At 38.9% G+C, this 58116-nt stretch overlaps 2 protein-coding genes, 1 long non-coding RNA gene and 1 pseudogene across 4 annotated transcripts; 3 read left to right on the top strand and 1 right to left on the bottom strand.

The window, feature by feature from the left end:
* Window positions 1–18420: 18420 nt before the first annotated feature.
* On the top strand, window positions 18421–19033 carry LOC311089058. The gene is made up of 3 exons (XR_014607622.1): window positions 18421–18492; window positions 18672–18728; window positions 18828–19033. It is a non-coding gene; the product is annotated as an uncharacterized lncRNA (long non-coding RNA).
* A 429-nt stretch (window positions 19034–19462) lies between these two features.
* LOC311089536 (uncharacterized protein) lies at window positions 19463–21282 on the top strand (the record flags this gene model as incomplete). Its single annotated transcript, XM_084124259.1, has 5 exons — window positions 19463–19525; window positions 19632–19738; window positions 20066–20210; window positions 20438–20564; window positions 20791–21282. 5 exons carry the CDS (start codon window positions 19463–19465, stop codon window positions 21135–21137), a joined length of 789 nt encoding a protein of 262 aa, XP_083980385.1. The 3' UTR covers window positions 21138–21282.
* Window positions 21283–21306: 24 nt separating this feature from the next.
* On the bottom strand, window positions 21307–23477 carry LOC311089057 (uncharacterized protein). Its single transcript, XM_084123492.1, has 5 exons — window positions 23252–23477; window positions 22877–22987; window positions 22646–22749; window positions 21944–22116; window positions 21307–21550 (listed from the first exon to the last, which is right to left on the bottom strand). Exons 1-5 carry the CDS (start codon window positions 23338–23340, stop codon window positions 21338–21340), a joined length of 690 nt encoding a protein of 229 aa, XP_083979618.1. The 5' UTR covers window positions 23341–23477; the 3' UTR covers window positions 21307–21337.
* A 15855-nt stretch (window positions 23478–39332) lies between these two features.
* On the top strand, window positions 39333–57155 carry LOC311089535 (cilia- and flagella-associated protein 45-like; annotated as a pseudogene). Its single transcript has 8 exons — window positions 39333–39455; window positions 47607–47749; window positions 49713–49892; window positions 49974–50100; window positions 50194–50340; window positions 55341–55449; window positions 55584–55890; window positions 57092–57155. The product of its transcript is annotated as a cilia- and flagella-associated protein 45-like (transcript).
* Window positions 57156–58116: the final 961 nt, after the last annotated feature.

The following is a 58116-nucleotide window of genomic DNA, read 5'->3' as shown; positions in this document are numbered from 1 at the left end:
GCTTGCTAACATTTTCGGGTCCCCCCAATCTACATTTGTGCATTTTAAAGGGGTCATATGATGCTATTTTAAAAGTTCATTATTTTGTTTATTGGGTGTAATAGAATAGGTTAACTTGCTTTTATGTAAAAAAAAACAACACTTTACATACTGTTTACATACTGTATATTATTGCATAGCCTCTATTCCCAGTCTGTCTGAAGCACAGATTGCTCTGATTGGCCAGCTGACCCAGTGCATTGTGATTGGCCAAAATCCTCAATGCACTTCCCATAATTGGAAACTCCAAGGCTTCTAAAGCAAATGTAAACACAGTTAATAATGGCTTTGGTATAACCGAATCAGTTAGAGCCCGAAATAATCAAGCAGATAGACCAGAACCAATTTCTGCAAGCACGTCTAGAGCAGGGCTGCGTTTCCCGAAACCTTCTTAACACTACGTCGTTCTTAAGTTACACCTTAAGCTGTACCTTAGCGATAATACGTGTTTCCCGAAATGTTCTTAGTTAAGTATACCTTCTGTAAGTCATGCGTTCGGAAGGTTGGTCTGGACCACTCTTAGCTTTACCTTATCACTGTTGCAGGTCTATACGAATATAACTCTGAAGTTTTAATACATTCAGACAGTGTTCAGTTAGGCTCATTCAAGTGTTTTCATGCAAATAATAAAACTGTCATTACACTGATTGTTGTTAGATTTTTTATTATATTATTATATATATTATATTATATTATTCATTTAATTAAAGAGCGCTTTTAAAGGCCAGTGAAAGCATAGGCTACTGTTAGTAAGTTAGCTACTGTTAGCTACTGTAAGTCCTAGGCCTATTCGGACGCTAATTGTTTCTCATGGGCTTGTATTTTAAACATTTACAGGGGTAAGTCGGTGATTTTAGTGCCGTCCGAATCCATAATATCAGTGTTTTTAGTCACCCAACCCGCGTAAAAATCCCTGGCCAAATTAGTACCTACTGTTTTTTGGCAAACAGGTCGTGTGGTAATTTAATTGCCGTCTGAATCCACATCTCTGAGTTTACAAGAAGAGATTCAAAATTCACTATTTAAATCCTTTTTGATCACTGCAGAGCACCGTACGTAAGATGTACACTTTTATTTAGTCCTAATAAATGCAATTTAGAGGGGAGAATGGACAAAGATAACATTGAAGATTGTATGCTGTATACTCCTTTTCCAGGGCACAGCAGGATTTAATTGAGAAAGAACGAGATAAAGAGGAGCAGCGGCATCAACACATCCAGAGGCATGCTGAGGCTGTGAGGCAGCAGATACGGGAGAGAGAAGTGCAGGCCGTCAGCCAGCGCCGAGAGCTGTTTCGAGAGGGGAACGACTGGAGGAGGCGGCGCGCAGTCGCAGAGCCCGACTGGACGAGATTAAAGAAAAGAAGCTAAGGGAACTCAGGTATGTCCTTAGAGTAAAGTAGACAGCAAAATGCATTTTCTTTATATATACACTATTCTCTTTGCCACCGACATTGACTCAGGCGTGTTCTGGCGCAAACGTTCCCTGGTGCTATTTTGCAGTTCCAGAAAACAATTCCACCACAGACCAGGAAAAACCTAGTCTAAAGTCAGTGGCGCATTATTCAGATGCTATTTTAAGGGCGCATGCTTGGCCATAATGTAGCGTGTGCACAACGCGCATACACTTTGCTTCTCTCATCTACACACAGCAGTTGCCATTTTTGCAAACCATACATAATTACAAGGAAAAATATTCCACATCAGGGAAATCATTGTGGTGTCCATGAAGATGTGATTTATCTGTGATAAATCTAGCTTACATATTTACCAAAATTATTATACGCCTGTTTAACTGAACAATGTTACTTCTCTGTCTTTTATGGCCCTGACGAGAACGTCAGTCTCCTCGGCTTTGAACTGCTCCTGGCAAATCTGCCGTTATAACAGCAATCCGCCATGGAACAAGCGCGCCTGCTCTTAAAGGGAATGTGAGATGACGCTCTGATTGGTTTATGGCACGTTACGCCCAAACCACACCTATGAGTAATGAAGCTACTTCAGACCAACCCATTTTAGATTTGCGTCGGGCGCAAGAGTCATTTATCCCGTCGGTATAATAGCAACAGCGCCTTAGATCCGCCCACAAAGTTACTTGCGTTTCGCGTTTGATACTTGCGTTTCAGATCGTTAAAATAGGGCCCATAGTGGCATTCAGGGTTTTTATTGGGAACAAGTCTAAGGCCCAAAAGATTGTCATAAATTCAGTGTTTTTTTATGTACATTTTATGGTGTCGAGGCCAGCATTTATCCCCTATAAAGTTACCATAAACTTCGCAGCTTTAAAAAACAATCATCATTCCTAATGCCGAAACATGACAGCCAATACGAGTCAGAGTAACGTTAAGGCAGAAATGTTTTCAAAGTCTTTTACACCGCGAGTCTGACAACTGGACACACTGCCGAACAAAGTACCGCACGTCGGAAAGCAAGCCTGAGGTAAGTTAGCTTACAATGTTAACTGTCCTGTCAGATACAGACAGCGATGTTGCCAATGTCATTATTTTTAATTTTGACATAGAAGTGGGCGAGATAATATTGCGAGCGGGCGCGGGCGCCGTGAGCGCTGAGCGAGCAGGAACAGTGCAGTGTTATTCATTGCGCGGCTCGCGAGCCTCATGTGTCTCGCCAAGCTTTAATTTGTGGCTCGCATGGCGATAAATAATACGGTGATATGATGCATTCACTAGAGATATTTCATAAAAACATTAATAACAAGTAGGGCTTTAACATAACCCGTTAAAAACTCAAAGTGTCAGCTCTATTACAAATAATTTCGATCGGATTGAAAGGGGTGGTTTATCGAGAGAACGTGAAAAAACTTGATCGATTGAAAACCTAAACTGAAAGGACGACGTATGACCATAGACTGTAAGCGTATGACGCGCTGAACGAGCTGTTCTCCTGATTAATAAAGTGTCATATAAATGAGTATCCTTTCATTCTATAATTCTCCTTTCACTCAGCATCTGTGAAGTGAAGCAGGACAACGGCCCACCAGTCCTTGTTTAAGATTATCATACAGACGACTGGTTTGGGGCATTTTTAATGCGTGATAAATAGTAGTAGTAAATAGTTTTTTTTCTCTGACACCCGATGAAACGCGTAGATCAGCGGCCCATTGGTTCTTTTCTTGATTGACACTGGGCTAGCCCAATCTAATCTTTAATGTGAAGTATAGAAATATACTCTTTCAAGTATAGAAATTAGTACAAAACTAATTATGAAAGTTTCCTTTATTTTTCAGTGCATTTGTTTTACAATATATGGCTATTACTATCATGGGATTAATATAACTATTATTGTAATAGTAATGTAGACAGACACTGTAACTAAAAGAGTTTTGAATTTTTCTTTGTTTAATTTGCACCAGATTGATGAATTTAACATTAAAAAGCACAAAATTTTCGTACGGGGGAGGTATATGCCGCATCCTTCTCACCTTTTTTACCCCTGACCTGTTTTCATGCCTGATTAAGGGGCAATATTTGCCATCTTAAATTGATTTCCAGGGGCATTTTATCCCTATATATGGACATTGTTTCTAAACGTATTTAGAGGTATGCATCACCTTTTATGTCAAATTCTAACATTCAAATTAAATTATCGTTAGCCTCATGGCATAATTGCCCAAGTAATTTTTTTTAAAAATAGGACGTAGGCAATTATGCTATGAGGCTAAATAACACAGTCCCAATGTCAAATTAAATCATTAAATTAAAATCCATCCTTGCAGTGCAGAGGTGACACAGAAGCGTTATCAAAACTGGCATTAGCCTACTATATTTACACTTCATTTACAATTGCATAAATAAAGCTATGCAATATTTAAATCTGAAATGATTTATAATTGTAACGTTTTAATTAAAGGATATTTTAAATATGAAACTAAAACCACCAGTAGGTGGCGGCAAGTCACTGTCTTAGCGAGTTGTTGGAGTCATTTATTCAACCGATTTGTTCAAACGGCTGATTCATTCAGAAAAACAAGTGATTGTTCATTGAATCGTTAAAATGATTCGTTCAAAACGCGGATTTCAGTAAAAAAAACAACAAAAAAAACATCGCTGTCTGTTGGACCACGGCTTCATTATGAAATTCTCGTCGGCGAAATAAAGTAAAAATTGACAATATTGTGTCCAAAAAGTAACTCACAATGTTAACTTTATTGTTAATTTAACTGTTGTATAAAATAAATAGCACATTTGCAATTGACCCTTCGCAGGGAGCTTGATTGACAGGCGATCTAACCAATCATAATCCGCCATTTTGTCCGACAAAGCAGTCAGGAGAGATAGCAGATTAACATGGGAGGATTTGAACTTGAAAAACGGAATGTACTGACGCCTTCCCGCGGTTTGAAACAACATTCCTTATGTTCATTCATGTTTATTTGATGCTATAAATGGTCTGGCAACTCAGCATTGTCTGGGCTCAATCCGAGGGGCGGGATAAACGGCTGTACACGATTTGATTGGCCTGACTAGAGTGGTTTTTCCAGCTCGAAAGTCAACGGAGAGTTGCTAGATTACACTGGCTGCAAAATAAATTTTGCGTCTAGATTTCTAGGCTATGAGTCACCCCTATTTTATCCACACTGCACTGGCTGCCTGTCAAATTTAGAATTGATTTTAAAATGTTATTATTATTTGTAGGGCTGCACGATTTGGGGAAAATGTCATATTGCGGTAATTGAGGTCAATATTGCGATTGCGATATACGATATAATAAACAAATGGTTTCATGAGTCAACTTGCTTGGTTCTCAAGGAAAATAAATGCACACACAGATTAGTGATAATCAGCCTAAAGAAAAAACAGGGTTCGTACGGGTGCTTGAAATCCTTGAAAGTGCTTGAATTTTGATGTGTTTTCAAGGTTTGAAAAGAGCTTGAATTTTGGATACAATGCTTGAAAATGCTTGAATTTGTAACTCTATTTCTTTCACAAGAAATATCTTTCTGACGAAATAGTTCTTTATTAAATGGAGAAAAAAAAATGTAGCCCTTCAGAATCAGATACAGATTGATTTGCGTTACGCTGGCCAGAGCAAAAGTAGGCGGAGTTTTCATTTTGATTTCCGCGGTTGTTTGGATGCACCGTTTTTATTGGCCACGCAGCGGCAACAGTTGAACTATTTTAAACTTTGACCGCGGCGTGCGCGCGAGCTCGCTGAGCTCCGCTTTGGTCCGAGTCGCGCGACGCAAGCCATTGAAATATATCGGTTTCATTTCATAGCGCAGCGCGGTCCGCGTCTTATCTGAAAGGGCCATTAGTGACTGAGAGTACTTGGTGTGATAATGTAATGTAAGTATTGCATGTCCGTTATGTCACGTTCATTTGTGGAATATGCAGTGAACATTGCCAAAATTACAGAACTGTAACGTGCAAATTAACCTGCAAACGTTAGCACAGTGCATAACAGCAGTCGTTGATTGCTGAACTGAAATCAATCAGTGTCATTAGTATACTGTTACTGTAAGGTTTAGGACGGCCCTATGCAATATTTACACTGCTCTATTCCAGTAAATGTATTAGCTAACGTTATGTCTTGGCCCAGGACATCTTGGTAATGAAATACATTTATCAGGCAGGTGCCTGTGCACTCAGATATTGTTCAAACCTTGTCTATATCAAGAATGTGTCCCAAAACGGGAACGCCTGTCAAATATTTCTGAATATTTCTAAGTCTTCATATTTGAAATTAATTCAGTTTTACAGCCTATAAAATCACATTATCTGGTATTGTAAGCAATATTTGGACATTAATATAATGAAATTATAGGCTATATGATACATTTTGAAGAATAAAACTTTAATAAGAATCAGTATATTTAATTCATGCAGTGAAAACTAAGCAGTGTTTATTTTTACATTTGATTAATCAGTTTCTGTTGTTAAATAAACCTAATGTAGGATAACCTGAACCCCTAAACCCCAGTGATGTTAAAACACTTCTTATGCTACAGAACACTGATGTTCACTGTCTTGAAGTTGTAGGGATATTTTCTTATCACAAAAAAAATGTGAAACACGTATGTGTACAGTAGGTTATATCATTTTAAAGATATTTTAAAGATAATTTAAGTTAATTTGACACACTTTAAGCATTATCGTATCGCATATTGAATATCGCATTATTTAATGAGTTATTGCATATCTCATTTTTCTTCAATATCGTGCAGCCCTCTGCTATTATGAAACATTTGGCTGTTTATCTCTTTTGATGTGATAAAAACACTAAATAATAATTTTAACTATGTATTGGTATTTAATTTACGGTAGTGTAAGGTGCTGGAAAAAGCTTTAAAATGGACCTGGAAAGTGCTTAAAGTGCTTGAATTTGACCTTGGAAAAAGTGTACGAACCCTGAAAAAAGTTCTTTAGTCAAGAGCAGTGAGTGTTTTTCTCTGTTCTCTTTGTTCTTTGATTAACTTTAGCGACAGATATAATTAGTGGCTACTGTGGGACTACTCCCTTTAAGACTAGCCGCTGTCAGAGACACGCTCACACGCGCCTCATTCTCTCACGAGTCACAACTCTTCACGTTTATCATAAGACTACTCTTATGTTATTAAGATACTCGACAAAAAGACATTTTGGCATAATTGTGTGTGTTATTGTTCGTTCAAGCTCGAAAGAGAACTGTATTCTGGCATGCTGTTTTGTGCGCACGCACGATATTAGCGCGAGTCTTTCTGTGTGTCACAGTCAGGACATTCACAGGCAGCGCGTTCATTTTGGCATACATGTTATTAGAGTTCTCAACGGGCCTGAAAATTACAACCCGACCCGACCCGGCCCGTGGCTTTTAAAGCCCGGACCCGATCTAACCCGACACATCAACATAATTATCTGCCCGAACCCGGCCCGCGGCCCGACGCGCGTCGGATTTTTTATAATATATTCACATTTTCACAGATTCTGTAAGGGGTTCACAAACTTTCAAGCACCACTGTATATCCTCGCTATAGCAATAATTGATATAATGTCTGCGTTATTTTGAACATATGCATCTTCCTAGACTCCTGGCATCTGAGCCACAGTGGATGAATTTCATTTATGAATAAAATATGCCTAGGAAATTTGGTAAAGTCTTATGTGTTTGTGACCGAAGTCTTAGACTTCTTCCTGAGTCTCTCCATCTGTGTCCGACTCCGGTTCGGACATAAAAGGTTGAAAGCTACTAACTATTTCTGACATTTTGGCTGTGTGAGATTCTCCAGTTTTGTTGTTGCTGCCAGAGTATCTGAAGCACAAGCTGTTAGTAGTGGGAAGTTCAGATCATTTTACTGACTCGGATCTTTGAGTCTCGTTCAGCAAAATGAACAAATCTTTTTTCGAGTCATTTCGTTCATTTCAGCATAATATAATTGCTCACCAGAATACTCACCAAAATGTTGTAGCGTTCAGAAGTTCCGCAATTAACACTAAAGTCCAATTTAATCAAACTATTAATCTCGTACGAGCCTCCACTATGTTACGGGCAGTCGGACACCACCCTTAACATAAAGGAGAGACACACACAGATCAGCTCGTATCAAAAATAGGGGTATGTTTATTTAACACATGTGTAGGAACAAGCACCAGAGCTGAGGGACGTAACACTACTGTAAATAAAGAGTTACAACTACGATTAGAGTTGTTTGCATAAAATGCACCGTGAACATTCACATCTTTGCCCTGTTATAGGCTACAATTTATCACCATAAATACTATTTTCTCAATTCTGCGCATATATTTTTACTTGCATCAATTGCTCGATCAATATTATCATCACATATTTCAAATTTTAACTGTAGGTACCACAAATAATTTAATATAGGTAGGTTTGTGTATATTTTACACGTAGTACAATACTGTATGTAACACCAGACAGATAATGATTTATGAAACGGATCTTTACTCATCTCACTTGCACAAAATAAATGCAGTAATGGAAAGCATAGAAACACGCAGGTGAAATACACTGAAAATGATATGCATTTAAAAATTTGGTCGGGTTGAAGTCATGCCTCTGGATCTTCTGTATCCACTCGGCCCGTACCGCAGCATCAACAGGGAATGCATGAAAGCTAACTTCTCTGTTGTAACGTGACGAAATGGTACATAACGGCACACAACCATGAAGTGCTGAGGCGGTCACCTAATTTAATTGCCGTCTGAATCATCCACATCTCTGAGTTTACAAGAAGAGATTCAAAATTCACTGTTTAAATCCTTTTTGATCACTGCCGAGCACCGTACGTAAGATGTACACTTTTATTGCTGAAATGCTGGAAAATATTTACAAGAACAATATTTCATCGCAGATCCACCTCAGCGAACAAAAATGGGAAAGAGAAGAAAGCACTTAAAAATTTGAAATGGTTATCATGGCAGCAATATATGATACAATTTTAAAATATGTAGCAGGGATGTGATTTTTCCGGATTAATCCGGAATTCCGGATTTTCCGACCTGAAAATGTGACCTACGTGAATCATGCAGATCTGTAAAAATCTCACAGCCGTCACCATGGTAACCCGGGACGGAACCACAATCGCCGCGAATCGCGGCCACACCGGGCGGCACGTCAACATGGTTACAGATGGCAGAGAGATGCAATCTTTCCCCGCCCAGCGAGTGCTTGAAGTGCGTCAGAAACAGAGCGCGCGCGCGATCAGTTGTTGGTAATTTGTTGTGTAGCGTGCGCGACGCCGCATCCATATATACAGCATTGCTTTTTTTTGAGGGCGCTTAACACACAGGCTCGTAGAAACGGGCCTGGCAGCTCGCGCCAGTTCTAGACGCGGTGAAAGTTTCCTGATTGTGACGGATGGCCGAATTTACGTGACACATTATAAATGAGCATTATAGTCTGCGATAGATACAGTGCCAAAAAGAAGAGAAGAGGATAAAAGGGGATAAAGACAGAGGTAAAGTGATGTAGTGAATGAACAGTTTATCTAATTGCATAGGAGTAAGATACTATAATTTCATGGCAGTTATTTTTTACCTTAAACTTAATGTTAGCAGTTGTTCTGAGTTCTCCAGACTGTGTGATTTTGTTACAATCATGTCAGTTTTAAGACGCATTTTTTATTATCACTTTTTTATTAATGTTTTACCCTACAGTTGTGCAGTTTTGGGGGGAATACAGTAGGCTACAGGCCAAAAGTTTGGAAACATTACTATTTTTAATGTTTTTGAAAGAAGTTTCTTCTGCTCATCAAGCCTGCATTTATTTGATCAAAAATACTGATTTTTTTTTTTTTTAATATTGTGACATATTATTACAATTTAAAATAATTGGTTTTCAATTTATTATACTTTAAATTATAATTTATTTCTGTGAAGCAAAGCTGAATTTTCAGGATCATTACTCCAGTAATCACATGATCCTTTAGAAATCATTCTAATATTCTGATTTATTATGAGTGTTGGAAACAGTTCTGCTGCCTAAAATATTTGATGAATAAAAGGTTAAAAAGAACTGCATTTATTCAAAATAAAAAAAATATTTTCTAATAATATAAATCTTCTTTACTATCACTTTTTATCAATTTAACACATCCTTGCTGAATAAAAGTATTGATTTATTTCAAAAAAAGAAAGAAAAAAATTACTGAACCCAAATTACTGACCAGTAGTGTATATTGTTACAAAATATTTCTATTTTTTTATTTTTATTTTATTACTTTTTATTCATCAAAGTATCCTAAAAGTATCACAGGTTATTAAAAAATATTAAGCAGCAGAACTGTTTCCAACTTTGATAATGAATCATCATATTAGAATGATTTCTAAAGGACTGCAGTAATGATCCTGAAAATTCAGCTTTGCATCACAGAAATAAATGATAATTTAAAGTATAGGCTAATAAATGGAAAACCAATTATTTTAAATTGTAATAATATATCACAATATTGCATTTTTTTTGTTATGTTGTTATGTGTCATACTCATGACATAAGTTGGATATTGCACATTAAGCAGTTTAAGTTTGGTGTAAATTTTTTTAAAAATATATATTTTATTTTTTAAATTCAAATAAGTTGTTGTCATGTGTCATAAAAAGTTGGATGTTTTTATCGGTTTGATCGGGGGGGGGGGGGGGGGGGGGGTCTCAGTATATTTTCCTGCTTTTTTGTCCTTAGCCAATCACATGCCTGATGTAGGCTAGGCTATTATAGTTTGGATTATTTTTTATATTATCCCATGAGTCCTAATAAAATGCAATTTAGAGGGGAGAATGGACAAAGATAACATTGAAGATTGTATGCTGTATACTCCTTTTCCAGGGCACAGCAGGATTTAATTGAGAAAAAAAGAGGAGCAGTGGCATCAACAGATCCAAAGGCATGCTGAGGCTGTGAGGCAGCAGATACGGGAGAGAGAAGTGCAGGCCGTCAGCCAGTGCCGAGAGCTTTCTTTCAAAATCTTTGAAAAGACAGAATCGCAGAGATCAATCAAATCAATCAACCAACCTTAAAAGAAAAATCGGGACAAAATCCTGGACGAGCCCCCATTTATGTTACGAACCCCTGCTTGCCTCCTCTGAGGAAACGCCCCTGATCTGGTTGTTTTCATATCAGGATGAGGCAGAGAAGAGAAAAGCACAGATGCGTCAGGCGGACCTCTCTCGGCAGAAGAACCAGAAAGTCAGAAAGCTTGAGATAGAGGCAAGGGACCGCTATTACGAAGCCCTGTTTTTACGAAGATGAGTTGAGAAAAGGGGTCAGCAACACAAAAGGAGACACGAGGCCAAGAGCAATTTAACCATTTATTATAATACTAATAAATGATTGCACAAACTCGCATCTCTCATTCATCACTCTCCACATGTAACAATAACACTTAAACTAAACCAAAGTCAAAATATACTTAACAGACACTGACAGATAGATCAAACCAAAAGAACATCAAATAGAACACAGCTCGTCTTCAACGGCTGGCTGGGCATCATGACTCGTCTCGTGTTTCACATTTCTCTTATATACTCTAGCAGGGGCCATTAGAGCAGGGGTGTCCAAACTCAGTCCTGGAGGGCCACTGTCCTGCAGAGATCAATTAAACACACCTGAACCAGATAATCAAGGTCTGATTATCTGGTTCAGGTATGTTTAATTGGGGTTGGAGCTAAACTCTGCAGGACAGTGGCCCTCCAGGACTGAGTTTGGACACCCCTGCATTAGAGCAACGGGACACAGGTGTGCAGGGGCGGAGCCTAACACTCTGAAGAGAAAAGACTAATCAGATCACAAACAAATACACACAAAATACAACACTCATAAGGCTTAGGCCGTAACACCGCGCTCAGTACCTGTTGGAACGAGCCAACGCCATGGGAATGGAACAAGTCGACGAAGTCAAGAAGCTCAATGAGGTAGATAGGACCACACTAACAAGCCAAACCATGACGCACTGGTTATTTCCTACATGCAAATGTTGTCTTTGTACTCCTGCAGTTGATTCAGAAAGTGCAGTGCCATGTTGTCCGGGATGCGCAGATTGAGGAGAAGAAACAGAACCGCACAAAGTGGCTGGAGGAGGAGAAAAGGCTGGATGCCATCATGGAGGCAGAGCATCGCCGGGCCGTAGAAACTCAAAAAAAAAAAACTTAAACAACTTGTTTTTTTCGAACAACTTCGCAAAGAGCAGATAATTCAGTAAGGATGTTTACACTCTGTATTCCATATACTCTACATACAATGTATTGCTCCCTGGTTAATGGGTGGGTGTTATTAAAGCGGGAATTTGCGCGTCCTCGACCAGATCCAGATGCGTCTGGAGGAAAAAATGCTTCAGGATGAGATGAAGTACCAGGAGGGTCAGCAGTTGCTGGAAAATAGGGCTGGGCGATAAAACGATAATTATCGCGATATAATTTTTCAGCCCTCTTCAGTTCCTCACACAGTTGTTTGACTGCTGATTCAAATTAATTTGAATTTCATCTACTCCTCTTTCTACAGGTGTTTCCCTGGACTATTTAAAGATAAGCAGAAGTGTAGGCCTCCTTCGCGATTGTCTAAAAAAAGGTCAGGCACCAAAACAACGCCAATCCAATTCTTTCTTCTGGACAGCCCAACAGAGAGAACCCCCAAACCATCTGATGAGCTAATGCTTTTACAAGCTGGGTTAGGAAGAAGGACTGTAAATGTTCCAGAGGATGCTTGCCATAATGAGGTATGTGGTATGACACTTAATGAAGTAAGAACTGAAATTTGCACAAAATATTATTAACCTATACTAAAACAGCATATCCAGTGAAAACAGTAGCCCCAATCTTAGCCACCAAAACCATATCATTTATTTTTGGAATGCTGCCAATAACTCTAATGAACAGATTTGTCTTGAGCTCATTGATTTGATAAATATTTGCTAATCTTACTCACACACTTTAAATTCATAGATTACACACGTTCTTTCTGAGACGTATCCGAAGATGTCAGAACTGGAGGGTGCCTGGATGCTGCACAAAGCCATGGGTAAAAAGCAAGAGATTGAAGTTGACTTTTTTTCTCCAAGCAAAGGAAATTTATTGAATCTTTTTGTTTGTTATAAAGTTGTCATGTTTGAAAAGTATGATCCTTCCAACAAGGGGCAGAAAATAAATATTTGTTTAATATTTGAACTTAAACAGGAGGATCAGGTCAACGGAAACTCAACTTGTTGACACCTGAAGAGGAAGGATACACAGGGGCCAGCCTTGTGAAGAGCTGGGGAGGCAAGGGCTGTCTCTACATTATGCCTATCCAGAACACTGGACATTTCTCCCCTACCCTTCACAGCTCTGGAGTTCCAGGCCATGCCGAAAGCCCGGTGTGCGTCATGCCAGGAGTATGTGCCTCTGCAGCTCCTCGGTCTCCATGTCAAGACATGTATCCAGTCTAAAGTCAAGGTTGAGGTATGGCTTGCTGATTTGAAACTATAACATTGATGTTCTTTCTCCTTATTTGATATACAGGTTGGTCATTGTGTCATTTCTTAAATTTCACAGCAACTATTGGATGGTGGGACCATGTTAGCAGTGTCCCTGTCAGCTTAACCCAAAATTGCTTCTGGCACTGTTGTTTATAGCTATTGTTTTTTTGTAAGTCATCAAGTCTTGATATTTAATTTTATAGACCCACTGTGATGATGACATTATCAACTTGGATGACGAAGTGGTAAGCTATCAATACAAATGAAGAGATCATACATAGCATTTCATATTATTGAGCCATACATTTATGATTTTATTTCAAATATATCTGATGTGAATGACCCAGAAATGTTTTACAGGCATCTGGTGATGTGCAGCCATCACATTTGGAGAGTAAGGTGAGCAAATTGCTTCTGTTTCTTCTTAAGATTTAGGTTTTAAGAATTAACCAGTGAAATGTTTTACATGATCTGGGGGCTGTTCCATAAACCAAGATTAGAGTATAAGCCAGGCTTATTTCGGTTAGTCAGGCTTATTTTTGGTAGATTCGGTTTCATAAATCAAACTTAAAGTTCAAACTCAGTTACCCTGGCAACTTATGCTGGGAAACTAGCCTGGTCCAGGGCAGGCTAACTGTCAGGCTAAGCCTCAGTTGTTACACAGATCCTCTAACACTGACCAACAAGAACAAAATGATATTACCACTGACACTCTCTCATACCATTATTGGACTTTATTAACCATTATTAGTCCAAACATAAATACACAGTATACAGAAAATCAACTTAAATAAGGCTACAATCAGGGTTCCCGCGGGGTCTTAAAAAGTCTTAAAATGTCTTAAATTCTGAACTTTACATTTAAGGCCTTAAAACGTCTTAAAAACAGCCAGATTTTCATCCGCGGTCTTAAATTTCATTTAGTCAGGTCTTAAAAAAGGTTTTACCGTCGTTCATTTCCAGAAACGCTGGCCGCAGAAAGTTATTACAAAGTAGCAAAAAAGTATCGAAGTCGCTCGCCAAGAGGCAGTTCACATATCGCGTCTTTTTCGCGCTCAAGTTCATTCAAATGTAAGCGCGCTTATAATAGAAGCGACGCGCTCGTTTATTTCCAGGCGCAGCAACATGAAAAAAGACATGAAGGATGCGGGTGCACCCAAACACTACGGGTGTTTTTCTCTTCTCCGTAAATAAATCTTGTAACAGAGCTACAGCAAGCGTTTTTCGGCGGTGGAAATCCATTAGCCACTAAAACTTTTTTTGTCATTGTGGAGTTGCATAGCAACGACAGACGCCACGGGAAAATCGGATTTTTACTATTAATAATAAAAGATAAGCTAAAGTGTATTGTAAATGTCACTAAATAATTTTTTTATAAAAAGAATGAGTCAAAAAAGAGAAATTAAAGTCTGAAATATGTGAGGTTTATCTTTTTATAAAAACCTTTTTTGTCAACTTAATTTGAACTTGTCCATGTTAGTATAACATGTTGCAAGACACTTTTAAAATCTGGCTATCATTTTTAATCGTATTATTTTAATGTTTATGTTAGTGCGTATTGATGCTAATTTTATTTGTTATTTGCTGTTTTTCGACATAAAACTTGGTGAATTGATTTCATTGTGTAGTATTAGTACTTTTGAACAGGATTCTGTGATAACAGTGATGATTTTTGGCACTATAATAATTAAGTGAAATGTTCATGCCATTTCATCTCTAGTTATGATCAACTATGATAAACTAAAATAATCTAATTATGTGTTTTTTACGTTAGGCCTAGCCTATAATATGCAAAGTACAATTTTCTATAAAAAAATTATATCTGATTCTGTTATTTTCTCTGACACGCGTTGTTGGGTCTGGAAGGTTACTAATGTGATTGCTTTATCTGTAAATTAAGTTAATGCTTTTTCAATTACTGAATTCATTGAAATAAAATGAATTCTTTGTTTTGAATATGTTTTGGCAATGCGTCGTGTAGGTCTTAAATTTCAATCTTTATGGTCTTAAAATGTCTTAAAAAGGTCTTAAATTTGACTAACTGAAACCTGCAGGAACCCTGTACAATGATAAATTAGACAATATAGACTTATGAATACATTTCTCTCTGGTTTGTTTGGCAGCTGTAGTATATGTTTATGATTATTAGAAGAACATTAGAACACAATCTAAAAAAAAAGCTTTGTAAAGCAGAAGTTAAAATCACAAAATAAAAAATAAATAATTACAAAAGCACAGTATGAATTTTAACTGGTAAGATGAATATATATATATAGCCTATATTATGTACTTTATTATGTCTTTCAATTCAAACACATTTAACACAATTATACAAATTGACAGTTCCTTTAAAGACATCATATTTTCCCCCAATAAATATTCCTTATTTTTCCTTCTACTTTTTTTCTTTTGTGATAATACCCACCAACACACATGATTAGAACAATAACCAAGAAGTACATAGTTAGACACTTTTACATATGATTTAAGGGGGAAAAGACAGAAAACACTAAATAAATATTAATACAAATTTAACATTCACATATTTATATCAAACTCTTATAATGACACATAATTCCTAATAGTTATTCAAGTAATATTATTTGAATATCAAATATTCAATATAAAATAAGCAAATAAATAAAATAACAAATAACTAGCCTAGATATAAAAGGGAGGGAGGGTTATATAAAAATGTAGTTAACCCCCTGAGGTCGACGGTATCGCCGGCGATACCAGCTCGCTTTTTTTTTTATCAGTGTAAAAGAAACTCATGAATACTCTGTTGACTTTGATTTTCCATAGGAGTTCCATACATCAATCGATTCTGTTAAATGTGTATTATTTTTATGTATACTCACAATAAAAACATAGTGTTGTGCTTTTCGACAAATAAAGAAAAATAAACACGAAGCGAGTTCTGCCTTCTCTCTGTCCGTGTAGTCCATTCTGAAACGCGTCCGAAAATGAACCATAACTCAGTGAATACTTCTCACACATACAAGTGATATATGTCTTTATGAAGCTTGAAATCTCTTCTTTTAAATGAAGTAATTTATATAAAAAACAAATATTCTCATCTTGTGAAATCTGTATTAAAAGAGAGCGATTCCAGTCGACCTAATTAGAGCTAATTCAAATGTAATGTGACTCCGCCCACGGAGAGCGCACGCTATTCAAACGCAAATGGCTGAGGTAATCCGCGCAATCCTGTGAACGCCCCCATCAGCTCGAGAAAACCAAAACACAAGTTAATTCAGAACATTACTTGCTTACACCGTCTTGCAGCGCTGTGAGGAATAATGAGGAATACGAGGAATACGAGCTGAGGAATACTAGTAAGTTTTTCCTTCTCGGGTTTCTGTTTATTGACGAATGAACGGCATGCGCTCTGTTTTTTCTCCATTATGGACGCGAGCTCTAAAAAAAAAACACTAAAAGACTTTCAAACTTTCACAGAGACCTCAAAACAGAAAGTACAAATCCTTTCTTTAAAACGAATTTCGTTTTGTATCAATTGTATCTTAATTTTAATAATTTTTTCACTAACAACTTTCCTGGATTTAAAGTAAATAAGCCTATCTTCAACGAATGATGATGTTTTAGCAAACTGTATTGCTATACTGAGATGAGTAAAAATCTATATATAAAATAGCCTAATATTTTTGTCAAAAATAAAGTCATCAACTAAGATGTTAGCTGTTCCAATGTTGGCTATATTCAAAGTAATGAATACATAGATAAAATGTAGGCCTATAATCTTTCCTTTTTTTTACAAAGAAAGAGTACACTTGAAATATTGTTGAAATTGTAATTATTGTTGTAATTGTAACCTTTTTAATAAAATAGCACAACATATGTACAAGATAGATGTAAGCAAAATCTTAAATGGTCAATATAAGTCTTCTTCTAAATATCTTTTGTCCAAGCATTGTGGCTCAGCCAGTTTCACACCTGTGTGAATGGCTCATCATTATGCAGAGTGGGTGGTAATTCAGGTGAAAACCACTCCTCGTTCACGCCCCCTCGCATATTGGCTTTCCAAGCAAAACCTGTTTTACATCAATTTAAATCAATGTATGGTTTTATTTGAACGATAAAGCAAGACTATTTTCACATAATTTTGAAGAAAAAACTATAGGCGACGACATCCATTGGTCAAAAGTCTTATTGACACATATTTACTATGTGTTTTGTGGCCTTATTTCAGAAATTTTAGTTTTTAGTTTTTTCAATATCCACGCATAAACATTATTCTCTCAAAAATTAAAACATGTACATACACGTGGCTCACATATTATGGTAGCCCTGTTTGTGCTTTATAGAGTGAATTTACACCTTTGCCATTAATATGTTTATAAGCAACTGAAAAAAGCACAAATGTAAGAGCATGTCAGAACATCTCAAGGGCCCAGAAAACCGCTCAGACTCCAGAGGGTTAATGTAGACTAATATATATTCCTTTATTTTATGGAATATTCTTTGATTTTAGAGTTGCACATATCTTTTCAAAATGTATACATTTGCTCTTAATTTCATGTTATCCTCTTCATAATGTAAAGTACATTAAGAATATATTATATTATATGTATAATATATAAAAAATACATTCTAGAAACTAAATCTAACCACTTATTTAAAACTGGGGATTCTTGCTTTATCCAAAAAATTATTGCATTAAAAGCTGTAATTCTCAGCATTCTAAATAAATATACATCATATTTATTAAGTAGCATAGGTCCTATACCCAAAACTATATTTCGTATCTTTATATATTTAGTTTCTTAAAAAAAATCTTCCCTGAATTAGGCTACTTCTGTTCACTGAAGTACTTCTATTCGCTAGAAGTTCACTGCAACTTATCCAACATCCTAAAGATAAATTATTATAATTAGAAGATATTTCTAGTGTTATAAAATATCGCATATTAATTTTCCAAGCAAAATGTATATTTTAGTCAGAATTATTGCGCTCCTATTTGGCGCGCATGCGCGCAGCGGCGCTCGTTCAATATGAAGATTAGCAGTAAAATGGATACATTTGCTCGACTTTCTAACATTTACAGATGGAGAATATAACTGTAAAATGTAAGTTTTGCACTGAGGGAAAAAAAAAACGTCACAAACGCATAAAACAGCACAAAATATAGGCTGTTTGATGGTGGATCGATTTGATCCACGATCGACCTCTAGGGCTGCTTCAGAAACGCGTGCACACGCAATTATCTAGACTTGATAAACCTGGATCAAATTAGTGAGATTGCCTGAACTTCAATTACCTTTTATGGAACCACTTTAGCCCCAACTTATTTGTTAGGCTCATTCAAGTCCGGTTTTGGAGTTTAATCCCCGCTTTTCTAAGCGGCTTTTATGGAACAGCCCCCGGTTCTCATCAAAGAGCATGTTTACATCTGACCTCTGAAAGAGTACATCTGCATTTTTAATGGATATTTAACAGTTATTTTTTATTTTCATAGGTTGCTTGTCCATTGTGCAGTCAACTATTTACAAAAGACGACATCTATGTGCATGCAAGTGTCTGCGGGGAGAGGTAAAAGCTTTTCTAAGTTTCTTCTACAAAGTTTGATGCATTTTGTATCCACTTGCTTAAAATGCTTAATCCCACTGTAGAGTCCCCTCATCGTCCCCCCTTTTATTAAAGAATTTGGACAGATGATGGATTAAGGTAACCTGTTTATGGAATTTTTTGTTATTGTTGGATCTTTACAGCAACACAAATGAGGGAGATGCAGATATTAGTGAGGACACCGATGAGCACTTCGGCAGGTATGCTGTAGGATAATTTTTAATGGGATTGGATAATGATGCTTGCCTTGGTCTGTAGCACTGAATTCTCAACAATATTGTTTTGATATTGTTGTGTAGCGTATCAGACATCCTGATGTCACTTGAAAAGAAAGTTGACACATCCCGGTCATTCAACATCAATGTGACAAGAGAGGACCTGTTTCAAAGGGGGCTGAAACAGTGGGCCAGGCAAAAACAGGCCTCCCCAAAGAATCTCCTCAGGGTCTCCTTCATTGGAGAAAATGAAATATACCAAGGCGTCCTTCGTAAAGAGTTCCTTACCGGTATGTGTGCCCCACCAAGGTCAACACACATGATGAAAAGCACATTTAAGAGATTATCAATGTGAATAATATCTTATACATATCTAATACATTTGACAAAAGCAGCTCTTTGTTCTTTACAGAAATGGTGTGTGGAATTGAAGCACGTTTTTTTGAAGGAGATGGGGAAAGGGGCAAAAACCCTAAATACAGTATCTGTGACTACCAGGGCAACAGTTTCAAGTATGTGCCACAGTCTGTCATATAAAATATATGACTTTGTATTGTTTAATTAGGTAGTAAAAGTCCACTGCCATTTTGTTCAAAATAGCTTTCGTCTTTGTCACAAAAGGACTTGTGGGGAGATTTTTGCCACAAGTTTGGTGCAGGGGGGGTTCTGCACCAAACTTCCTTACAAGATGGTGCTACCATTTCTTGTGCCATGGGGAGATGGAAAAGGATGTCGGTGTACTCGAAGTCACTGATCAGGATATTAAAAATCTGATGACAGAGGTATTTAAACAGTGTAATGCATACATTTTTCCAAGTCAGGCATATAAAGTTATCAGACAACGTTTGTCTCTTTTTGCAAATATCAAGGTTGTGTCTCTACTTTCAGGTGGAAAATGCAGAAGGTGGAGAAAGGCTGATAGACTTATCAGATGCGATTGTGGCATGTGGCTACACTGGGCCAATAAATGTTGACCAAAAAAAGGCCATCACAGAGTAAGTTAACATAAACATAACACATAAATATTTGTCACAAAATGCTTTAGTGTTAACAATTTAACTCTGAATCAATACAGTATTATTTTCGGTTACACTTTATTTTAAGGTGTCCTTGTTACAGTGTAATTATATATTTAAGTACAGAGTAATATTAAGTAACTACATGTACTTACTATAGGAATAGGGTAGGATTAGGATTTGGTTGAGGGTTAGTTGCATGTAATTATGCATCATTTACTGTTATTACTACGGTAAGTACATGTAACATATGTAACAAGGACACCGTAAAATAAAGTGTTACCTTATTTTCTTACTGTTTATTAGTGCCATCGCTTTGCATGCACTGGTGAGGCTGATCCCAATCTTGAACCAGCTGCGTGAGGGATTGAGGCTCTACGGATTAGATGAGGTGTTAGCACAGCACACCCAGATGTGCCAGCAGCTCTTTGTCCCCGGCCACTTACAGGAAGTCAGTAACGTTGTGAATGAACAATTATTTTATTAGAACAGCCACTGTTAGAGACACTGATGACTTGCTCTTATGGCATATTCTGCATTTTTACTTTAAGCTGCCTTCAAATGTGTGTTCAAAGAGCTAAACGCTACAGGCCAAAACATAAAATGAATATTTAATTTAAATCTGCAATCCTTACTGTTTTACCGTGTTTAAGCATTTGATTTGCTTCCTTATTTTAGGTGAATGTAGACTTCCTTCTGCTTGCGCTATCTCCTGATTTCAGTGAGGAAGGGTCTGTGAGACGGCAGCGAGAGATGCAGATCATCAATTTTCTGCAGGATTTCGTGCAAAAGTTGGAAGACAGAGGTAACACACTGCTTAGCACCTTTTTCTATAATCCTTGTCCATCACTCTTACCATACTATCATACACTTGTTTTCCACCGGTTTCATTTTATTCTATTTTTATTAGTTACTCCCTCTTTAGGTTTATATTCGTATGTGTATTGTCAAACCCCCGCCATGTATATGACGAATGCATTTGTACTAACAGAAATGTTGGAAATTACTTATTTGTATTTGTCTCTGAGAAGAAGCAGACAGCCAAGAAGAGGACAGCCCTGAAGGTCAAAGTCACGTGGTAGCTGTGCACGGAACAAATGGTGGGGGGAAGCGCCTGTCAGTCCGGAGCTTCCTTCAGTGGGTCACAGGTCAGGCACATGTTCCACTGATCGAATCCAAGAGAGAGGCATTCAAGATAACTGTTAATTTTGATCATGACTGCGACTCCCGCTATGGGGCACATAGCCTTTGTTACCCCATTGTCAATGCTTGTGCTGTTGCCATTACATTTCCTACACGCCACTTAGCCACCTCCCAAGAGTTTGAAAACAACCTAACCAAGGCAATCTGTGGTGGTTACGAGTTCAGCAGACACTAAAGTAGCATTTTAAGGTCCTTGTTACTTGTTTTAGTTACTTGGTAACTTTGTTACCCTTTTTGTGCTTTGTTTCTATTTTCTACTGTGTACAAACAAGTGTACAACAAAGTTGTTCTATTGTTAAAAAGAATAAATCTAAAGATTTAACTGTGGTTGTTGTATATTTTATTTACATCACTTTCTGATCACAAAAACAAACATTAAACACCTGACAAAGCCTGAAGCACATATTCATGACATAGGAGGTAAAGGTCTCTAGTGTCAGTGTCTCCATTTTCTTCAATCAGCACCTGAAGCTCTACTAGCTGCTGTTCATTCAGTGGACACTCAAATTCAGGGACTACTATCACACCATCCACATCTTCTCCATAGTCAGCTGCAACATCCCAGTCAATGTCCGGCTCTTCAATATCCTGACAGTCGAACAAGACAGAAAAATATCGCTATCATTAGTCATCCCATGTTTACATCATCTAATGTAATCTGTTCATCCCAATTGTTTGGCTTTTCAACATTAGCTGAAGATAAACATTTAGGGTTTGTATAACTATGCAACAAATTGATTTGATCAGGTGCTTAAATATTCGTATTGGTGTTAAACAGTACAAGTGTACCTAATGAAGAGGTTACTGAGTGCATATGAACTGTATTACCAACATTTGCATCAATTGTGATTGTTTCACCAGCTGAAGATGTGTTACACTGCTTAGAGCCTGGTGGGCCATTTCAAGGTTACATTAACAGCTTATTTTGGATATACAATTTACTGTAGCAATTTAGTTGTTTTAAAAGGGAAAAAAAAGAACCTCAAGATTCTCTGGCTGGTCAATCGGTCGAAGCATCATTCCTGAGTGCCAAATCTGCTCAGGAGTTTTATTCCCTTCTGTTCTCAGTGGGTGGTTGTTCCAACCTTCCACAAAAGCCTCCAGGTCTGCCTTCAGTTTAGGAAGGAATGTCAGGTGGACTGTCAAAAGATCTTCTATAAAGGGACAGGGTAGGAGTATGTTACTTTTCACAGGTGAGCTTTGAAAACATAACATTAATCATTGAATTGCCTTTTGTAAATACATCTCATTGATTTATGTTTTTTTCCCCAGTATTTAACCATTTCTAAAATTCCACAATGATATACGACTAGCCATTAATGTTTATTAAAGTGCTCCAGACATCTGTTAACCAATCCAATTGTGTTGAAATTGACCAATTATAAGGACGCCTGCGCCTTCCTTGTTTTCCACCTCAAGTCATGATTATTATTATACCAGGCAAGTTTTTAAGAACAGTTACTTATTTACAATAACGGCCTGGCAGGGGACAAAGACCTCCCGTATGGAATGGGTACTAGGATTAAATAAAATCAACAACAGAAGATGAAGGACAACAACAAACCATGCACAAATCAAATAATAATAGAACACAGACACAGGAAACATTTAACTGACCAAGACGTACAACAATCTACAGAAAGTAGATGATAAATAGCACAATATGATGAGACAAACCCTTACCTCTGGAGGACACATCAAGAAGGTGATCCATCTCTAGGCTGTGGAGTGCGTTGTAATATTTTGATATCACACATGTTCTGACATCCCGCCACAAACGTTCAATCCTACGGATTTAGAAATTATTATTTTAACAATCAAGGACATGATAAAATGTTAGTATGTTATGATTTTACACACAATAGACCTCTTTATTAGCTTGGTAAAAGCATCCAAAATACAAAAAAGAAAAACCTTTGATTATGGACGCTTTTTCCTGACATGAAGCTTCCTCGATCAGTTCCACGGACAGTGAACATATATCGGGCTATTTCAACATTCTCCACTCCCTGATCACCTCTCACCCTGAAGTGCACACACAGATGACCAGTGTGTTAAAATCTGTCAGTGATGTACAATACACAGAAATAAAGTGCTACATTGTGTCAGAATAAACGTGTTCAGCGTGGAGGGGTAAGGCTATGACTGGGAGAGTATAAGGAAGTAGAGTGTTGTGAGGAAACATTTAAAATTATAATCCTTGAGAACCCTGAGTTTACAGTAAATTCTTTCTTAAAATATAACATCCATCATGTTTGTGTCTGTACCTTGAAGCCTGTAAAAACTTACCTTGAGGGTATTCCATGCCTCTCAGTAGCTTTTTTGAAGGCAGTGAATGCGGTTGATGCACGATTGTTTGTTGCAGCATTCAAGCACATCACCTGTGTTATGAGACATTTTCATAAATGTACATTTACTATTTGTCAATATCTTACATGTACAATTGGATTACACTCTGATCCCTTCATGCCTCAGGGAATCTGATATTTTAACACACCTTAATGACTCTTACTACCATGCGGCACCCTATATAATAACTTTTTCTCCCACGTCAACAGGGTAGTATTTCAGCCATCTGAATGCAACATGTAATTATTTGGTGTACATCATAGCAAATTTGCTTACACAGAAGGCCAACACATGAAAAGACCCAATGAAATGAAATCTTGCCGTCCACTGCACCAAAAAGTACAATGTTGTACCTGATGGGAACAAAATAAAGACCTACATTACCAGTTTCAACCTGGATTTTTATTGTAGAAATGTCATGGCAACATACTTATGCTTTGAGATCTATCAGTGTCTGCATCATTATATTTAACAAAATAAATAAATAATGAATAATCTGTACTGTACAGTACTGACCTGATAAGTTTGTGGTTAGTGTCGACATGCCACAGTGAAAGGGGCCCCCTGACAGAGTAAGTTCTTCGCACAATGCAGCCCAGTCCAGTCAGTCTAGAAAGAATCCCAAGCAAGTCCACTCGATGCAGTAACTCTCCTCCACTGGACGTGGATTCCCATGGACTTTAGCCTCCCTTTGACCATCCGATAGCCTGCTGTGGGCATTTCATTTTTGATGCGTTGGACTGCATTATCAAGCTCCTGGTCAGTAGCATTGCTGTAGTTGCCAAACTCCCTCATCCGTCTGTTGACTGTACTGGCTGAAACGCACAGTAACTTTGCGATGCAGTCCACAGACAGATTTATCTCCAAAAGCTCAACAAGTCTCTCCTTCTCTAAATTGTACCTGGGACGCCCCATCTCTCCAGCTACAGTTTCAACAGTACTGCTGGTAACTTCAGCATTTTCAATGTGGTCCATGACCAGATGGAGGAAATCTCTTAAGGCCTGTACAATATCTGGGGGTACATTTACATGCCTTGACAGTGCTTCCCAGAGGTACAGCTCCTGCCGACATGCAAACTGTAAGAAGTCCAAGTCAAGAGGCGTTCTTGAAAGCGCTGACTCTAATTTAATGATCAGCCTGGAAGTAATCTCACGTCTGACTATGTCCTGTTGAAGTGGAAAACAACATGAAATTAACACTGTACAATATCTGGGGGGACATTTACATGCCTTGACAGTGCTTCCCAGAGGTACAGGCTCCTGCCGACAAGCAAACTGTAAGAAGTCCAAGTCAAGAGGCGTTCTTGAAAGCGCTGTATGTTATAGTAACATACATGGTCACTAGTTCAACTAAAACACTTGCCATGAAAAGTTTGGGGACCACTGGCCATACTTTACGTTTTGTTTTACACATGCAGCACTGACTAAAACGCTAGTTTGCTGAGAGACACCTAATGTTTTTTTGTTTGTTTTTTTTTACAAATTTTATTAACATTTTGTCAAATTACAATTTTAACACGTATACGAAATTGAATCAATATACAGCTTCATATATCTGATCTTAACAAGGTGAAAAAATAAAGAAATAAAATAGAAATAAAAACCTAACGTTAGCCCCTGCTGAGTTTGCTAGCTCGCTAGCCTAAAACTTGCTAGTTAAGGTTGATTAGCTTATGTCAGCTACTTACATGTTCCAAACAAATTTCAGATTAAATTGCTACATTGTCAAACACACAGCCCCCATCATATATCAATATCACTTACGCCTACATCTTCAGGTGTCGCCGCCATTCCGTCCACTGTGCAGTGTTAACTGAATGACTGAACTCCGTCAGATACTTTGACTCCGTGCTTCCTGTAATGAGAGCTGTCAATCAAGGTACAAGGATGTCCCTGTGAGAAAGTGACCAATCATAAGAGGGTCAGTGCCCTCCTTGGTTTCCGCCCCCAAATTGTCAAAAGTCATGTAGACTCGAGGGAGTAGAAATCAGCTGAGCGAGCAGAAATCCACTGCGCGAGCAAAACAGCACTCCACAAGCAGAATTCCACTGTACAAGCAGAGTTAACCTATGAGAGTATGCCAGGCGCTCGCTCGCAGCTACCTGTACACCTCTCGGTTGTTGAATTTGTGCGCGAGTACTTTTATCATGCCAGCTGAAGGTTCATTTTTGCGCGTGTGAAATAACATAATGTGCTCGTGAGCATGTCTTACACGCTCATAACTTTTGACTAAAAAATAACGCCATACGAGCGTCATCATGTTTTGCGTCAGCGTTTGTTTGCAGGCGTGCGTGTATAAAAACAGGCTCGTTACTGCAATATATGTATTTCCAGTCGCCTGAGTTTAGGAGGGGACTGAGAAAAATGTGAGAAATGGAGGTTAGAGGTTAGTCCGACCTGGGTGGGGCTAAACACTCTTCTCTCCTTTAGCCGGTGACGGGGGGGGGGGGTAGCTTTCTTGTAACGTAAAGGAAGCTATAGCCCGAGACCGTCCGTTTCTGACATCCCTTGTGAGCGGCGCCGTTTGCGCGGCTTGACAGAGGGGGGGATAGCAGCGCTGTCTGCTTCATCCCCTGAGGCGACGGCAGTGCGGGCGAAAGCCGGCCGCTGCGCGTCGGGAGGTGGGGGGGAGAAGGAGATAGCGAGGCTCGCGGGAGGGGCTCCGGCGAGCGCTCAGCTGCTGCATCCGTGGACGGAGAGACAGCGGAAGCGTCGAACGTGGCGAGTCGAGCCCGCAGGGTCGGCATCGGCAGTTCTTCGCAGGGTTCGCAGCCGCCCGAAGTAAGGGCGAGGGCTGCGCAGTCACGACCCAGGCAGAGAGCGCAGATCACATGGCGGTCCCTGTCGCTGAGCGGGGCTCTGGATGAGCCACAGGAATTGCGAGGCATTTTGCAACAAACGCCTCGCGCTCTTTTAGATGCAGTGTGTCACGGTAGGTGAACACACAAACACACACAACATAGAGCAGAAAAGGATATAATTAGCCGGATAGCGGAGCAGGCAGGGAAGGCTGAAGGCGGCGAAGACGGCCGGCTTCCTCAGGCTGATATCCTCGGCGTGCTGGTCGCTTGTTTCAACGGCGGCGGCTTCCTCAGAGTCCAGCGATGCGGAGAGCGTCGCTGAAGAGACAGAAATCAGTGAAGCAGCCTCTGAGCCTCGCTTATATACGCTAAGCCACACCCCTATTCGCGGGCTGTGACGCATGAAGCGCGCCAAGCGCGCTCATTGGACGTGACGTCACGCCAAGGGCTCAGCGATAGGCTGCTGCAGTTGCCACAGGGCAGCCAATGGGCACGCTAGTTAGCCTGCCCTAGGTCTGCATGCTGCCGCACTGCGTTGACAAGATTATTAAAAATTAAGGATCAGGGACGTCGTTAGGCCTATTTTAGGGGGGCTGAAGCTACCCCAAAATGTTCCTAAGCCCCCCTAAATGATAATAAGAACAACAATAACAATTCGATTTATCAATAACCGTATCCTCATTCATATTTAGGCGCAACAAATGATATATATCCATCTACAAAAAATAGCTGTCCTCTTCAGGGAATGCGGATTGGGCTGATGTCAGCTCAAATATTTTATTTTAGAGAGGTGGCGCTCCGGGAGTCCCCCGGTAGCGCGTCATCATCACCGTGTCCTCCATCCGAGTCAGAAAGGCCGAGCACGGCGCGCTGGGTCGTGCAACTAAAAGTCGGCTTAGTAAAAGCTAACGTTACATGGACAGCAATTACAATGACCGCAATTCTCCGGGTTCTCCAAAGCTTCTTGAGCGTGTAAAGCCCAAGCAGACCGCGCAGAACGAGGGTCCTTAGCGGCGATGAGAGCACCACACGCGGCCGGGCAGGCTCGTCGTGATATTTCCCCGGAGAAGCGGCGGTTTAGACGGTCACATAGCCATGGGTGGGCCAGCGGTGAAGAACTCGGAAAAATCCGTGGCGGGCAGCCATGTAAGGAGGAGCAGGTGAAGGACAGCGAGAGCGCGGGCGGCTCCGGATGCAAAAAACACAGCGGATAGGCTGAAGAAACGACTGTCACTCACGTCTGGCGGAGGCTGATCTGGCGATATGTCCTCCTGAAGACTCGAAAGTGAGCAACGTAACGTTAATCCAACCGAACTGTGTCAGTGCAGAGATCGCGAGAAGCGAATGTCAACTGAGGAATAGCAGCGCGCGGAGAAGTTATATGCTTAGGTAAGGGGTGTGGCCTTACCTGGCATTGGCTGCGCGCTTCTGTCTGTCTAGCCAGACTTGGTGCAATTGGATGCTTCTGCAGAGGTCAGGTACGGATGCCCTTCCCATAGGTGGATCTCGAAACGAGATGATGAAAGAGAACAAAATAAATCTCAAGACAAATAGGCCTACTCTCTCTCTCTCTATATAGTTTTTCTATTATTATAAACTATAACCTAGATGTATAGGCCATTTCCAATCAATAAGGACACATGCAAGTTCATCTCTCTATAAATTACAGAAACGTCTGTCTGTCTGTATGTCAATCTGTCTGTCTGTCCGTCTGTCTGTGTGTTATTCGCATATCTCTCGAACCGTTAGTCCGTTGGATTTCAAACTCGACAGGTGTCTTGCTACGGGCACGAGTAAGTGCAGTGCCAAGTTTGACGTTGTTTGGATGAGAAATGCAAAAGATATTGTTAAATATATCATTTTTAGAAGGTTGTGGTTTAAAAATAAACATTCTGACATAAACACTCTGTCAGCTACACTGTTTACTTCTGAATATTATAGTTTGGTTCCAGAACGTGATAAATCCATTTTGATTAATTTGAGTAAAAATGTGTTTTCTTTACCAAGAAAGCGGCAAGATGAAAACCACTATTTTCTGTTTCAAACTTTCACATAGCATCTTTAGGTTATAATAACATAAATTCAAATCCAGATTTTGATTTTCAAAGATTTATTATAAAAACGGATTATTTTTCCCCAAAAATGCAATAAATTCATGACACTTTTTTTTTTTCAAAATGCAATTAAGCCATTGAATCAATATAAAAGTTATGGTACATTTTTTATCATATTGAAACTGTTGAAATCAGCCATCGCTAAGAAAAATCTCTTGAACTTTTTTCAGTAGCAGTTTTAACATTAAGTGACATGGCATCTGACGCACAGAAGCCAATGGCACGTCACTATGCGTATTGGCACATCCGGTGGCATATCCGGTCTTCATTGGCATGTGCCAGTGGATAGTGGCATGTGTCAGTGACATTATTGGCATGTGCCAGTGGTGGATAGACAGTGGTGAATAAGCGCTCATTTGTGGATGTAAACTGAATCTATATGTCAGCTATGCTGTTTACTTCTGAATATTATATTTCATTCTGGTGCGTTTAATGTTATCGCTACTGTGTAATAGTAGCCTATGCTATTCACCAACTAAACATATCCTATTCAATGCGTTCACGGGCATCATTTGTAGTAGCCTATTCACAAACTGTTTGCTCAAGCATAGCGTTTTCTCGGAGTTCACTGTGTGCTTTCTACCATGCACAAATAAAAATGTCATTGAACTTTTGCTGTGTAATTGTAACAATGAGCACTCAAACACATCAAACCAACAATTACTAAAAACACACACAAAAACTGATTTTGCACGGGCATTATGCACTAGTACAACTAAACTAAAAGGTATTCTGAAAGGCAAAAATGTTGTCCAACTTCTCTAACTAACTATACACAAAACCAAAACAAAATCCTAAATACCTACGCAATCTTCAGTGGCTTACTCAGCTCGAGGCATCTCCTACGTGCCCCCTCCTGAGATATCCACCAAAATAAAATAAACGTCAACTAAACAAAGGAACAGACAATCATAATTGCTCACCAGAATACTCACCAAAATGTTGTAGCGTTCAGAAGTTCCGCAATTAACACTAAAGTCCGATTTAATCAAACTATTAATCTCGGACGAGCCTCCACTATGTTACGGGCAGTCGGACATCACTCCACCTGCCCTTACGAGTCCCTCCATCACTCCACCTGCCCTTACGAGTCCCTCCATCACTCCACCTGCCCTTACGAGTCCCTCCATCACTCCACCTGCCCTTACGAGTCCCTCCATCACTCCACCTGCCCTTACGAGTCCCTCCATCTGCCCTTACGAGTCCCTCCATCACTCCACCTGCCCTTACGAGTCCCTCCATCTGCCCTTACGAGTCCCTCCATCACTCCACCTGCCCTTACGAGTCCCTCCATCACTCCACCTGCCCTTACGAGTCCCTCCATCTGCCCTTACGAGACCCTCCATCACTCCACCTGCCCTTACGAGACCCTCCATCACTCCACCTGCCCTTACGAGTCCCTCCATCACTCCACCTGCCCTTACGAGTCCCTCCATCACTCCACCTGCCCTTACGAGTCCCTCCATCACTCCACCTGCCCTTACGAGTCCCTCCATCACTCCACCTGCCCTTACGAGTCCCTCCATCACTCCACCTGCCCTTACGAGACCCTCCATCACTCCACCTGCCATTACGAGAGCCTCCATCAATCCACCTGCCTTTATTGGCTCAGATTGTGAAGCACAACACAACACGCAACAACCTCAGGCACGGCTCACCTCGGGCGGTCAGCTGATTCATCAGAATAAAGCCGCAGAATGGGAACCGCTGTGTTGAGATGGCAGAAGGATGTGGGGTTCAGCTTCTGTAGCCTACATACATGATTGTAGTTTGAATAAAGCTTTGTTTCATGTGTTGACTTGTATATGCATTTGTTTATTGTGTGATGGTGACTTTCATTCATTCTTTTACTAATTTATTAATATTTCTCATTGTTGTCAGTAAATAAAATATAATTATTTAATTAATGCTTTATTTGTTTGAAAGAAAATGTAGATATGTTCATTATATACACATCTATAGTGTATTCAATCATGCATAGCTATGTCATATGACATGCATTACATTTTGTTTGTTTTATTGAATTATATCATTTTCAGTAAAAAGTAATATAAGTATTGGTCAGCATTTATCGTTGTTATTATTGTATGTTTTGGGGTGGGATAGTAATGCAATTCAATCTGAGGTAATATTAATTTTTAATATTAATGATACTTAAATTTTTTGAGTACAAAATCAACAGTTTTCTCCAAAGGAAAACCATTCTAGGCAGGGCTGATGTTATGAGGTATATATATATATATAGGCGTAAAGACGTTTATATATATATATATATATATATATATATATATATATATATATATATATATATATATATATATATATATATATATATATTATGGGATTGCATACATATGAGATTTTTTACACAGGAAAAAAAGAACCTACAAGGTTGAATATGAATATCTTAATATATATTTTCTTAAATAATTCATTATAATACATTTTTTTTTTAAAGCATTTTTTGTGTGTTATTTATAGGCCTAGGCCTGAGGGATGAAACAAGAGTTAAATTCAACAAGAAAAAGAGGAAAACAAAGCAGTAAGCCACTTTTGCTTGTGGATGAAAATGTTTGGATTTTTGTACCAAAAAGTACCTTTCCAAAGAAAAGGGGTACACAATGAAATATGCATGGTGAAAGGTACATATGTACCCTTCGGAAAGGTACATTGTCATATAAAGTAATAGTTAAGGTACAACATTCACAAATGTACCATTAAAGGTCCTTTCGTGTTCCCATGGGGTACTTAGAAGTAGCCTACCTTTTGGGTACACATCCTGTAGGGTACAAAAAAGTACCTTATTCAAGTCAAAGGGTACACTTCCTGTGGGGTACTAAGAAGTACTTTTCAAGTTACGGGGTACACAATCCTCTGGGGTAGCAGCTACTTATGTGTGCCTTTTCTAAGACTGATAGAGCCTTTGTCATAATTTGTAAATGTGGTATGCTGAATAATCCTCTGTGATAAGTGCATAATTATTATCACTATCAGTTTTCGTAAGTATTTTCATTTGTTTCTGCTAAGGGATTATTTACAGATTTATACTCGATTTTTATAATTATTATCATTATTGTTTTCATTTAAATAATTGTTGCATATATTTTGGCTTCTATAATAAGCACTATTGGTTCGAATTAATTCAATATATATTATTATAGTTAAGATGGATGTGTGTGCTTGGTTGTGCGGGCGTGGGCGCGGCTTGCGTGCATTTAGAGAAGGACTTCTCGCGATACGTTTCATTCAAGATAAAGCAACGTTGATGGTCGCATCGCTTAAACTTGTTAATTATCACCCTTTACAGGTAACGAATGTATAAAATGCACACCATCATTGTTTTAGATAGAGCTTCATAAGAAGGACTGTTAACTGTATTGTTTCCTATGTATATGAGACCGTTGAATCTGTAAACTGTTTATAGTGTTAACGATCTGTGCTGCGCACATTGTTAGCAAACGTGGTGTGATTAGCGCGCGAGTTATGCAGAGATAAAATGCGGAGATAAAGTACCGAGTATAGTGTTATTCTGCATGTTTTATGTTTTCCTTTATTCATTAATTCTGTGTTATGAGTTTATTTCGTGCTGTTTCACTGATAGTTAGTATGTATGTGACGTCATGAGTATGTAACGTTAGTCGAGTGAACTTGGATGTACATCAATGGCATGAATGGAATTTGAGTGTTTACATGAACAGCATGTAAACAAACGAATCGTCAACGGCGAAATAAAAGCCTCTTATTTACGAGACCGGTCTGAGAGACCTCCAGCTCACAGCGGGGTCTCTGAGCAGGACTGGCCGAGCGACGAGCTAGCGGCCGGGGCAGGCGCCTGCTGGCTGTCGCCTCACATGGAGCTTCTCAACTCCGAAAACTTTGAAGCAAATTGTCAATTCGGCATCAATTTTCACAAGACTGCCTATATTCAAAATCTAAACAGTTCTTTTCTCGCCTAAAACGTTCTCATAAGTGAATTTAGTGATGAATAAAATGGCGAAAATTGTCCTGTTGGTCTGTGTAATATGACTGGCTGTTTTTTCGCGCCGTTATTCGCGTTCTAGGTCGGTGGTCACGCCTCTTTCTTTCACTCGGCACGGCAGCCGCTGGAGCCTGCAGGACGCATGACAGCTCAACGATGGCCCTGCCAACTTTATCCTCAGATGAGCTGATCCAAACATTGATAGAAGGTGGTTTAACTATGACAGAAGTTGAAGCGCAGAAATTAAGAGGTGAGTAATACTGTCGTTAGCTAACGTAAAGTTACATTTAAGTGACACTTGCGGCCCGCTGATTAAAGTTGGCTGCACGTTAGCTACAGTTAGATCGACCTAACATTATATCGGGACTTATTTGTGAGTTACCACTAACGTTCGTTAGCTAAGTTAGTTGTAAAGATTGTAAAGAAAAAAGCATAACGTTAGCTGACCTTAGCTAACGTTTGCCAGCTAGCTTAGAGTTGGCTACAGCTATCGTTAGCTAGCTCGAGTTTCTCATACAGCCAACGTACTCGACTGAAAAGTTGAGTTAAAGTTAAGTTGATGCTCAAATAGTGTTGCAGCTATGTAGATAATCAGTTATTCAAGTGTTTAGTGTACGGGTATTGTATATTTATAAGTTGAAGATGTTGGATGATGTTCGATTCCGTTTGTGCACACAACTCAGTTTAATGTTAGAAGATGGCGGCTATGTTGTGTACGTTAGAATAGACCAGTAGCACGTGGCCGCCATTTTGGACTTCGGATCAGCGAGTGTGCGGTTAGACACTTACGGATTCGCGTTACGCCCGGTGCAGGGAGCCGGAGAAAGCCGAAATGTATATTTTATAGTTGTTTATAGAATCAATTATCACTTAAAATACTACTAAGATCCATATTACTATCACACAAGCGAATGGCAATTAAATGCACCGGGCGTAATGCGACACACTCGCTGATCCGAAATCCAAAATGGCGGCCACGTGCAACTAGCCTATTCCCGGGTCTTCTCTACAGCAGTTTCTCAAACGTTTTTCAACATTGTAACTTACCCCCTTTGAATTGTGCAAAACATTTTTGGTAGAACTTTTTATTTATTTACTAAACAGCCTTTTTAAACAAAAAAACATTTAAATGCTATATTTCAAATGTAGAATCCATCACTTAATTCATTCATTATTATAGTATAATTATTGTAGGAATTATCAGGGTTCGTACGTTTTGAAAAAACCTGGAAAAGTTATGGAATTTGAAAAATGCAAATTCCAGGCCTGGAAAGGTTTTGAAAAAATAAAAAGACCCAGAAAGTTTTGGAAAAGTCATGGAATTTTTTTTTTAACACAGCATAATATGTGATTAATACAAAAGCTGTTTAATAAAAAAAATATTTTGCGTTGTCTTAACGTCCTTATATTCGGGCGGCATAACGTTCAGTTCACTTCCGATTCACTCACTTGTTGCGATGTTGCCTGAGGCGAAGTCGTACTGACATAAATTTAATTGAAATGCCAGGAAAGTGGCACGAGCATGCTAAAGTTTTGCAAGCACCGGTGGGTCGAGAATGTAGCGGAAAGAGGATTGCAGCTCTGGCCGCATGCGAAACAATACACAGTATATTTTCTTCGAAGAACTAACGAGACCCATTGGTTTCGTGGACTGTTTTTTTATTTTATATTAAACAGTCTGCCACAACATGCCCGGGCTTTTTACAATAAAAACTGTCTGCCTTCTTGTTTTACTGCGTTCTTTTTCGTGTCTACATCAGTGGTCATAGAGGGATTAACTCTTAAGTGAAAACGTTCTCTGGCGATGTTATGCGTTAAAACATATTTGTCAGCAAGTATAGCAGCTTCAGAAATAGACTCGGCCTTCTGCACAGCTAAATAGGTTGCCACAGCGGTTGGCAGACAGTTCTTAAATTCTTCTAAAAGAATTAGTTCACGCAATTTCTCCTGACTATCAACACGCTGTGATGAGCACCAGCGATCAAACAGGGCTGACGCGCAGCTTTTTTTTTAAGTTCCTAAACTTCTGTCGGTATGCTTCAGGGATCAGCTGATAGCACCTCAGAACTGACGCTTTCACAACATCATAGTCACCGCTCTGCTCCACTGTTAGTGATGAGTAAACCTCCTGCACCCTTCCCACTAAAACGCATTGCAGGAGGGAATGCCCATGCAGTTCTCGGCCAATTTAAATTGGTCGCGACACGCTCAAAGTGGGGAAAACATTTTTCCACATCTTTCTCCACAAAAGGGGGCACAAGTCGGATGTGACGAGTGACATCAAATGAATTAGGGTCAGAAGGAGCGACACCTTCCCTCTGAGCCTCGATTTCTAACTTTCTCAACGCCAGCCGGTTTTCAAGTTCATGCTCACGGGCCTGTGCTTGCATGCGCTCACGGTCGAACTCAATTTCCTTCTCTCTGATACTTAACTCTCTCAACCGAATCTGCAGCTGTAATGCTTCTGTAGACACGGGAGATTGTTTCTCTGCAGGCAGAATGCCCTTACTAACCAAAGCAGCTTGTAAGACGGTCTTGATTGTATCTTTGGTGCGCTTTTCAGCAGAAGTGAGCTCAACCTCGTAAGTTGCAGCCAAATTCAGTAACTGCTCAATTTCGAAAATTTCAAAAATATCTCGATAGAGGGTTCTTTAACGAATGCTTCCTCTGTTGCCATTTTAACGCATAATTTTAAAGCGGTTGTTAACGTTTAATTTTAAAGCGTTATGACGCTTAAAGCGCGCTCAAAATCAAGTACAAATAAACACTCAAAGCAGTTTAACTGCGACAAAGCTACGAAGTAGTGAATATCTGAAGTGGTCAAACGAAAAGCACAATATAGGCTACAAACGAACATGAATTTTAATGTCCACCCACAAATTTAACCAATACGCTAGTACAATCAGAGTACCAGCGCTCACTAAATAGGCGATATGCCACAATGTATCACAAGCTATACAACTAAACTAAAAGGTATTCTGATAGGCAAAAATGTTGTCCAACTTCTCTAACTAACTATACACAAAACCAAAACAAAATCCTAAATACCTACGCAATCTTCAGTGGCTTACTCAGCTCGAGGCATCTCCTACGTGCCCCCTCCTGAGATATCCACCAAAATAAAATAAACGTCAACTAAACAAAGGAACAGACAATCATAATTGCTCACCAGAATACTCACCAAAATGTTGTAGCGTTCAGAAGTTCCGCAATTAACACTAAAGTCCGATTTAATCAAACTATTAATCTCGGACGAGCCTCCACTATGTTACGGGCAGTCGGACACCACCCTTAACATAAAGGAGAGACGCACACAGATCAGCTTGTATTAAAAATAGGGGTATGTTTATTTAACAGAATGGGTATCAAATATTAGGTAGGTTAACACAGGAAAAAAAAAACCTACAAAAACGGAACGCTTTCTACTGCCGGGTGGACGGCTAGACGGCAATCAGATCACTCAAAAGACCGAAAGCACGGCTGTGCATCGACTCTGTTCTCAGTCTCTGTGTGTGCTCTCAGGAGCGGACCCAGAAGCCTTTTATAGCGCAAATAGGCTTCGCTCAGGTGTGGCTCATCTGTAATTAAGAAAAGGGGAAGAGACACTGCACTCATACACATGTGTAGGAACAAGCACCAGAGCTGAGGGACGTAACACTACTGTAAATAGTTACAACTACGATTAGAGTTGTTTGCATAAAATGCACCGTGAACATTCACATGTTTGCCCTGTTATAGGCTACAATTTATCGCCATAAATACTATTTTCTCAATTCTGCGCATATATTTTTACTTGCATCAATTGCTCGATCAAGATTATCATCACATATTTAAATTAACTGTAGGTACCACAAACAATTTAATATAGGCAGGTTTGTGTATATTTTACACGTAGTACAATACTGTATGTGCTGCTTATGAACACCAGACAGATAATGATTTATGAAACAGATCTTTACTCACTTGCACAAAATAAATGCAGTAATAGAAAGCATAGAAACGCACAGGTGAAATACACTGAAAATTATATGCATTTAAAAATTTGGTCGGGTTGAAGTCATGCCTCCGGATCTTCTGTATCCACTCGGCCCGTACCGCAGCATCAACGGGGAATCCATGAAAGCTAACTTCTCTGTTGTAACGTGACGAAATGGTACATAACGGCACACAACCATGAAGTGCTGAGGCTGTCACCCTCTGAATGGCAAGTCGTCTCTCTTGAATCCTAAAAAAATATCTCTGTGGTAATGGAACTTGGTCGCTGTTGTCTCTCGCTCTCGCTGTCAGATCACCGGAAGTTTTCACCGGAAGTACTGGCCCACACACTCAAGCTCGAACGTCAACGGCCGCCATATTGTGCATGGAGCGAATCAAATACAATAAATAAGATTAATTAAGCATTCATATAGGCCAATTCACACTGACAGACAGCGCAGACAGTTGCGCTGTGCCCGACAGCACAGCGCAATATATTATATAATATATAATATATTGTGCCCGACAGACAGCGACCAACGTGGACAAACACCAGATTACAGTACGTCACTTCTCAGACATTCCACAAGCCGACGAGCATGATTCAGCTTGTTATATCGGCAAAAAGCCCTATAAGCCCATGCCAATAGATGCCAACAGGGGTAACGCACTGATCCAGAAACACCAGACGAACTGTCTTGTTGCAAAAATGTATTCTTGGGTTATTTAGCTTGTTTGCTGTACACCAGGGATAGGCAACTCCGGTCCTGGAGGGCCACTGTCCTGCAGAGTTTAGCTTCAGCCCTGATAAAAACTCACCTGCCTGTATCTATCTAGTAATCCTGAAAACACTGATTGCCTTGTTCAGGTGTGTTTAATTAGGGTTGGAGCTAAACTCTGCAGGACAGTGGCCCTCCAGGACCGGAGTTGCCTATCCCTGCTGTACACCTTGTCACATAGCAGCTTTTAGACATTTTTTTGTCTTTTGTTATAAGTCATAAATGACAAGGAGGCAGTTTCTCGCAATGCAAAGTCAATAGAGGCGGTTGGATTGTTTTCCCACCCGGTGTGGGCGTGGCCTAAATACGCTCTGTACGTAACCGCAGTAACTGCGTCTCCATGGAAATTGGAAAGACGATAACAAACTACCGGAAGGCTCACTTAGGCTTAACTTTAGCTTAACTAAAAAAAAAAAAAAAAAAAACCAAACCCTTTTTCACGTCCACTCGATAGAAATGGTAAGTAACGTTACTTTTACACACCATATACACTATATTATGGGCATTAAAATGACAAAATGTTATGTTTTCTGGCTGGCAAAAGTTTGTAATGAGTAAGATTTTTAAATGTTTAACGTTAAAGGACAAATCAAGTGAAAAATGAACCTGGGCTTAATTAACACATGGTTACCGAGTCGATCGTTCCCTGCGATGCGTTTTCATGAAAATCGAATGTATAGAGTTTTATCTTTAAAAACATTTTAGCTCATAACACTAGTATATGAGGCACAGAGTAAGTAAAAATAAATCGCTAGTTAATACCACTACCAAGGCTCAAAATAGCCTCACACTAACACGGTAACATAATGAGGGTCCTTACATACAAACCGAAGCATTGAGAACTTTGTAAGTGTACAGACAGTTTAATAAGAAGATACTTTATAAAGACAGTACATTACGCGTTGACGAGCCACGAACGCCGTCGATAGGATAGTTGGTCGATAGGAATTACGTTTGTGAAATCTAACGTAGCACGGCGTTCGTGGCTCGATTAGTCGAGACTGTTTTCCAAGATGGATCCTGCATGTCAACGCGTAATGTACTGTCTTTATAAAGTATCTTCTTATTAAACTGTCTGTACACTTACAAAGTTCTCAATGCTTCGGTTTGTATGTAAGGACCCTCATTATGTTACTGTGTTAGTGTGAGGCTATTTTGAGCCTTGTTAGTGGTATTAACTAGCGATTTATTTTTACTTACTCTGTGCCCCATATACTAGTGTTATGAGCTAAAATGTTTTTAAAGATAAAACTCTATACATTCGATTTTCATGAAAACGCATCGCAGGGAACGATCGACTCGGTAACATGTGTTAATTAAGCCCAGGTTCATTTTTCACTTGATTTGTCCTTTAAGTGTCTTATGCTCACCAAGGATGCATTTATTTGATGAAAAATACAATACATCCTCCAGAAATCATTCTAATATGCTGATTTGCTGCTCAAAACTTTTTTTTTAAAATTATTATCATCAACCTTGAAAACTGTTTTGCTGCTTAACTTTTAGGCTATTTATTTATTTTTGGAAACGAGATAGAACCAGTTTAAATTGATTCAATATTTATATTTAAATGCTGTTCTTTTTAACTTTATACTTTATAATAAAGAACCCTGAAAAAAAGAATCACATTTTCCACAAAAATATCAGTATTATTATTTTATTTTTTTACATTGACAGCAATATAAACCATTATTAATAAATGAGCACCAATTATAACTGATAAATTGAGCACTAAATTAGCATATTAGAATGATTTCTGAAGGATTTATGTGACACTGAAGACTGGAGTAATGATGCTGAAATTTCAGCTTTGATCACAGGAATAAATTACTATATTATTTTAAAATATATTCACATTGGAAACACTTGTATTACATTTTAATAATATTTTACCATTTTTACTGTATACTTGATAAAATACATGCAGCCTTGGTGAGCAGAAGATACTTTCAAAAACATGAAAATTAATAAAATACAATTATTCCAAACTTTTAACCACCCGTGTATATTCAGCAGGAAGTGTAGTCCAATTCTAGAAGGAATGAATGTTATGAGTCGGTACTTTATAATGAATAAAAAAAGAACCAGAAACTGACTGATTTGTTGTTGTATTAAAGACTCCTGATTCTTAAATCACATAGCGACTCACTAGTTGGTAATTTGACATGCTTTTCAGCCTCAATGCTCTGGGCCATCATCTGGGAAACTGTCGGGCCGCTATCGCACACGGCCCTCACCTCTCATGTGGACGAGACCCTTTTTGGGACCCCCAAACAGGTAGAAAAAAGCTTACTTTATAGTCTTAGACATTAAATGAAAAGTAAAGGAAGATCCAACAGTCTATTGAATCATTCTCAGCATTCTGCTGCTGATATGAAAGATGATGCTGAAGGCAGAAGCGTGAGGTCAAGGACACTGTCACGCACTGCTCCTGCAACCAAAAAGCCAGAGACAATCCGCATCATCACTAAAGACCTCATCAGAGACCTCAGGCAAGTAGAAGCAAAAGGTTTTTATACTGTGGAGACATGTAGTTATCCTTATTGAGATATTTACATTACTTGTTCAAAATGTTGGTGTAACCTGATTTGACGTGAATAAAACCAGTAAATCTGTGTATCCCTGAACTGCATATATTGGCCATTTGTGTTTTCACAGTTTTTAAAGGGGTCATGAATTGAGAAATTGAATTATCCTTAATCTTTTGACATATGCAAGGTCATTGCACTATAAAAACATCCTGTAAGTTTCAGAGCTCAAAACCTCCTTGTTAGTCCAAAAACAACTTTTATTGAAACCAAGCTCTGAAGACAACTAGTTTCGGATTTTGTCATATTATGACGCAATAGTGCGACGAAAGACCGTCTTCTACATCATCGCATCTTTGGCCCCGCCCACTGGCATTTTAGTGAGATTAGAAGAAAAGAGAGATACAGAATCACTGGACTAAATGTAACATTACCTTCCATGCTAGGAATGTGCATTATTTGTTTGTTCGGAAAATTTCACTGTGAATTCTTTGGCAAATCAGTCGCAATTTCGGCACAGGCTTTGCAAACAGACTTTAACTGCAAGATATGAACCCGACAGTAATGCAACAACATGCAAGTAACCGTGTTCATTTTAATGCTTAATTTGTGATCAGTGATTTCTGATACGTAATGATTCATGTACAGTCAGACGTTCATTGTTTATTGCCGTTTATGCATCAGTAAATCAATCCAGTGACTAAACAGTCAACTTCACATCGTTTCTCTTAGTAGCAATCTGTTATTTAAACTGTGATTAAATTATATACTGACAGCGATCAAAGAACGCTCCCTTTATAATCGCTGGAGCTGCCAATCAATAGGGCTGGGTACCGAGTTCAATACTTTTTAGGTACCGACCGAATTGCCTCGATACTATCGAGTATCGAAAAATGACTCGTTGTTCGGTACCAGATTTCGATACCTAAGGGGTTAACTCGTCAACGTCAGTGCTCAAACAAATACATATGAAATGCACAACGACACACTTAAATTCGCTCACGCACATACACGCAAACTCTACACACACGAGACGCGTGCGCGCACAAACCGTCCACGCATATATGAGCCGCGAGCACACACACAAACTCGCGCACATACTCAATGAGACGCGAGCACACGCACACACACAATACCCTAAAGATGTGGAAAAGTCGATCGAAAGTGTGGCTACATTTCTCCAGGCTCGATGCCAACAGCGCGCGATGCAGTATTTGCGGTAAAATAATTGCTAATTAAATAATTACAAAAGACCGGTACCACGACAGATATGATGAAGACCTTGACAGTGCACGGAGTAAACATAAGAGCAGAAAGTTGCTCCGTCTTTGACTGGTAAATGAAGAGATATCTTGTTGATCACTCTGACAGTGTTTATATTGCAATAATGACCTACTAAATGTACACTGCCGTTCAGAAATGTGTTGGTTAGTCAGATTTTTTTTCCAGTAAGGATGCATTAAAGTGATCAAATTACCTTAAAACACGTGTAATGTTACAAAATATTTCTGTTTCAAATAAATGCTGTTCTTTTGAAAATTTTATTCGTCAAAGAATCATGAAAAAATGTATCATAGTTTCCAAAATATTAAGCAGCAAACTGTTTTCATATTTCTGTAGGATTATGTGACACTGAAGTAATGATTTTGAAAATTCAGCTTTGACATCACAGGAATAAATTACATTTTGAAATATATTCAAATAAGATTTTAAATTGTAATACTATTTCACAATGTTACATGTTTTACTGTATTTTTGATCAAACAAATTTAGCTTTGGTGAGCATGAGCTCTTTATAAAAAAAAAAATTCCTTTGTGCACTGGCTAAGGAGCATGAGTCAAACTGAAAAAATAAAACCAAAGTTTTTCTGAGGTAATGTGTTATGTAATCTTTGGATTTCATAAAATTGGTATCGAAAAAAGTATCGTTCAGGAACTGGTATCGAAATCAAGGTATCGGTATTGGTATCAATTTTTTGAATGATACCCAGCCCTACCAATCAAAGAGTGCAAGTTTATCAGTAACTGAGTCCATTATAATCAATGACACTGTCTTCACTGAACAATGAATCTCTTATTCACATTGTGTTTGCACTGTTAGTTTTGATGAAAGCATTCGTGAGCGTGCAGAAATCGAGTTGCATTGATAAGATCACCGCATTCGTGTGTCATCGGCTACAAGCTCATCGCTGCAACCTTTCATGCGACGGGAGTAGATCTAAATACCTTTAATTTCACTGAGCAGATTGCTCACTAAACCAGTGTCATCATGTTTTCAGGCCATTTCAAGTTAGAATTTTGAAGTGACATAAAGCGGTGTTATCCAAGTGGCAGAGCTGTTTAAAGGGGACATATCATGCTAAATCCACTTTTGTAGCCCTTATATGCATTTTGTTGTACATTTGGAGTGTTTAGAAGTACAGAAAAGTTTAAATTATTCTCTTCAGGTGCTTCGTTGATATCTTTATATTCTGTTTTGGTCCTATTTTTCAACCTGTTCCGATTTTTGTGTTCTCTATGACGTTTTTTGAACTATTACGTCACAGTATTTGCAGTGGAACTGCCAAATAAGGACATTGACTTCCGGCCCAACACTTCGAGCAATCCGCCATTTTTATTTCTCGCTGCAATTTTGTAGTCCAAGCTAAAGGATGCAGAAGTTACGAGAGGGTAAGTTAAAATGTTCGGTTGTTGGATGTAGTAACCCACACGCTTCATTACACCGTCTAATGTAGATGAACTGCCGCGCTCGACATGCGGGAGATGTCTGTAAACAGGAGGTGGGATTTATCACACGAACCAATCATAGCGCGATAGGAGGAGGCAGTACCTCCTCTCGCATGACTTTCCCCCATTCATTCTTAATTACCCCCCACTAAACCCACCGCACACTTTAAGGGGTCTGTTAACATTTTGAAATATTTTATCCAATTTTTTGAGGCGGCACTGCCTCCCTTGCCTCCTCCTCTAATTTCGTTAACGAAAACTATGACGACAAAATGTTCGTTGACGACCTTTTTTCCCCTGACTAAGACAAGACGATGAGAGACGACACCCACGTCATTAAACGATAACTGTGACTATATCAACACATGCAATATCGTTGACGAAAAAAGACGAGACTGAAATGTGTTTAAACATTTTTTAAACTTAACCAAAACCACTTGTTTGTGTCAAATAAAGGAGACGACAACACATTGACTGTTTTTTACGAGCGTTCATGCTTACGGTTGCCAGATTTTAATAATTAAATCCCCAGACAGAGCTTTTCTGTTAAAAGAACACGTTTCCTACCCGGCCTTTTCAATAGTATCTGGCAACCATGCGCGCGCGCTCTCTACACTGCTGAAGAAGCGCGGATGATCTGAAAACAACACAAGTAAGCTGGAGTTAGCGATCTTCATTTGAGAATTTTATCTACTTAAATTAAAGTGTCTTTCAGTCGGTCTGTGTTCTGCCACGAGCCGTTTGCGCTATCTGTTTTTTTATAAAAAATCTATAAAATTTTTTTTAAAGCAATTACGCAGTATCCATATTTTCTGTCACCAGTTGACTAGCGTTGTATGATCATGCTCAACCATTCAAGCGTGACAAAACAAGAGACCGCGCGCTGTAAGTCCTGCCTATTACACACGCACACATACATACACGCACACACACGAAAAAGACGCGCGTCAGTATCGAGTTCTCTTTTCGGCCTTGAACAAGGATTGGTATACCGGTAGCCTAATAATCATGAATGCACTCTCTTGTGTGCATGAATTAATCTTTTAACACATCTCCGGCGAACTTTTCACGCAAAAGAAAAACTCATAAATCGCAGTGAAATTCATGTGGCGTTTCCTGTTGGAACGAGGTTGTTCGTTAAATTCACACGAGCTCTAAACGAATGCGAGACTGCTGCGATTAGTCAAAATTTATTAATGAAACAAAATCAGAGGGAATAGTTTCTTTAACCCCCAATTTCCACCGGCTGCGTTACGGCTGCGTTACGGCTCCGGCACGGCGGCGGAGTCAATAGGTTTCCATTAAAGTCAATGAGTGTATTTCCACTGAATGCGGTACAGCTGCGTTCCGACTCCGGCGATCCGCAGCCCTCCGGAGCAGATACGCAGAGCTTCTATTTTTGCCGGATGCCGGAGAGCTCCGCAGCACTACAGGGCAGAGTGCGCAGGACAGGAAGTCGATCAAAAAAACAGAACAAACCAAAACAAAATAAAAGATCCGGTTAATTTTCTAAATAAAATACACCGTGATCATGGCGGATCATATTTCCCTACACTACACCTTGAAAACGTCATAATATACCATTCCTCATAACGTTCTGTTTATAGAAACTATAGGCTTGTTCGACTTCATGCAGCTCTGCGCAGACCGATCGGCGGCTGACTTGAAGCAGTGCATGCCGGTTAGAAATTTTGTCCGACTTGATACAGCGCCGACGCCACGTGACTGTGACGTATGCCATCAAAGTACCGCGAGAGCGATTCGAGAGTAGCCGGAGAACTCAGCCAGCGCAGCTTCTCAAGAGCGGCTGCACTGGGCTGCAGGAGGGCTGATGACGACACAGCTGTTCCACGATTGGCCGGATTCACCGCATGACAACGATCACATGTGTTTCGTGTTTATTCAAACACCTTTAGTTCTTCTAAAGCTCACAAATAAGATTTTTATAACAGTAAACACTCTTTTCATGTCGTTGCGATGTTATATTATGTCATGTTTATCAAATTAAAACTGATTAAAAAACTCCACTTCATTGATAGTAGCTTATGTTGAACTTTATTCTTGTTCAAACAGACGCTGTATGAAGCAGTACATAAAGTATTGAATGAAAATGTCTCTGAAACATCTGTGTATTATTTGGCAAATATTGCATTTATTTCACTGCAGCTGTGGTAAAGTATGCAAACACCACGTGAGCGGTCACTACGGGAACCAGAAAGTGTCCGACTTCACGTCTCCGTTTGCAGCTCCTCCCCGCCTGCACGCGGCTACTCTCGCCGATCGGTTGCATCCAGCCGCAGGCGATGTCGAACACACCTTATATATCGCGCGATCATACGTGAATTAGCGAGATCTCGTGGGTCCTCGTGACGTCAGCTGTCAGTCATGACCGCAGCCGTTCCGCAACAAATCCGGACCTGGTGGGTATTGACGGACGACGGAACACGGAGCTGTCACGCAGCGGAGCCGTTCCGCAGCCGTTACGCATCTGGTGGAAATTGGGGGTAATGTATTTTTTTTACCGGTTGGCCGGTCACACGGCTTTCATAGTTTTCAGTTAGGCTAGTGCGACTGCGGAGATTCCGGGTTTCCCGATAACGATGTATCTAAGCTCTTAAGAGCGTTCTCTATGTGCAAGGTTGCGCTCGTCACGCCGCAATTCCACGCGCGTTTCCCAAAAATGCACTTAACATGAATGCGCGAGAACGCGTTCCTGCTACTTGAGTCGCTGTCCATTCGTGAAGTGATGAAATGTAACCTTACATGGTGTATTCTTATTCTTTTTAATAAACGTTTTATGTTTAATATAAGCGTTTGCGTTTTTCAAGAATAATAACGAACCCACCATTCAAACACTGTGGTTGAATCCGAAATCGCGCCCTATACCCTTAAATAGGGCGTTATTGTTCTCAACATGATCTCAAGCAGTGAAAAATAGAGGACACTGACAACGCGCGTAAAAGACAGGACCAAGCAGGTAATATTTAATATGAAACAAAGTCTCAACTTTCAAATTTGATCAGTCAAATATAAAATAGGCCTACTGTTTTTTGGCTCTTTAATGTGTTGTGACAGATTGCCTCAATTAAAGCCAAGTTCAAATCCACCGAAGTTAATCAATAACTCTTTTGACTGCTTTGTCGCACAAAAATGGTGGAATTTGATTGGTCAGATCGCATGTCAATCAAACTCAATACGAATGATGAATTGACGCCATGTAAAAAATAAAAAAAAATTACATCACTCTAACACCCCCCACCCCCACGATGAAACCGGTAATACCGGTGTTGTCACAAGTCGATTAACCGGTGGGAGAATATTATCACCGTCACATCTCTACTATATATATATATATATATATATATATATATATATATATATATATATATATAACATTTTTTTTTGTCCCTTAGTGGAAAAAATGTGAATGCAGTCTAAGTGGAAGAGGGGGTACCAGGGGGTAGGGCACTCTAAAAACCACTGAACTAAGGAAAAGGGGTATGTAGAATTGCACAAGTGCTACTGCTAAAGAGTGCAATGTCAATACAGCCTGTTACATAAATTTACATTTCTCATAAGCTTAATTGAATTGGCCTAGAGATAAAAAATGTAGGACATTTTTTTTGTCTAAAGACTACATATAAATCAGGGATGTGATTTTTCCGGATTAATCCGGAATTCCGGATTTTCCGACCTGAAAATGTGACCTACGTGAATCATGCAGATCTGTAAAAAAAAAAAAATTGGGGGGGGGGTAATCTCACAGCCGTCACCATGGTAACCCGGGACGGAACCACAATCGCCGCGAATCGTGGCCACACCGGGCGGCACGTCAACATGGTTACAGATGGCAGAGAGATGCAATCTTTCCCCGCCCAGCGAGTGCTTGAAGTGCGTCAGAAACAGAGCGCGCGCGCGATCAGTTGTTGGTAATTTGTTGTGTAGCGTGCGCGACGCCGCATCCATATAGACAGCATAGCTTTTTTTTGAGGGCGCTTAACACACAGGCTCGTAGAAACGGGCCTGGCAGCTCGCGCCAGTTCTAGACGCGGTGAAAGTTTCCTGATTGTGACGGATGGCCGAATTTACGTGACACATTATAAATGAGCATTATAGTCTGCGATAGATACAGTGCCAAAAAGAAGAGAAGAGGATAAAAGGGGATAAAGACAGAGGTAAAGTGATGTAGTGAATGAACAGTTTATCTAATTGCATAGGAGTAAGATACTATAATTTCATGGCAGTTATTTTTACCTTAAACTTAATGTTAGCAGTTGTTCTGAGTTCTCCAGACTGTGTGATTTTGTTACAATCATGTCAGTTTTAAGACGCATTTTTTATTATCACTTTTTTATTAATGTTTTACCCTACAGTTGTGCAGTTTTGGGGGGAATACAGTAGGCTACAGGCCAAAAGTTTGGAAACATTACTATTTTTAATGTTTTTGAAAGAAGTTTCTTCTGCTCAAGCCTGCATTTATTTGATCAAAAATACTGATTTTTTATTTTTTTTTAATATTGTGACATATTATTACAATTTAAAATAATTGGTTTTCAATTTATTATACTTTAAATTATAATTTATTTCTGTGAAGCAAAGCTGAATTTTCAGGATCATTACTCCAGTCTTCAGCATGTGACATCCGGTCTATCACATGATCCTTTAGAAATCATTCTAATATTCTGATTTATTATGAGTGTTGGAAACAGTTCTGCTGCCTAAAATATTTGATGAATAAAAGGTTAAAAAGAACTGCATTTATTCAAAATAAAAAAAATATTTTCTAATAATATAAATCTTCTTTACTATCACTTTTTTATCAATTTAACACATCCTTGCTGAATAAAAGTATTGATTTATTTCAAAAAAAGAAAGAAAAAAATTACTGAACCCAAATTACTGACCAGTAGTGTATATTGTTACAAAATATTTCTATTTTTTTGTTTAAATTCTTCTTCTTTTTTATTTTTATTTTATTACTTTTTATTCATCAAAGTATCCTAAAAGTATCACAGGTTATTAAAAAATATTAAGCAGCAGAACTGTTTCCAACTTTGATAATGAATCATCATATTAGAATGATTTCTAAAGGACTGCAGTAATGATCCTGAAAATTCAGTATATTTCTCAGTATATTTTCCTGCTTTTTTGTCCTTAGCCAATCACATGCCTGATAAATAGCTACCTAAATGAATGTCGGCAACTGCAGTTTGACTAAAAGTTGACAAAAAACGCAATGACTTTTCGTCAACTAAAACTAGACTAAAACTATGAAAGACAAAATGACTAAAATGTGACTAAGACCAATAAGTATTTTCGTCTCAAGATGAAAACTAAGACTAAATCAAAAATGGCTGCCAAAATTAACACTGTCTGGTTGTTGTCATGTCAGGATTCTGCAGAGGAGAGAAAAGCACGGATGCGTCAGGCGGGCCTCTCTCGGCAGAAGAACCAGAAACTCAGTGAGCTCGAGATTACCTGTTGGAACGAGCCAACGCCATGGGAATGGAACAAGATGAAGTCAAGCTCAATGAGGTAGATAGGACCACACTAACAAGCCAAACCATGACGCACTGGTTATTTCCTACATGCAAATGTTGTCTTTGTACTCCTGCAGTTGATTCGGAAAGCGCAGTGCCATGTTGTCCGGGATGCGCAGATTAAGGAGAAGAAACAGAACCGCGCAAAGTGGCTGGAGGAGGAGAAAAGGCTGGATGCCATCATGGAGGCGGAGCGTTGCCGAGCCGTAGAAACTCAGGAAAAAAAACAAACAACTACGCAAAGAGCAGATGATTCAGTAAGGATGTTTACACTCTGTATTCCATATACTCTACATACAATGTATTGCTCCCTGGTTAATGGGTGGGTGTTATTAAAGGAGGAAGCTGTGCATCCTCGACCAGATCCAGATGCGTCTGGAGGAGAAAATGCTTCAGGATGAGATGAAGGACCAGGAGGGTCAGCAGTTGCTGGAAAACAAATAAAGGAGACGACAACACATTGACTGTTTTTTACGAGCGTTCATGCTTACGGTTGCCAGATTTTAATAATTAAATCCCCAGACAGAGCTTTTCTGTTAAAAGAACACGTTTCCTACCCGGCCTTTTCAATAGTATCTGGCAACCATGCGCGCGCTCGCTCTCTACACTGCTGAAGAAGCGCGGATGATCTGAAAACAACACAAGTAAGCTGGAGTTTAGCGATCTTCATTTGAGAATTTTATCTACTTAAATTAAAGTGTCTTTCAGTCGGTCTGTGTTCTGCCACGAGCCGTTTGCGCTATCTGTGCTACTAAATCTGCGATCAAAATATAGGCTGATATCTAGTGTTTTTAATGTCGATCATATTATACGAGCAAGAATGCAATGTTTCCTGAATATCTACACGATTTCAAATGAGACATTGATTTTATACAACAGTGCAACAAACAGAAGGGTAACATTAAATGATTTACTACATTTAAAACAGTATTGTCATAGGCGTATTGCTCTATTTTGCAACGAAAGCCACAGCAGAACTGCAGCACACAGCGGTGATTCGTGAACGATTCTGTGGCTTAGAATGATTTGTGAGATTCAATGACCCGTTCATAAAAATAGCAGCTTGCTTCCTTACTGAATGAATGAATGACTCCATGACTCGCTCATAAAGACAGTGACTTACTACTGGCTTTAATTTAATATTTTAAAAGTACCGGTATTACTAAGTTTTTACCATCATTGCATATTTATTGAACATTGTTTAATTTAAAAAAAAAAAAAAAAATATATATATATATATATATATATATATATATATATATATATAACATTTTTTTTGTCCCTTAGTGGAAAAAATGTGAATGCAGTCTAAGTGGAAGAGGGGGTACCAGGGGGTAGGGCACTCTAAAAAACACTGAACTAAGGAAAAGGGGTATGTAGAATTGCACAAGTGCTACTGCTAAAGAGTGCAATGTCAATACAGCCTGTTACATAAATTTACATTTCTCATAAGCTTAATTGAATTGGCCTAGAGATAAAAAATGTAGGACATTTTTTTTGTCTAAAGACTACATATAAATAGCTACCTAAATGAATGTCGGTAACTGCAGTTTGACTAAAAGTTGACAAAAAACGCAATGACTTTTCGTCAACTAAAACTAGACTAAAACTATGAAAGACAAAATGACTAAAATGTGACTAAGACCAATAAGTATTTTTGTCTCAAGATGAAAACTAAGACTAAATCAAAAATGGCTGCCAAAATTAACACTGTCTGGTTGTTGTCATGTCAGGATTCTGCAGAGGAGAGAAAAGCACGGATGCGTCAGGCGGGCCTCTCTCGGCAGAAGAACCAGAAACTCAGTGAGCTCGAGATTACCTGTTGGAACGAGCCAATGCCATGGGAATGGAACAAGATGAAGTCAAGCTCAATGAGGTAGATAGGACCACACTAACAAGCCAAACCATGACGCACTGGTTATTTCCTACATGCAAATGTTGTCTTTGTACTCCTGCAGTTGATTCGGAAAGCGCAGTGCCATGTTGTCCGGGATGCGCAGATTAAGGAGAAGAAACAGAACCGTGCAAAGTGGCTGGAGGAGGAGAAAAGGCTGGATGCCATCATGGAGGCGGAGCGTTGCCGAGCCGTAGAAACTCAGGAAAAAAAACAAACAACTACGCAAAGAGCAGATGATTCAGTAAGGATGTTTACACTCTGTATTCCATATACTCTACATACAATGTATTGCTCCCTGGTTAATGGGTGGGTGTTATTAAAGGGGGAAGCTGTGCATCCTCGACCAGATCCAGATGCGTCTGGAGGAGAAAATGCTTCAGGATGAGATGGACCAGGAGGGTCAGCAGTTGCTGGAAAACATGGAAAAGATGAAGATGGAGGAGCTCAAAGTACATGCAATATCCAGAAAATTTTATCTCCAGATCAATTTGAATCAAAAGTACCGGTAGTTTTCGAACTCACTCTGTTTAATGTTATCTCAGGTCATTGAAAGGAAGAAGGAGGAGCAGAGGAAATTGCTTCAGGATATTCAGAGGATAAATGAGGAGAACCTGCTTGCTAAAAAGCAGAAAAAGGAAGAAGAGAGATTAGCAGATTTGCGTGCTGTAGAGTATACAACCAAGAAGTTGGTAAGAAAAGTCTTTTTAATGGGTTTAATCGCCTCTCTTGACATCCACCACCACTGTAATCTTAAACTTTAACCCTCTGGAGTCTGAGCTGTTTTCTGGGCCCTGGAGGTGTTCTGACATGCTCTGACATTTGTGCTTTTTTCAGTTATTTATAAACATGTTAATGGCAAAGGTGTAAATTCACTCTATATAGCACAAACAGGGCTACCAAAATATCTGATCAACATGCATGTATATGTTTGAATTTTTAAGAGAATGTTTATGCGTGGTTATTGGAAAAAATAAAAATGAAAGTTGCAGAAATAAGGCCACAAAACACATACTAAATATGTGGCAATAAGACTTTTGACTAATGGATGTCATCGCCTATAGTTTTTTCTTCAAAATTATGTGAAAATAGTCTTGCTTTATCGTTCCCATAAACCATACATTGATTTAAATTGATGTAAAACAGGTTTTGCTTGGAAAGCCAATATGCGAGGGGGGCGTGAACGAGGAGTGGTTTACACCTTAGAATACAATGTCCCATCCCACTCTGCATAATGATGAGCCATTCACTCAGGTGTGAAACTGACTGAGCCACAATGCAAGGACAAAAGATATATTTAGAAGAAGACTTATATTGACCATTTAAGATTTTGCTTACATCTATCTTGTAAATATGTAAATGCTATTTTATTAAAAAGGTTACAATTACAACAATTACAATTTCAACAATATTTCAAGTGTACTCTTTCTTTGTAAAAAAAAGATTATAGGCCTACATTTTATCTATGTATTCATTACTTTGAATATAGCCAACATTGGAACAGCTAACATCTTAGTTGATGACTTTATTTTTGACAAAAATAGTAGGCTATTTTATATATAGAAATTGCTAAACAAAAGCTTATTTGACGAGGCAGTATACTCTACAGTAAAAACTGTACCCAAATCTACTAAACAAAATGTTGTCTTTCATATTTCGCCTGACTGTAACGTTGTTTTCATGAAATACGCTTACACACGCTTAAAATGATGATAAATAAGTGTAAAGATAGGTATTACTGAAAATATTTGGTGTTTGGGGTGAGGATTGGGGTTGATCCATTTATAAAGTAACTGTTTTTTATTTATTTTTTCTGATGTGCACAAATAAGCGACAGGTATCATAAGATTTTCTTCTTCCTGTTCCTTTTTTTCTATTCTTTTATTCGTTCATGCATGTAATAATGAATGAATGAATGAATGAATTTATGTATGACTTGTGCAATAAATAAATATATAAATAAAAAAAATAAAAAAAATACGATAGGCGCGACTCGCGATCTTCGCAGTAGGCTAGTGAACGCACCGGAGAAATGCACATTTATTAGGCTACATAGTTTTTTTGTTTTGGATGGTTTTGTTTAGAACCAGCTTTCTGTAAATATATTTCAAATTTTTTAGACATGTGAGGCGAGTAGGCTACAGTCTGGTTCATGATGATCTCTTTAAATCCACTTTAAATCCAGGAAATTTGTTAATGAAAAAATTATTAAAATTAAGATACAATTGATACAAAACGAAATTCGTTTTAAAGAAAGGATTTGTACTTTCTGTTTTGAGGTCTCTGTGAATGTTTGAAAGTCTTTTAGTGCTTTTTTTAGACCGCTCGCGTCCATAATGGAGAACTGTCACGTAATGTTTTTTCCTCATAAATGCGAACATGAAAAATAAAAGACAAAAGACTTAAGTAAAACTTACTCCGACATTGTGTCCTCGGCGGAATTCGCTCTTCAAAATGCTGTCGTTCGTCGTCTGTTACAATCTTCCTCTGAGGAAACAACCTGGTATCGTGCATTCTTCCTCGCTGTCCAGAATCATCTGAAGGGCGTCTTTATTACCGGAGAAGCGTGCCATACTCAAAACGCGATGAACTATCAGTAAGTCTGATAGAAACTGTGTTTTATGGCATTGATCGGGGGGCGTATGCGATGCATACTAGATCACCTAAACTATTTACATGTGAATCGCGCCGGGGGGCGGGGCGGCCTCAGCTCATTATAGAGATAATGAGGCAGAAGTAAAAACGGTACCTCTCCTTGCTTTCAAACGGATTACATGAGTTGAAAACATTTTTTTTATATAAATTACTTCATTTAAAAGAAGAGATTTCAAGCTTCATAAAGACATATATCACGTGTCTGTGTGAGAAGTATTCGCTGAGTTATGATTCATTTTCGGACGCGTTTCAGAATGGACTACACTGGCAGAGAGAAGGCAGAACTCGCTTCGTGTTTATTTTTCTTTATTTGGCAAAAAGCACAACACTTTGTTTTTATTGTGAGTATACACAAAAATAATACACATTTAACAGAATCGATTGATGTATGAAACTCCTATGGAAAATCAAAGTCAACAGAGTATTTATGAGTTTCTTTTACACTGATAAAAAAAAAGCGAGCTGGTATCGCCGGCGATACCGTCGACCTCTGGGGGTTAAAATCAGGGGCAGACTGTTCTTGCAGTTCTTACCTTGTTAATCAAATACAATAAGATCAATTAAGCATTCATATAGGCCAATTCACACTGCATCGACAGACAGCGACCAGTGTGGACAAACACCAGATTACAATGTCACTTCTCAGACATTCCACAAGCCGGCAAACATGATTCAGCATAAAAAGCCCTATAAGCCCATGCAAACACCAGACGAACTGTCTTGTTGCTGTCTGTCTGCGCAGTGTGATTCGGCCTTATAATGTGAGATAAAATTTTCCCTGATCCCTTTTTGTATTAAGTACTACAGACTACTTTAAATGGATAGCTCACCCAAAAATGAAAATTCTGTCCTCATTTACTCACCCTCATGTTGTTCCAAATCTGTAAAACATTTGTTCATCTTCAAAACAAAAATGAAGATCTTTTTGCTGAAATCTGAAAGCTTTCTGTCCCTCCATTGACAGTCTTCGCAACTAACACTTTGACCACTTTCTCATAAAGAGTTCGTAAAAGGAACTGAGTGGTTTAGTCCAAATTTTCCGAAGAGACTCGATTGGTCAGTTTTTCTGTCATTTGGCCAAAATCTCAAGTAACAAACTGTGAAGTGGTTTGCACAGGCAATTGGGCTTGTACAGGATTGGCTATGACTCGACAACACATGCTAGACGAAGACACTCTTCTCCGCTCTTCAAATACATACATATATACATACATAATTATAACCACCCATTTTACAGAAAAAGTGTTTAAATATTAATATTTCAGTGCAAAAATGCTGGTTATTCTTGCAGGGTTCGTACGTTTTGAAAAAACCTGGAAAAGTTATGGAATTTGAAAAATGCAAATTCCAGGCCTGGAAAGGTTTTGAAAAAATAAAAAGACCAGAGAAAGTTTTGGAAAAGTCATGGAATTTTTTTTTTTTTTAACACAGCATAATATGTGATTAATACAAAAACTGTTTAATAACAAAAATATTTCGCGTTGTCTTAACGTCCTTATATTCGGGCGGCATAACGTTCAGTTCACTTCCGATTCACTCACTTGTTGCGATGTTGCCTGAGGCGAAGTCGGTGCTGACAGAAATTTAATTGAAATGCCAGGAAAGTGGCACGAGCATGCTAAAGTTTTGCAAACACCGGTGGGTCGAGAATGTAGCGGTAAGAGGATTGCAGCTCTGGCCACATGTGAAACGATACGCAGCATATTAGCCTACGTCTGTCTCCTGCACGCGAGAGGAGAGAAGAAAACGAGTAAATGTCAGTTCAATTGTAAGTTCATTCTTTATGCGCTTAGGAGTGTGCGATATTGTCTATGAACTATGATGATAGTAATCATTGTTTGAACTATACGAGGCACTGCGAGTGCGAGCTGACATCGCGTTTCTCTCATGCTTGCTTTCACTGCGTGATGTGTCAGTTTATAGATGTCCCCAAATGAGTTTTTGTCTTATATTTATATCATATTATGTTGTCATATTAGAATATCACATGAGCAAGAGTGCCTTTTTCCTGTGCATAATTGCAAATGTGATATTTATTTTATACAACAGTTAAATTAACAATAAAGTTAACATTGTGAGTTACTTTTTGGACACAATATTGTCAATTTTCACTTTATATCGCCGACGAGAATTTCATAATGAAGTCGTAGTCCAACAGACATCGATGATTTTTTTATTTATTTAATGAAATCCGCGTTTTGAACGAATCATTTTAATGATTCAATGAACAATCACTTTTTTTTTTTTGAATGAATCAGCCATCTGAACAAATCGGTTGAAATTACTCTAACAACTCGCTTATTAAGACAGTGACTTGCCGCCTCCTACTGGTGGTTTTAGTTTCATATTTAAAGTATCTTTTAATTAAAACGTTTAATTAACGTTAAATTTATAATAAAATTATAAATCATTTCATTTAAATATTGAATAGCTTTATTTATGCAATTGTAAATGAAGTGTAAATATAGTAGGCTAATGCCAGTTTTGATGCCGCTTCTGTGTCAGCTCTAATGTCGACTGACATTTTCAGGAATACATAGTCATGGAAATGTGCCGAAAAGTCATGGAAAGGTCATGGAAAAGTCATGGAAAAGTATTGGTTAAAATGTGTATGAACCCTGTTCTTGTGCTCATTGTTTTCATCAAGATCTGGCCGTGTGGTCACATAATATATATGGACCATATTATGGTCTAGTTGCAGAAGTTCAAATTGAATCAGAACATTTATGCATCTAAGTCAGACCTCCATGCAACTGGACCGTAATATTCTTCATTGGAAATTAATTATTTCCAGTCTGTCATTTGTCTGTCCATTGATTTTGACCAATATTAGAAGTGGACCACAAGGGAAAAAACATCTTTTTAAGTCTGACCTACTTTACTGTGATCAAAGGAAGGATCATATAATGGTAGATTAATATGTTGAGACAAGCTAAACAAAAAACTTTAAGGGCCTGGCGACATCAGCAGCTGCAGTTGGCTTGCCCACCAAGCCACATTGAATAGCCACATCAATCCCAGATGTGTTTAACTCTAGGAACGAGAGGCAGAGTATGAAGCTGAGCAGGTACGAATCAAAAAAGAAAAAGAGGAAGTGGCACGACAGAGCTCTTCAAGAACGGGACAGGGAGCATAAAGCCGAGCAGGTAAAATGTTACAGTATGTCTTTATAAAAAATTACTAAATTCCTTTGTATGAGCTGTATACCCATGATGGCGTAATACATTTTGCATGCTGGATTCTGGATTTCAAATAAATTAGTTTTTCTCTGAACTGTGAGGATGAGATCAGGGCACGGAGGAACCAGGAAGCGGCTGCGAGGGAATGAAAAGAAAAGAGAAAGAGCAGACTTTGAAAAAGCTGGAAGAGGAGCCAAAGGCTGCTCGTTTGGAACAAATGACTCATAAGAATCACTTGGTGTCCATTGAAGCCAGACGAGAAAGAGCAGACTTTGAAAAAGCTGGAAGAGGAGCCAAAGGCTGCTCGTCAATGGTGCAAATGACTCATGAGAATCACTTGGTGTCCATTGAAGCCAGACGAGAGAGAGCAGAGTTTGAGAGGGTCCTGAGATACAAACACCATCACATGTATCAAGTACTATTAGCATGGCCGTACACAAGGTTTTAGAAATACAGAGGTACAAAAACTAAGCTTGCTAACATTTTCGGGTCCCCCCAATCTACATTTGTGCATTTTAAAGGGGTCATATGATGCTATTTTAAAAGTTCATTATTTTGTTTATTGGGTGTAATAGAATAGGTTAACTTGCTTTTATGTTAAAAAAAACACTTTACATACTGTATATTATTGCATAGCCTCTATTCCCAGTCTGTCTGAAGCACAGATTGCTCTGATTGGCCAGCTGACCCAGTGCATTGTGATTGGCCAAAATCCTCAATGCACTTTCCAAGGCTTCTAAAGCAAATGTAAACACACAGTTAATAATGGCATTGGTATAACCGAATCAGAGCCCAAAATAATCAAGCAGATAGACCAGAACCAATTTCTGCAAGCACGTCTAGAGCAGGGCTGCGTTTCCCGAAACCTTCTTAACACTCCGTCGTTCTTAAGTTACACCTTAAGCTGTACCTTAGCGATAATACGCGTTTCCCGAAATGTTCTTCGTTAAGTATACCTTCTGTAAGTCATACGTTCGGAAGGTTGGTCTGGACCACTCTTAGCTTTACCTTATCACTGTTGCAGGTCTATACGAATATAACTCTGAAGTTTTAATACATTCAGACAGTGTTCAATTAGGCTCATTCAAGTGTTTTCATGCAAATAATAAAACTGTCATTACACTGATTGTTGTTAGATTTTTTTATTATATTATTATATATATTATATTATTCATTTAATTAAAGAGTGCTTTTAAAGGCCAGTGAAAGCATAGGCTACTGTTAGTAAGTTAGCTACTGTAAGTCCTAGGCCTATTCGGACGCTAATTGTTTCTCATGGGCTTGTATTTTAAACATTTACAGGGGTAAGTCGGTGATTTTAGTGCCGTCCGAATCCATAATATCAGTGTTTTTTCTCACCCAACCCGCGTAAAAATCCCTGGCCAAATTAGTACCTACTGTTTTTTGGCAAACAGTTTAACTGCCGTCTGAATCCACATCTCTGAGTTAACAAGAAGAGATTCAAAATTCACTATTTAAATCCTTTTTGATCACTGCAGAGCACCGTACGTAAGATGTACACTTTTATTTAGTCCTAATAAATGCAATTTAGAGGGGAGAATGGACAAAGATAACATTGAAGATTGTATGCTGTATACTCCTTTTCCAGGGTACAGCAGGATTTCATTGAGAAAGAACGAGATAAAGAGGAGCAGCGGCATCAACACATCTAGAGGCATGCTGAGGCTGTGAGGCAGCAGATACGGGAGAGAGAAGTGCAGGCCGTCAGCCAGCGCCGAGAGCTGTTTCGAGAGGGGGAACGACTGGAGGAGGAGGCGCGCAGTCGCAGAGCCTGACTGGAGGAGATTAAAGATAAGAAACTAAGGGAACTCAGGTATGTCCTTAGAGTAAAGTAGACAGCAAAATGCATTTTCTCTATATATACACTATTCTCTTTGCCACCGACATTGACTCATAAACACTAGTTTATCAATAAATGATTAAAAGTAATTCAATTAATGTCATAAACATGTGCGACTAGTCGACTAATGGCTTAAAGGGGCATTTCACCCATTTGAACATTGTTTTTTATTTAAAGTGGGTCATATATGTAGTCGATATGTAAAATAAATTTTGAATTTGGTGCCTTTGTGACCGAGGAAAGACAAAAAATAACTTCAGGACGCATTTGTATGAAAGACAACAACTCCCACAATGCACCACATTGCACAGCTCCGCAAGCCACTCCCACTAATCCAGAAAGCGCATATCTGCCTATAAGAGAAATCACTCTTCCGTCTACAAGGCTAGCTACCACCAGAGCTTGAAATTAATTTCACATTCACACGAAATGTCTAGTTAGTTGGCGAACTCATTAGTGCATTACTCCTCGTTTGTATTTCTTTCGAAAAGGTGAATTATTGCATGGTACCTGGATGTTCAGTCAGAACATATGCGGTGCGAAACTAGGATAGTTCTCAACACAAACGTCCGTGTCCTCGTCTGATTCAGAGATTTCGTCCAGGAGAAATTGTCATCGTTGAAATTCTTTGCCGCAGACGGACTCTATCTCTGTGTTCGTAGTTGCATCTGACAGTCTATGAGTTGCATAGTGAGATCACCGGCGCCACCAGTCCGCCCTAACTCGAGCCAGTCCGGGCTCCTCGTCCGCGGCAGGCAGGTCTTCTGCCTCGG

The sequence above is a fragment of the Abramis brama genome, assembly GCF_963993115.1.
Source record: "Abramis brama genome assembly, chromosome: 9".
In the NCBI taxonomy this organism is placed as follows: domain Eukaryota; kingdom Metazoa; phylum Chordata; class Actinopteri; order Cypriniformes; family Leuciscidae; genus Abramis; species Abramis brama.
This window is presented reverse-complemented; position numbering and strand designations above follow the sequence as displayed.

What these genes read in the sequence shown, in the direction of transcription:
- LOC311089057 (XM_084123492.1), bottom strand. Translation starts at nt 23,340, where the DNA reads ATGTGCTTGAATGCTGCAACAAACAATCGTGCATCAACCGCATTCACT. An exon ending in TCTTGATGTGTCCTCCAGAG is followed by an intron (nt 22,117 to 22,645) that starts GTAAGGGTTTGT and finishes GTCCCTTTATAG; the next exon opens with AAGATCTTTTGACAGTCCAC. An exon ending in ACCAGCCAGAGAATCTTGAG is followed by an intron (nt 21,551 to 21,943) that starts GTTCTTTTTTTT and finishes TTCGACTGTCAG; the next exon opens with GATATTGAAGAGCCGGACAT.